This window comes from Sorex araneus, chromosome 6 (genome assembly GCF_027595985.1).
Source record: "Sorex araneus isolate mSorAra2 chromosome 6, mSorAra2.pri, whole genome shotgun sequence".
NCBI lineage: Eukaryota > Metazoa > Chordata > Mammalia > Eulipotyphla > Soricidae > Sorex > Sorex araneus.
This window is the reverse complement of record NC_073307.1, coordinates 154311475-154380394: the sequence shown is the minus strand read 5'-3', so window position 1 is coordinate 154380394 and position 68920 is coordinate 154311475. Positions and strand designations below refer to the sequence as shown.

Genomic DNA, 68920 nt, shown 5'->3' with positions numbered 1-68920 from the left:
AGGAATTACTTGGCTTTAGAGTGTTATCGTGCAAGATTGAGAATCTTGGTTGAGAAGCAAGAGAAAAGTATTTTACACATCAAGATGAGTATAAGAGAGAAAGAGGGAGGGAGATAAAGGGGATACAGTTGGGGAGAGAGGGATGAGGGAAGAGAGAAGGTCAAAGAGAGGCTTTGCAGCTGAAAAGAAATTTAGTTCCCTGATCTTTCAGATCACACCTTGCAATGCACAGGGGTTACTCCTAATTTGGCACTTAGGAATTACTCCTGGAGGTGCTCGGGGGACCATTTGGGATGCTGGGAATCAAACCCGGGTCGATCCTGTACAAGGCAAACACCCTACCTACTCTACTATTGCTCCAGAGCCCTTCCTGTGCAATATTGGCTGGTCACTGTCCCTCTGGATTCACACGGTCCCATCTGTGAGAGCTGATGATGGTGTGAGCTTCCAGGGATGTGGTGGGCTGAGTGCATAGGAAGTAACTGGTCTACAGAGGACATTAGGAGGCCTGAGGTTCCCTTTGCCCGCCCTCCCCCCCTTTCCTCCATCATTCTGCTCTCTGCTGAGACATCAGCCAGAATCACTCCTGAGGTGAATGGAAATTATTCAAATGGGACACCTCAGGTGCAAGACACCCACAAATGGCAGTAGGTTCTGGGAAGTAGGTTTCTCTAGGTACCTCCTGATATCAGAGTATGACAATTAAGCAAATTTCTTTTTAAAAAAATATTTTATTGAATCACATAGATAGAGTCTTACAAAGATGTTCATGATAATCATTTCAGTCAAACAGTATTTCTTTTTTAAAAATCTATTGATTCACCGTGAGATATAGTTACAAGCTTTCTCATCTGAGTTACAATCACACAATGATCAAACACCCATCCCTCCACCAGTGCACATTACCCACCACCAATATCCCCAGTATACCCCCACCTTCCCACCCTCCCACTGCCTCCACGGCAGACAATATTCCCCACACTCTCTATCTCTCTACTTTTGGGCATTATAGCTTGCAATGAAGATACTGATAGGTTGTCATGTTTGGTACTTTATCTAGTTTTAGCACACATCTCCCATCCCGACTTTTTTCTCCAACCATCAGTTTTTTAGTGATCCCTTCTCTATTCCAGCTCTCCTCTCCCTGCCTGCTTGTTACGGAGGCTTCCAACTATGGAACAATCTTCCTGAGACTTCTGTCTACTATCCTTGGGTGTCGGTCTTGTTTTATGTTATTTTATATTCCACAAATGAGTGCTTCTATATCGGTCCGTCTCTTTCTGACTCATTTCACATAATATGATGCTCTCCATGTCTATCCACTTATAAGCAAATTTCATGACTTCATCTCTCCTAAAAGCTGCATAGTATTCCATCATGTAGATGTACCAAAATTTCTTTAACCAGACATCTGTTCTCAGGCACTTGGGTTGTATCCAGATTTTGGCTATTGTGAGCAGTGCTGCAATGAACATATAGCACAGATGTCGTTTCTACTGTGCTTTATTGCAGCCTCAGGATATATTCACAGAAGTGGTATTGCACTTGGAATACTCAATTTCTAGTTTTTGAAGGACTGCACATATTGTTTTCCAAAAAGGCTGAACTAGTCGGCATTCCCACCAAAGGGAGAGTGTCCCTTAGATTTCAGTCAAACAGTATTTTAATGCCCATCCCACTACCAGTGTACATTTCCCAGCACCAGAGTCCCCAGTTTGCTTCCCATCACCCCCCCACCCCTCAATTAAGCAAATTTCTTATCAGTAACTCTCTCCCACAGCCCCCCAGCCTGGAGCAATCATAACAGCTTCTTCCCACTTCCCTAAAAGCACAATATAAGGGTCTCCCCCAGGGGCTCAGCAGCCAGGCGTGCTGAGAGTGGACGCCTTGGATCATTGGGTGAGTCCCCCTATCCCTTGTTGCCTAGGGTGGAGAATCCAGAACTAGGAGGAAGCAGGAGCCCATGCGGTCAATTGCTTGGAGGCTTGTTTTCAGCACTGGTGAGGCTCCTTCTCCCTCTGTCCTGGAGCCAGAGGATGCTCATGTTATAGAGCCAGAATCTAGCCAGGAGCAGGGGAATAAATGTTGTTCCAGGAGCCCTGTGGGTGCTCTCAGGAGAAAAGGACTTATGTCTTAGTGCTGACATTTCTGCGACCTGCCCCAGGTGCTACAGCTCAAGTGTGTCTTTAGGAAGGCAGTGACACTCTTTAGCTTTGCCTTTAACCAGCCAGCTCAGACACCGCATCTGTGCTCCGTGCCAAGGGACTGTGCAGAAGCACTCGACACCCGCAAAGGAGGAAGGTGCTGTGATCCCGTCCCCAATTGGAGTGATGAAGCTGCCCCTGCTGCTGCCCCTCCTGCTGGGAGCTGTCTCTGCCCGCCACCTGGGTGAGTCCTGCCCGGCCTTCCCAGCCATTGCTCTCTCCCATGTTCCTGTTCTCCTGGGCCAGGGCTGCAGCTTTATCTTCTTTGGTGCCCTCACCTAGTGCTTCTTGCACTAGGTTTCCGCGAGACTCAGAGCTGTGACCAATATCTCTCTAGCAGCCTTCACAGGGAAAAAAACAGGCACCTGGTGAGACAAAGGCCTTCTCATAGTTGCTTCTCAACCACCCCGCCCCCCACCAAATAATGGCCAGTGGGATGAAGCTCTTACCCATCTGGACAACTTGGGCCAAGAGATCTGACTTTGCCCAAACTAGTTAGGCACTCTTAGTCTTGCCTCCACGTGGAGACCCTAGGAAGGTTTGTGTTTGTGAGTATGTCTCTGTGTGTATCTCTGTGTGTCTGTCTTTCTGTATATGTCTGTGTGTGTCTGTGTGTATATCTCTGTGTCTGTCTGTCTCTGTCTCTGTGTCTGTCTGTGTGAGTGTTTGTTTGTGGTTGTGTGTGTCTGTGTGTGTCGATCCTGTCCATGGTCCTAGAAGGAGACTCCACCTTGATGACAGATTTTATTGCCATCTTGCCTCTTCTTCAGGGGATAATGTTTCCCCTCTAGAGCATCTGGACACCCAAGTCGACATCAGCCAGAACTTGGACTGCTCCGGGGAGCAGAAGGGACAGCTGGCACTGCATGGGGAGGAAATTTCATCAGGGGAAGAGGAGGCCGAAGCTTCTGACTGTCAAGAGACTTTCGAGGATGAGAACGACCTAGATTCAGACCCTGCGGCCTCAGGGGACTTTGAGGACCCCAAGGAAGAGGACACAGTTCAATTGCAGGGCACTCGTGGGTACAAGAGCTTTCACCCTGTGTTGGTGAAGACTCCCGAGACATTTGCTAATGCTAGGGTAAGTGGCAGGAAAACTTCTGGGAAGTTCCAAGGAAGGTTTTGTGTGTGTGTGTGTGTGTGTGTGTGTGTGTGTGTGTGTGTGTTAGAGTAGGAGTGAAGAGAGAGAAGATTCAAGCATCTGTTTTTTTCTCCATCCAGACTAGTAGTTCTTCATATCAAGCGTGAGTGATTTCATGAGGTTTTAGCAAAACACAGATCTCTGGCTTAACAACCAGGAGTTTGCATTTATAACACATTTCTGGGTGACGATAATGTTGGTGCTGTGCAAAGTGCACATGGAGACCCAAGAATCAGACAAAAGGAGTCACTCTGGGTCAGATGTCACTGTGTGATGCACTGGCTTGGTCTTTCCTGGACAGTGTCCTTGCAGGAAACTAACATTGTGTCTGCATTTGTAAAGAGAGGAGAGGCAGTACCAGCTGTAACCAGCATGAAGGAATATGGCCGCAAGTTGCTAGACTGAAATAAGGATAAACTGAAACCTGGAAAGTATCAGGAACAGTCCCTGGGCCTTGGCAAAGCTCTGCACACATGATGACTGTAATTATTCTGGCCATGAATATTACTCCCTGCACGATGCTCCTGAAGACATGGGCTGGAGGTAGTACAATGGGTAGGGCACTTGCCTGATTGTGGTTGAATTTCTGGCGCCATATATTAGCCTGATATGTGTGATCATGAAGTGTAAAGTCAGGAAGAAGCTTGAGCATAGCTGGCAGTGGCCACTAGACAGAACAGGAAAAGATGTTCCAGAAGACAGACAAAGGAGCAAGAAATCTGAGCTGGAGTAATAATATAGTGAAGTGTGCTCTTGCGTTACATGCAGCTGACCTGTGTTCCATGGGCAACATCGCGAGCACCACCAGGGGCAAGTCCTGAGTTCACCAATAGAAGAAAGCTCTGAGCGCAGGTGGGCACGGCACAAACTCCAAAAATAAATATAGGAGCAAGAAATGGGACTGAAGGAAAACAAGGAGGTCCCTGGCTTCTGACAGCAGAACTGTGGAACTTTTCCTAGAGAACCAGGAAACCTGGGGGAACCCAGGGTGAACTCCCCAACCCCTGTCCTCTTCTCTCTGCAGGAAACATGCAGGAAGTGGTACAAGGGCAACCTTGTTTCCATCCACAATCACAATACCAATTACTACCTCAGGAGTTTGTCCAGTGGGGTAAACCAAGACAAGGTCTGGATAGGAGGGTCAATGACTCAGTCGGTAAGTGAGCACCCACCTCTCAGGGACAGGAAGTTCTTTCTGACAGCCCACAGGGTGCCCCGTTACACCCTGGCAACTGAGATGATGAGAACAGCAGGGAGGGTCGTTCTGGCTCAGGAGTACCCCACTCTGGGCAACCCTCTCTTCCCAAAGCCCCATCAAGTGACTTCATGATCGTCACTAGAAATCTTCCAAGGCCTGGCACAATAGGCAGATGATGGTTGCGGTCCAGCTTCTCTTCCCTTGGCCTTCTCACTTGGCCCACACAGCTGGTGGCTACACATTTATGCATGCACCATGGATTGACAAACTTCCTGGGAGCTTCTGTTTCCCTCAGGGTCCTTCTCTCCGAGTTTGTGATGGCAGATGAGTAAGAGCCCAGATGTTTGCTACTCAATGTGCTCATGGATCAGCAGTACCAACGTGCCCCGGTGGCTGGTTAGGAATGTCCAACACTGGCAGAACCCTGCTCCCAAACTTCCTAGACAGAGCTTGTATTTTAATAAGACCCTGGGAAAATCGGTGTGTAGTGAGTCCTGCAAAAGCTGTGTGGTCCCCTGGCATTAGTCACACAGCCTTGGGGCTGATGGGTCTTCTGGTAGATGACCCAGGTCAAATGAGTCCTAATATGAGCTTATTCATAGACTGATGGTCCATAAGGGACACTGAACTCTGACCAAAAATCCTATGGGACCATGAGAGGTCCTTGGATTGGTTTGTCCTCTGACCCAGAGTACTTTTTCTTTAGTACCAGTGGATACAATTTACATGGACAGATGGGACCCCTTGGAATTATTCATATTGGGCCCCAGGAGAGCCAGCGAGTGGAGCAGGATACTGTGTGGCCCTGCACACTCAAGGTAGGGGATGGATGCCAAGTGAGAGTGTCATGGTGGGAGGATGACTCTGACCCATTGTCCCTCTGAGCTGCCTGGTCACACGCCCTAACCCAGGTCCAGCCCACATTGAAGACCCAGCAGATGGCTGTGAGGGCTGACTCTGGGCTTCCCGTGGCAGACAGCCAAGCAGCTTGAGGGGCAGGGGGCAGACGCCGAGTGGCCTTCTCCCTTCCCCAAGCAGAGCTCAACCCTGGGCCAGGGGAGTGGGATGGGTCCTCTCTTTCCTCTGAGCCAAGGGGACAAGAGTGAAGGAATGATGTAACAGGCAGAGCAGCTGACAGAAATACAGGTGTGGGTCAGGGTTGAAGGCAAGAGGTGGGGACAGGGCCTGGCTGGCAGGTTTCTGGCCATTGTGGAGAGGTGTGGACGCCAGAAATGAGGAGCTTCAATAGTAGCTGAGTCCATATGGGTGGAGTACCTCTTGCAGAGCTGAGGTACAGTCAAGTGCTTACCCCATCCTGTCTCAGTGTCCCTGTGGGTGCAATGGGAAGATAGTGCCAAGTCTGGGGTCATCGTCAGGATGAAATTCTGTGTCTGCAGATAGACCTCCTCCCAGGAAGAGCTCCATGATCAGCTGCATTAGCTGGGAGGTTGAGGAGTGAAGGTGGGAAGTCTGCTAAAGAGGCTGTGAGCCAGCTGATGTCTCTGTGTGCTCTGTTGCCAGGGGGACTTTGGTCGCGAGTTGGTTGCTCAACATTGCTGCCCTTCATCTGCTCTGCATAAGCCAGAGGTTCCGGTTCCGGTTCCAGCAGTTCCAGTTCCAGCAGTTCCAGTACCGCTGCCACCTCCCTACTCTGGAGCTTCCTCCCTTTCTCTGTCCTGGGGCACTTGGCTCAATCCCTCAGCATCTCCGTCAATCTAATAAAGGCTCTCCAGCAGTTCCTGACTTGTTTGTTCAATTGTTCATTTTGAAACTCCATTCGCTGGAAAACGCTAGATGCACTTGCTTCCACCATGTGACGGAGGCTGGGGAGGGTGTCCGAGGCATTTAGCTCTAGCGCCATCAGCATGCAGGACATGACCAAAGGGACCGTTTTGGTCTCCCCAAAGGGAGCTTCAAAGATTGCACACTCAGGGGAGAGGAAACGGCCCTTCTACTTTGTTTGCATTCAGAGTTATGTATGCATGGTGGGGAGTGATTTTTCATGCTTGTATGTGGCAGGTGGGGGGACGAATCAAGAATTCTACTGACGAAGCCAGGAAAATACTACAGCAGGTAAGTGCTTGCCCAGTACAGGGCCATCATTTACACCATGTCGCCCCAAGTCCTACCAGGAATGATCCCTGAGTGCAGAGCCTGAAATATACTTTGGACACTGCTAAAGGTGTCTCTTAAGTCCCCCAAAAGAATTCTGTGGGGGGAACTGGACAGCCAGCAGGGATGCCAAGCTACTTCAATTCTCAGAGCTGCATATGGTCCCCAGGCGAAGTCTGCAGTGACCTTGGGTATAGTCACGAGTAAACCCTAAGCACTGTCAGCTGTGACACAGCTCCACCCCACGACATCATAAGTAATAGTTAAAAATAACTGTGATGTCGGAACTAAGCAATCTAGTAAAAACAGAGATCAACAAATGGGACTACATTAAACTAAAAAGCTTCTGCACCGCAAGAGATACAGTGACCAGAATCCAAAGACTATCCACAGAATGGGAAAGGATATTTACACAATACCCATCAGATAAGGGGTTGATATCAATGGTATATAAAGCACTGGTTGAACTCTACAAGAAGAAAACATCCAACCCCATCAAAAAATGGGGCGAAGAAATGAACAGAAACTTTACCAAGGAAGAAATACGAATGGCCAAAAGGCACATGAAAAAGTGTTCTGCATCACTAATCATCAGAGAGATGCAGATCAAAACAACTTTGAGATACCACCTCACACCACAGAGACTAGCACACATCCAAAAGAACAAAAGCAACCGCTGTTGGAGAGGATGTGGGGAGAAAGGGACCCTTCTTCACTGCTGGTGGGAATGCGGACTGGTTCAGCCCTTCTGGAAAACAATTTGGACGACTCTCAAAAAATTAGATATTGAATTCCCATTTGACCCAGCAATACCACTGCTGGGAATATATCCCAGAGAGGCAAAAAAGTACAATCGAAACAACATCTGCACATGTATGTTCATCGCAGCACTGTTTACAATAGCCAGAATCTGGAAAAAAACCCGAATGCCCCAGAACGGATGACTGGTTGAGGAAATTTTGGTACATCTATACAATGGAATACTATGCAGCTGTTAGAAAAAAGGAGGTCAAGAATTTTGTAGTCAAGTGGATGGGCATGAAAAGTTTCATGCTGAGTGAAATGAGTCAGAAAGAGAGAGACAGACATAGAAAGATTGCACTCATCTATGGTATATAGAATAACAGAGTGGGAGACTAACACCCAAGAACTGTAGAAATAAGTACCAGGAGGTTGACTCCATGGCTTCGAGGCCGGCCTCACGTTCCGGGGAAAGGGCAACTCAGAGAAGCGATCACCAACTACATTGTAGTTGAAGGCCATGTGGGGGAAGGGAGTTGCGGGCTGAATGAGGGCTAGAGACTGAGCACAGCGGCCACTCAACACCTTTATTGCAAACCACAACAGCTAATTAGAGAGAGAGAACAGAAGGGAATGCCCTGCCACAGTGGCAGGGTGGGGTGGGGGGGAGATGGGAGTGGGGAGGGTGGGAGGGACGCCGGGTTTACGGGTGGTGGAGAATGGGCACTGGTGAAGGGATGGGTTCCCGAACTTTGTATGAGGGAAGTATAAGCACAAAAGTGTATAAATCTGTAAAAAAAAAAAACAAAAAAAACTGTGATGGGCCATGAGAGCCTTCTTGGTCAACCACATGGAAGGAGGAAGGTGTCCCGTGTCTGAGTTCAATGGCCACCACTTCTAAGATGTGTTCCCCAAACCATTCCCAGGAGAAGGACCATTTCTCCTGACCCTCCCATCCCTCTGCTCCACACCAGCCCTCGCTCTCAAGAGAGTGGTGGTACTTGGGGGCCATCCCTGAATCAGTGCTCAGGAATGACTCTGGATGTCACTCATATGTAGTTCTGGGGATTCAAATCAGAGTCGAGGCAAAGGGAACCTAATACCAAGCAAGTGCCTGCCCTCCTGCACTATCATCCTGGATTCTTTTCACCATATTTTCTTGGGCCTCCACTTCAACTATTATATATTTACTCATCTGGCTCTCTTGGACGTTTTAGTCTTAACTACCCCTCGATTCCAAGGCAAAAATTCACAGTAGCAGTCTCTGGGAGTCTGATTGGTGAATTATTGAAGAATAGATCTGTGAGTAGAAAGGGAGGAATATTTGTAACAGTGGGTGTGGGGGAGTGTAAGGGCTGGGGATGGTGTTGGAGGGAAACCATAAGAAGGAGATAAAGAAATAGAGACTGCATTTCCTCCTCCCCAGGAGAACAGTATTTCCCAGGATCCCTGCCGGCAGCTGACCCTGAGCCATGCTGGCTGTGAGTGCAGAGACCCCTGGCAGATCTGGCCTCCAAGTAGGTTTTGTCACACCCATGATATCAGTGAACAAAGGCACGACCAGAGGGATCAGGGGTGTTAAATCTGGAGGTTTTAATTTACTTGTTACTGTAACCAATACTGGTGTAGCCTGCTGCATATACAAAATAAGGTGCTTGCACATGCTACGATTTTACTAAATGCAGCTCAGGAAACAAGAGCCCAGATTCAGAAATCAGAAAACTCTGGATTCAAGTCCCAGACTTGCCCTTCCTATACTTTCCTACTTTTGAATAACACTGTGGAGGGCTGGAGTGATAGCACAGTGGGTAAAGTGTTTGCCTTGCACTCAGCCAACCCCGTTTGATTCCCAGCATCCCACATGGTCCCCTGAGCATTGCCAGAAATAATTCCTAAGTGCCTTTCCGGCCCCGCGCGAGATCGACCCCGGAGGGAACTGAACCACTTTGGACACGAGCGGCGCCCCAAAAATGCCTCCAAAGTGTGTGCTCGGAGCTTCTGGCCCAGACGTTGCCAGCGGGGTATGGTCTTTTCTCTCTCAACTCTTTCTTTTGGAACGCAGCGAGGCAATAGCCGGCTTTTAGACTATGCAGGAAGCCCGGGAAAGCCGGTGGGGCGGGACTTCCGGATCCACCTTGTGCCGGCCGACATTTCAGCACAGAGCCATGTGGGGACACTCCTTTCCGGCCCCGCGCGAGATCGACCCCGGAGGCAACTGAACCACTTTGGACACGAGCGGCGCCCCCAAAATGCCTCCAAACTCTGTGCTCGGAGCTTCTGGCCCAGGCGCTGCCAGCGAGTGATGCAATTACCAAAAGAATTTTCCCTGGACTTCATATAGAAATCCAAAACCTAATATCTCTTGATTGTCAGCAACGTGTAAATGTTCCTTTTTGCCAGGGCTTACCGTGGGGGGAAACTCCAAACAATAGTACTGAGTTTTTTTTTGAAGGGTAAAAGATTGTAGCGATAGAATTTTAGGCAGAATTTTCCCTGGACTTTATATAGAAACCCAAAACTGCGCGGCCGCGGCAGCCTAATGTCATCTAATCATCAGCAATATGAAATGGTTCCGTTGTAATCGGTTGGACTTTGGGGGGACCATAATAGGGTTAAAGTTTGTAGCGACATGTAATTTCTGGCTGTATTTTCCCTGGACTTTATACAGAAATTCAAAGCCACGAGGCCGCTGCCATGGCCGCGCAACCTATTGTCATTTAATCATCACCAATATGAAATGGTTCCTTTTTAACGGGTCGGACTTTGGTGGGAAATCCTAACAAGAATAGTAAGTCTTTTGCTGAAATATTGAAGGCTACCAAGGTAGTAGCCATCTCTATAGACTGAACTAAGCCATATCCCCACGCCGGCTGAGAAGAAATATCCTTCTTTCTCGGGAAGAAACTCGGCGTGGCGTTAACCATAGTATGATGTCCATTAAGCTGACACGGACCTGGTGGCATGGGAATGGGATACAAGGTAATAAATTATTATGTACTTGGAACAGCGGGGTGCTGGTGGAATCTCGAGCCGGGGCCGATACCAGCGTATTACTTTTGGTTCCAGAAACTGCTTGCAGACATTCTACCAGACTATCAACTAAGCCAGAGCCCCACGCCGGCTGATGACGGGAAATAACCATATTTTTTGGTTTGTTTTCCCTTTGTCAGGCAGCGTGGTGATTACTAAACAGGCGTGATCTCTGTGGCGCGGGACGAGGGGGGAAAAAATAGAAAAGTTATGTAACAAACAGCGGTACTTAATATCTCTGCATTCTCAGCAATGGAGAGCCATCAAATGCTTCCTTGACAGTGGGACTGTCTTTTCTTTTTTGGGGGGAAACCCTAGCAACAATAGTGAGTTATGTGTTGAAACATGGAATGTAACCAAGATAAAGCGTAAACGAAGTGAAACTTATCACTTACAAGGGCGGGGACTGGGGGGGCGGGATGGGGCGGGAGGTATAATGGGGTGGTTGGTGATGGAATATGGGCACGGGTGAAGGGAAGGGTGTTTGAGTATTGTATAACTGACATAATCCTGAGAACTATGTAACCCTCCACATGGTGATTCAATAAAATTTAAATTAAAAAAAAAGGTGCAGCACAAAAAAAATAAATAAATAAAAATAAAAAAAAATTCCTAAGTGCAATGCCGGTGCGACTAAAAAAAGGGAATAAAAAGAAAAGAAAAAGAAAAACACTGTGGTTTACCAAGTTGTTTGTGATGACTTATTAAAGGCCTTCAATATTCCGACCCCAATCCCACCACTACTGTCACTATCCCTCCACCGTTGTCTGTTCTCACAACCGCCCTTAAAGCCTGCCCCACAGCTGGCCCTAACAAATTTATTTTATATTGTTAGGTTCCACTTAATGGCTAAGTGAATGATCAAAATGTACTTCAGTAAAATAAAATTTGTGAAAATCGTTGTATCTCATCATGGAAACATTAATTAAACATTAAATATTAAACCCTTGTCTGAGGGTTTTCTAAGCAGTAGAAGCTAGTTAAGCTTTCTGTGTCGAAGTTTTTATTAATCAAGCTTGGCTTTCTTAGGCCAGAGAAGGGACCTGTTGTTTTTCACCCTTACTGATTTTTGACTAGATGAGTAGTCTAAAGAAGGCAACGTGTAATTTTCAGAAAGATCTAGTAAGTAGTAGGATGTGGATGTAAAAGTGTAATGAAGCACTTGGGTTTGGTTCCCCGGCAGAGCTTCAAACCTGTGATTTGCAGTTTCAAATTAGACAGGCATCCCTGTGGTCATGGAGGAATTCTTTGAAGTTTGAGCAATATGTTTGCCCAGGGTTTGAATGCAAAGAGAACAGGGCCCCCACAACGGAGAGGAGCTGCCTGTAGGCAAAGGAGGTCGGGGAGAGAGGAGCAGTGCGAGACCTGGGAAGCCCTGTCCAGACTCGCTGGCTAAAGTCCTCTGACATGCTCTTTTCTTCTCTGTCGAACAGGGATGCTCAAATTGAACAAGGCTCCTAAGGGATCAATCATCCTGGGGCTGCTCCGGAGGGTCTCTGTGATGGGTCATCCCCACCCCTGGGTGTGACTGGCCTGATGGCCCCAGGATGATGGCAATATGAGGAGGGTCTAGCTCTCCACCCCCTCCTCTACTCTGCAGGACTCAAGCTTGAACCGAGGGCATTTGGTGGCCCTGACACTGGCCCATTACAACCCTAATCAGGTAGATATACAGATCGACAGTTGGGCTTGATGGAGATAACACTCAGTCTGTTGCTCTATCAGCCCACAAGCTTAGGCACTTCTTCATTTGTGGGTGCCCGGGAGGGCAGAGGAAGTGGGGTGGAGTTCAGGTCTTCCCAGACTCCTCTTTACCTGTCCCTGCTGTCCGGAGCGCTGGAATCAGAGGAGCCAAAACCCTTGGTCCAGCAAGGATGCCTCCAGTTCTCCTTCGGGCAGAACCCACTGGCCCTGGGATAAGGCATCTAAGTCAGGGCTCGCCTCTATGAAGGTCATTGACTGTGGCTGTTACTTGGTGGATCAAGACTTGATGCTTTTGTTGTTGGGGAACCACATCCAGCAATGTTCAGACTTTACCCCTGGCTCTGCACTTAGAAATTACTCTTGGTGATGCCCAGGATGACCATATTGGATGCCGGGGATTGAACCTGGGTCCAGCACGGCACATACAAAGCACAGCATTTGCAAAGTAGGGCATGCAAAACGTGCCCTACTCGCTATAGTATCTCAGCAGTACCATGGAATCAAGTTTTGATATTTTTGAATCTTTTTATTATTATTTTTGATGGTTGGGGGAAAAGAACCCAGGGCCTCACACAGGCAATGAGAATATTCTATTGCAGAGCACAAGCTCCACCCCACCTCCTTTGTGGGGGATGCACTGAATTCTTACTCCTTTAACTCTGCCCTCAAGGGCAAAATGAGCGCCTCACTACTGTTCTTCTTAGTCCTAGTTTTGGGAGAGATGGAGACAGAAATGGGGTGAGGAGAGCACCCCCTAGAGTGTCTGAATGCTTCTCCAGGATGTTGTCCATTCCAACTGTCACCACATGACCAGAAGGTGGGCTGTAGGTTGACTCTAGATAAAAAATAGGCAACTGGTCCAGTTCTGCTCCTGAGACATGTCTAGACATTTTTCCCCCCACCTGTCTAGACATTTTTGATCAACATGACTGAAGGAGGACCCATTGAGAACTAAAGCAGGGAGAGACCAAGGGTTCTACTAAACTCTGTACCATGCTCCGTATGCCAGGAATTACTTGGCTTTAGAGTGTTATCGTGCAAGATTGAGAATCTTGGTTGAGAAGCAAGAGAAAAGTATTTTACACATCAAGATGAGTATAAGAGAGAAAGAGGGAGGGAGATAAAGGGGATACAGTTGGGGAGAGAGGGATGAGGGAAGAGAGAAGGTCAAAGAGAGGCTTTGCAGCTGAAAAGAAATTTAGTTCCCTGATCTTTCAGATCACACCTTGCAATGCACAGGGGTTACTCCTAATTTGGCACTTAGGAATTACTCCTGGAGGTGCTCGGGGGACCATTTGGGATGCTGGGAATCAAACCCGGGTCGATCCTGTACAAGGCAAACACCCTACCTACTCTACTATTGCTCCAGAGCCCTTCCTGTGCAATATTGGCTGGTCACTGTCCCTCTGGATTCACACGGTCCCATCTGTGAGAGCTGATGATGGTGTGAGCTTCCAGGGATGTGGTGGGCTGAGTGCATAGGAAGTAACTGGTCTACAGAGGACATTAGGAGGCCTGAGGTTCCCTTTGCCCGCCCTCCCCCCTTTCCTCCATCATTCTGCTCTCTGCTGAGACATCAGCCAGAATCACTCCTGAGGTGAATGGAAATTATTCAAATGGGACACCTCAGGTGCAAGACACCCACAAATGGCAGTAGGTTCTGGGAAGTAGGTTTCTCTAGGTACCTCCTGATATCAGAGTATGACAATTAAGCAAATTTCTTTTTAAAAAAATATTTTATTGAATCACATAGATAGAGTCTTACAAAGATGTTCATGATAATCATTTCAGTCAAACAGTATTTCTTTTTTAAAAATCTATTGATTCACCGTGAGATATAGTTACAAGCTTTCTCATCTGAGTTACAATCACACAATGATCAAACACCCATCCCTCCACCAGTGCACATTACCCACCACCAATATCCCCAGTATACCCCCACCTTCCCACCCTCCCACTGCCTCCACGGCAGACAATATTCCCCATACTCTCTATCTCTCTACTTTTGGGCATTATAGCTTGCAATGAAGATACTGATAGGTTGTCATGTTTGGTACTTTATCTAGTTTTAGCACACATCTCCCATCCCGACTTTTTTCTCCAACCATCAGTTTTTTAGTGATCCCTTCTCTATTCCAGCTCTCCTCTCCCTGCCTGCTTGTTACGAAGGCTTCCAACTATGGAACAATCTTCCTGAGACTTCTGTCTACTATCCTTGGGTGTCGGTCTTGTTTTATGTTATTTTATATTCCACAAATGAGTGCTTCTATATCGGTCCGTCTCTTTCTGACTCATTTCACATAATATGATGCTCTCCATGTCTATCCACTTATAAGCAAATTTCATGACTTCATCTCTCCTAAAAGCTGCATAGTATTCCATCATGTAGATGTACCAAAATTTCTTTAACCAGACATCTGTTCTCAGGCACTTGGGTTGTATCCAGATTTTGGCTATTGTGAGCAGTGCTGCAATGAACATATAGCACAGATGTCGTTTCTACTGTGCTTTATTGCAGCCTCAGGATATATTCACAGAAGTGGTATTGCACTTGGAATACTCAATTTCTAGTTTTTGAAGGACTGCACATATTGTTTTCCAAAAAGGCTGAACTAGTCGGCATTCCCACCAAAGGGAGAGTGTCCCTTAGATTTCAGTCAAACAGTATTTTAATGCCCATCCCACTACCAGTGTACATTTCCCAGCACCAGAGTCCCCAGTTTGCTTCCCATCACCCCCCCCACCCCTCAATTAAGCAAATTTCTTATCAGTAACTCTCTCCCACAGCCCCCCAGCCTGGAGCAATCATAACAGCTTCTTCCCACTTCCCTAAAAGCACAATATAAGGGTCTCCCCCAGGGGCTCAGCAGCCAGGCGTGCTGAGAGTGGACGCCTTGGATCATTGGGTGAGTCCCCCTATCCCTTGTTGCCTAGGGTGGAGAATCCAGAACTAGGAGGAAGCAGGAACCCATGCGGTCAATTGCTTGGAGGCTTGTTTTCAGCACTGGTGAGGCTCCTTCTCCCTCTGTCCTGGAGCCAGAGGATGCCCATGTTATGGAGCCAGAATCTAGCCAGGAGCGGGGGAATAAATGTTGTTCCAGGAGCACTGTGGGTGCTCGCAGGAGAAAAGGACTTATGTCTTAGTGCTGACATTTCTGCGACCTGCCCCAGGTGCTACAGCTCAAGTGTGTCTTTAGGAAGGCAGTGACACTCTTTAGCTTTGCCTTTAACCAGCCAACTCAGACACCGCATCTGTGCTCCGTGCCAAGGGACTGTGCAGAAGCACTCGACACCCGCAAAGGAGGAAGGTGTTGTGATCCCGTCCCCAATTGGAGAGATGAAGCTGCCCCTGCTGCTGCCCCTCCTGCTGGGAGCTGTCTCTGCCCGCCACCTGGGTGAGTCCTGCCCGGCCTTCCCAGCCATTGCTCTCTCCCCTGTTCTTGTTCTCCTGGGCCAGGGCCGCAGCTTTATCTTCTTTGGTGCCCTCAGCTAGTGCTTCTTGCACTAGGTTTCCGCGAGACTCAGAGCTGTGACCAATATCTCTCTAGCAGCCTTCACAGGGAAAAAAACAGGCACCTGGTGAGACAAAGGCCTTCTCATAGTTGCTTCTCAACCACCCCGCCCCCCCACCAAATAATGGCCAGTGGGATGAAGCTCTTACCCATCTGGACAACTTGGGCCAAGAGATCTGACTTTGCCCAAACTAGTTAGGCACTCTTAGTCTTGCCTCCACGTGGAGACCTTAGGAAGGTGTGTGTTTGTGAGTATGTCTCTGTGTGTATCTCTGTGTGTCTGTCTTTCTGTATATGTCTGTGTGTGTCTGTGTGTATATCTCTGTGTCTGTCTGTCTCTGTGTCTGTCTGTGTGAGTGTTTGTTTGTGGTTGTGTGTGTCTGTGTGTGTCGATCCTGTCCATGGTCCTAGAAGGAGACTCCACCTTGATGACAGATTTTATTGCCATCTTGCCTCTTCTTCAGGGGATAATGTTTCCCCTCTAGAGCATCTGGACACCCAAGTCGACATCAGCCAGAACTTGGACTGCTCCGGGGAGCAGAAGGGACAGCTGGCACTGCATGGAGAGGAAATTTCATCAGGGGAAGAGGAGGCCGAAGCTTCTGACTGTCAAGAGACTTTCGAGGATGAGAACGACCTAGATTCAGACCCTGCGGCCTCAGGGGACTTTGAGGGCCCCAAGGAAGAGGACACAGTTCAATTGCAGGGCACTCGTGGGTACAAGAGCTTTCACCCTGTGTTGGTGAAGACTCCCGAGGCATTTGCTAATGCTAGGGTAAGTGGCAGGAAAACTTCTGGGAAGTTCCAAGGAAGGTTGTGTGTGTGTGTGTGTGTGTGTGTGTGTGTGTGTGTGTTAGAGTAGGAGTGAAGAGAGAGAAGATTCAAGCATCTGTTTTTTTCTCCATCCAGACTAGTAGTTCTTCATATCAAGCGTTGAGTGATTTCATGAGGTTTTAGCAAAACACAGATCTCTGGCTTAACAACCAGGAGTTTGCATTTATAACACATTTCTGGGTGACAATGATGTTGGTGCTGTGCAAAGTGCACATGGAGACCCAAGAATCAGACAAAAGGAGTCACTCTGGGTCAGATGTCACTGTGTGAAGCACTGGCTTGGTCTTTCCTGGACAGTGTCCTTGCAGGAAACTAACATTGTGTCTGCATTTGTAAAGAGAGGAGAGGCAGTACCAGCTGTAACCAGCATGAAGGAATATGGCCGCAAGTTGCTAGACTGGGGATAAGGATAAACTGAAACCTGGAAAGTATCAGGAACAATCCCTGGGCCTTGGCAAAGCTCTGCACACATGATGACTGTAATTATTCTGGCCATGAATATTACTCCCTGCACGATGCTCCTGATGACATGGGCTGGAGGTAGTACAATGGGTAGGGCACTTGCCTGATTGTGGTTGAATTTCTGGCGCCCTATATGAGCCTGATATGTGTGATCATGAAGTGCAAAGCCAGGAAGAAACTTGAGCATAGCTGGCAGTGGCCACTAGACAGAACAGGAAAAGATGTTCCAGAAGACAGACAAAGGAGCAAGAAATCTGAGCTGGAGTAATAATATAGTGAGGTGTGCTCTTGCGTTACATGCAGCTGACCTGTGTTCCATGGGCAACATCGCGAGCACCACCAGGGGCAAGTCCTGAGTTCACCAATAGAAGAAAGCTCTGAGCGCAGGTGGGCACGGCACAAACTCCAAAAATAAATATAGGAGCAAGAAATGGGACTGAAGGAAAACAAGGAGGTCCCTGGATTCTGACAGCAGAACTGTGGAACTTTTCCTAGAGAACCAGGAAACCTGGGGGAACCCAGGGTGAACTCCCCAACCCCTGTCCTCTTCTCTCTGCAGGAAACATGCAGGAAGTGGTACAAGGGCAACCTTGTTTCCATCCACAATCACAATACCAATTACTACCTCAGGAGTTTGTCCAGTGGGGTAAACCAAGACAAGGTCTGGATAGGAGGGTCAATGACTCAGTCGGTAAGTGAGCACCCACCTCTCAGGGACAGGAAGTTCTTTCTGACAGCCCACAAGGTGCCCCGTTGCACCTTGGCAACTGAGTTGATGAGAACAGCAGGGAGGGGCATTCTGGCTCAGGAGTACCCCACTCTGGACACCCCTTTCTTCCCAAAGCCCCATCAAGTGACTTCATGATCGTCACTAGAAATCTTCCAAGGACTGGCACAATAGGCAGAAGATGGTGGCGGTCCAGCTTCTCTTCCCTTGGCCTTCTCACTTGGCCCACACAGCTGGTGGCTACACATTCATGCATGCACCATGGATTGACCAACTTCCTGGGAGCTTCTGTTTCCCTCAGGGTCCTTCTCTCCGAGTTTGTGATGGCAGATGAGTAAGAGCCCAGATGTTTGCTACTCAATGTGCTCATGGATCAGCAGTACCAACGTGCCCCAGTGGCTGGTTAGGAATGCACAACCCTGGCAGAACCCTGCTCCCAAACTTCCTAGACAGAGCTTGTATTTTAATAAGACCCTGGGAAAATCGGTGTGTAGTGAGCCCTGCAAAAGCTGTGTGGTCCCCTGGCATTAGTCACACAGCCTTGGGGCTGATGGGTCTTCTGGTAGATGACCCAGGTCAAATGAGTCCTCAAATGAGCTTATTCATAGACTGATGGTCCATAAGGGACACCGAACTCTGACCAAAAATCCTATGGGACCATGAGAGGTTGTTACCTTGGATTGGTTTGTCCTCTGACCCAGAGTACTTTTTCTTTAGTACCAGTGGATACAATTTACATGGACAGATGGGACCCCTTGGAATTATTCATATTGGGCCCCAGGAGAGCCAGCGAGTGGAACAGGATACTGTGTGGCCCTGCACACTAAAGGTAGGGGATGGATGCCAAGTGAGAGTGTCGTGGTGGGAGGATGACTCTGACCCATTGTCCCTCTGAGCTGCCTGGTCACACGCCCTAACCCAGGTCCTGCCCGCATTGGAGACCCAGCAGATGGCAGTGAGGGCTGACGCTGGGCTTCCCGTGGCAGACAGCCAAGAACCTTGAGGGGCAGGGGACAGACGCCGAGTGGCCTTCTCCCTTCTCCCAGCAGAGCTCAGCCCTGGGCCTGGGGAGTGGGATGGGTCCTCTCTTTCCTCTGAGCCAAGGGACAAGAGTGAAGGAATGATGTGACAGGCAGAGCATCTGAGGGAAATGCAGGTGTGGGTCAGGGTTGAAGGCAAGAGGTGGGGACAGGGCCTGGCTGGCAGGTTTATGGCCATTGTGGAGAGGTGTGGACGCCAGAAATGAGGAGCTTCAATAGTAGCTGAGTCCATATGGGTGGAGTATGGGTGGAGTACCTCTTGCAGAGCTGAGGTACAGTCAAGTGCTTACCCTATCCTGTCTCAGTGTCCCTGTGGGTGCAATGGGAAGATAGTGCCAAGTCTGGGGTCATCGTGAGGATGAAATTTTGTGTCTGCAGATAGACCTCCTCCCAGGAAGAGCTCCGTGATCAGCTGCATTAGCTGGGAGGTTGAGGAGTGAAGGTGGGAAGTCTGCTAAAGAGGCTGTGAGCCAGCTGATGTCTCTGTGTGCTCTGTTGCCAGGGGGACTTTGGTCTCGAGTTGGTTGCTCAACATTGTTGCCCTTCATCTGCTCTGCATAAGCCAGAGGTTCCGGTTCCTGTTACAGCAGTTCCAGTTCCAGCAGTTCCGGTTCCGCTGCCACCTCCCTACTCAGGAGCTTCCTCCCTTTCTCTGTCCTGGGGCACTTGGCTCCATCCCTCAGCTTCTCTGTCAATCTAATAAAGGCTCTCTCAGTAGTTCCTGACTTGTTTGTTCAATTGCTCATTTTGAAACTCCATTTGCTGGAAAACGCTAGATGCACTTGCTTCCACCATGTGACGGAGTCTGGGGAGGGTGTCCAAGGCATTTAGCTTTAGCGCCATCAGCATGCAGGACATGACCAAAGGGACCGTTTTGGTCTCCCCAAAGGGAGTTTCAAAGATTGCACACTCAGGGGAGAGGAAACGGCCCTTCTACTTTGTTTGCATTCAGAGTTATGTATGCATGGTGGGGAGTGATTTTTCATGCTTGTATGTGGCAGGTGGGGGGACGAATCAAAAATTCTTCTGACAAAGCTAGGAAAATACTACAGCAGGTAAGTGCTTGCCCAGTACAGGGCCATCATTTACACCATGTCGCCCCAAGTCCTACCAGGAATGATCCCTGAGTGCAGAGCCTGAAATATACTTTGGACACTGCTAAAGGTGTCTCTTAAGTCCCCCAAAAGAATTCTGTGGGGGGAACTGGACAGCCAGCAGGGATGCCAAGCTACTTCAATCCTCGGAACTGCATATGGTCCCCATGCGAAGCCTGCAGTGACCTTGAGTATAGAGTCATGAGTAAACCTAAGCACTGTCAGCTGTGACATAGCTCCACCCCCACGACATCATAAGTAATAGTTAAAAATAACTGTGATGGGCCATGAGAGCCTGTGTGGACAGACACGTGGAAGGAGGAGGGTGTCTCGTGTCTGAGTTCAATGGACACCACTTCTAAGATGTGTTCCCCAAACCATTCCCAGGAGAAGGACCATTTCTCCTGACCCTCCCATCCCTCTGCTCCACACCCACCCTCGCTCTCAAGAGACTGGTGGTACTTGGGGGCCATCTCTGGATCAGTGCTTAGGAATGACCCTGAATGTCATTCATGTGTAGTTCTGGGGATTCAAATCAGAGTCGAGGCAAAGGGAACCGAATGCCAGGCAAGTGCCTGCCCTCCTGCACTATCATCCTGGTTTATTTTCACCATTGTTTCTTGGGCCTCCACTTCAACTATTATATATTTACTCATCTGGCTCTCTTGGACGTTTTTGTCTTAACTAGCCCTCGATTCCAAGGCAAAAATTCACAGGAGCAGTCTCTGGGAGTCTGATTGGTGAATTATTGAAGAATAGACCTGTGAGTAGAAAGGGAAGAATATTTGTAACAGTGGGTGTGGGGGAGTGTAAGGGCTGGGGATGGTGGTGGAAGGAAACCATAAGAAGGATATAAAGAGGGGCTGGAGCGGTAGCACAGTGGGTAGGGCATTTGCCTTGCAAGCAGCCGACCCGGGTTCGATTCCCAGCATCCCATATGGTCCCCTGAGCACCGCCAGGGGTGATTCCTGAGTGCAGAGCCAGGAGTAACCCCTGCGTATTGCCAGGTGTGACCCAAAAGGAAAAAAAAAGAAGGATATAAAGAAATAGAGAACGCATTTCCTCCTCTCCAAGAGAACAGTATTTCCCAGGATCCCTGCTGGTAGCTGACCCTGAGCCATGCTGGCTGTGAGTGCAGAGACCCCTGGCAACTCTGGCCTCCAAGTGGGTCTTGTCACACCCAAGAAATCAGTGACCAAAGGCACGGCCAGAGGGATCGGAGGGTTAAATCTGGAGGTTTTAATTTACTTGTTACTGTAACCGATACTGGTGTAGCCTGATGCATATACGAAATAAGGTGCTTGCACATGCTACGATTTTACTAAATGCAGCTCAGGAAACAAGAGCCCAGATTCAGAAATCAGAAAACTCTGGATTCAAGTCCCAGACTTGCCCTTCCTATACTTTCCTACTTTTGAATTACACTGTGGAGGGCTGGAGTGATAGCACAGTGGGTAGAGTGTTTGCCTTGCACGCAACCAACCCGGGTTTGATTCCCAGCATCCCACATGGTCCCCCGAGCATTGCCAGAAATAATTCCTGAGTGCAATGCTGGTGCGACTAAAAAAAGGAAAAAAAACAAAAGAAAAAGAAAAACACAGTGGTTTACCAAGTTGTTTGTGATGACTTATTAAAGGCCTTCAATATTCCGACCCCATTCCCACCACTACTGTCACTATCCCTCCACCGTTGTCTGTTCTTCCAACCACCCTTCAAGCCTGCCCCACAGCTGGCCCTAACCAATTTACTTTATATTGTTAGGTTCCACTTAATGGCTAAGTGAATGATCAAAATGTACTTCAGTAAAATAAAATTTGTGAAAATCGTTGTATCTCATCATGGAAACATTAAGTCCTTGTCTGAGGGTTTTCTAAGCAGTAGAAGCTAGTTAAGCTTTCTGTGTCGAAGTTTTTGTTAATCAAGCTTGGCTTTCTTAGGGCAGAGAAGGGACCTGTTGTTTTTGACCCTTACTGATTTTTGACTAGATGAGTAGTCTAAAGAAGGCAACGTGTAATTTTCAGAAAGATCTAGTAAGTAGTAGGATGTGGATGTAAAAGTCTAATGAAGCACTTGGGTTTGGTTCCCTGGCGGAGATTCAAAAGTGTGATTTGCAGTTTCAAATTAGACAGGCATCCCTGTGGTCATGGAGGAATTCTTTGAAGTTTGAGCAATATGTTTGCCCAGGGTTTGAATGCAAAGAGAACAGGGCCCCCACAACGGAGAGGAGCTGCCTGTAGGCAAAGGAGGTCGGGGAGAGAGGAGCAGCGCGAGACCTGGGGAGCCCTGTCCAGACTCGCTGGCTAAAGTCCTCTGACATGCTCTTTTCTTCTCTGTCGAACAGGGATGCTCAAATTGAACAAGGCTCCTAAGGGATCAATCATCCTGGGGCTGCTCCGGAAGGTCTGTCTGATGGATCATTCCCACCCCTGGATGTGACTGGCCTGATGGTCCCCAGGATAGTGGCAATAATGAGGAGGGTCTAGCCTTCCACCCCCTCCTCTACTCTGCAGGACTCGAGCTTGAACTGAGGGCATTTGGGGGCACTGACACTTGCCCGTTACACCCCTAATCAGGTAGATAAATCGACAGTTGGGCTTGATGAAGATAACAGTCTGTTGCTCTATCAGCCCACAAGCGACTTCTTAGGCACTTCTTCATTTGAGTGTACCCTGGGAGGGCAGAGGAGGGGGCGTGGAGTTCAGGTCTTTCCAGACTCTTCTTAACCTGTCCCTGCTGCCCCGAGAGCTGGAATCAGAGGAGCCAATTCCCATGGCCCAGCAAGGATGCCTCCGAGCTTTCCTTCGGGATGAACCCACTGGCTCTGGGAATGACATCTAAGTCAGGGCTCGCCTCTCTTTGAAGTTCCGTGACTACGGCTGCAACCTGGTGGATTCAAGATTTGATGCTTTTGTTTCTGTTTGGGGGGACCCACCTACAATTCTCAAAGGTTACTTCTGGCTCTGCACTTAGGAATATTCCTGGTGGTGCCAGGGGGACCATATAGAATGTCGGGGATTGAACCTGGTCCAGCACTGCAAAGCAAATGTCATACTCACTGTACTATGGAATCAAGTTTTGATATTTTGTTCAACATCGGTTTATAGCTTTTGCTTTTATTTTAAAGAAAGGTTGCATTAAAAATGGATTATCTGTATTAATGAATTTCTTTGTTATTTTTTTATGGTGCTGGGGATTGAATCCAGGACCTCATATACACAATGGGAGTATTCTATTGCAGAGCTCACGATCCACCCCACCTCCTTGGTGGGGGATGTACTGAATTCTTACCCCTTCAACTTTGCCCTTGAGGGCACCTCACTCCTCTTCCTCTTAGTCCTATACTTGGGAGAGATGGAGATAGAAGTGGGGTGAGGAGAACATCCCCTAGAGTGTCTGAATGCTTCTCTAGGATGCTGTCCGTTACAACTGTCGCCACATGACCAGAAGGTGCACTGGTGGCTGGATCTAGATCAAAAATCTGGGTCAGTTCTGCTTCTGATACTTGTCGAGACATATTTGATCATCATGACGAAGGGAGGAGCGATTGACAGCAAAATCAGGGAGAGACCAAGGGTTCTACTAAACTTTGCACCAAGCTCCATATGCCAGAAATTACTTGGCTTTAGAGTGTAATGGTGCAAGGTTGAGAACCTTGGTTGAAAAGGAAGAACAAAGGATTTTACAAACCAAGATGAGTATAAGAGGGCGAGGGACGACGCCATCTTGCCACAATCAACAGAGAAGCAGCAGGCATTCTCGTGAGCAATGCGGCCTGGAAAATGCTCCAGACCCGAATGGGGCCAGCAACATCGGGGAGCCGGACGGAGGAGGTGCAGCCTGCACACCTTCTCCAGATGGAGCCCTGGCGACACTGATCAGCAACTAACACTGCTCTGGGATTCGGGACTGGGACACATCCGAGCCGCGCGGCCGCCCGACCTTTTCTAAAACCTGAAAACATACAATTTTTTAATGGAAAACTAATTATCAAATGCTTCCTTAGTAGGGCTATCTCATTTGGGGGTATAACTCCCACAACAATAGTTAGTTTTGTGTTGAAATATGGAACGTAATCAAGGTAAAGAGAAAAAAAATAAAATAAAATAGGGACGTTCATCCCCCTCAAAAAAAAAAGAGGGCGAGGGAGGGAGATAAAGGGGATACAGTTGCAGAGAGAAGGTCGAGGGAATAGAGGAGGTCAAAGAGAGGCTTAGTAGCTGAGAAGCTTTGGAAATTTAGCTCCCTGTTTCTGTTATCTATCTATCTATCTATCTATCTATCTATCTATCTATCTATCTATCTACTCTTTTGGGTCACATCCAGCGATGCACAGGGGTTACTACTGGTTCTGCACTCAGTAATTACTCCTGGTGGTCTGGTGGTACTCGGGGGACCATTGGCATGCTGGGAATTGAACCCGGATTGGCCGCGTGCAAGGCAAACACCCGACCCTCTGTGCTATTGCTTCAACCCCCTTCCTGTGCAATATTGGCTGGTCACTGTCCCTCTCTATTCTCACAGTCCCATCTGTGAGGGCCAATGATGGTGTGAGCCTCCAGGGATGTGGTGGGCTGAGTGCATAGGAAGTAACTGGCCTACAGAGGATGTCAGGAGACCCTGAGGTTCCCTTTACCCGCCCTCCCATGTTTCCTCCATTATCCTGCTCTCTGCTGAGACATCAGCCAGAGTCACTCCTGGGGTGAATGGAAATTGTTGAATTGGACACCTCAGGTGCAAGACTCCCACAAGTGGCAGTAGGTCCCAGGAGGCAGGTTCCTGTAGGCATCCCCTGATATCAAAGCAGAAGTATGACAATTAAGCAAATCTCTTTAAGAAATTTTTTTCTATTCCACAGATGAGTGCAATCTTTCTATGTCTGTCTCTCTCTTTCTGACTCATTTCATTTAGCATGATACTTTCCATGTTGACCCACTTATATGCAAAGTTCATCACTTCATTTTTTCTAACAGCTGCATAGTATTCCATTGTATACATGTACCAAAATGTATACATTTCTTTAACCAGCCATCTGTTCTTGGGCACTCGGGTTTTTTCCAGATTCTGGCTATTGTAAGCAGTGCTGCAATGAACAAATACGTGCAGATGTCATTTCAACTATACTTTTTTGCTTCTCTGGGATATATTCCCAGAAGTGGTATTGCTGGATCAAATTGAAGCTCAATTTTTAATTTTTTCAGAAGCGTCCATATGCTTTTCCAAAGTGGCTGAACCAGTCAGCATTCCCACCAACTGTGTAGAAGTGTCCCTTTCTCCCCACATCCTCTCCAACAGCGGTTGCTTTGAAAGATTGGACTCATATGTGGAATATAAAATAACAGAGTAGGAGACTAACACCCAAGAATAGTAGTATATAATACCAGGGGGTTGGCTCCATGGCTGGAAGCTGTCCTCACATGCTGGGCAAAAGGCAACCCAGATAGAGAAGGGAACACCAAGTGAAATGTGATTGGAGATCTCGCGCAGGAAGGGAGATGCGTGCTGAAAGTAGAGTAGAGACTGAACATGATGGCATCTCAACATCCCTATCGCAAACCACAACACCCAAGGGAGAGAGAGAACAAAATGGAATACCCTGCCACAAAGGCAGGGTGGGGGGTGGTGGGAATGGGGTTGGAGGGACACTGGGTTCATTGGTGGTGGAGAATGGACACTGGTGGAGTTATGGCTTCTCGAACATTTTATGAGGGAAACACAAACATGAAAATGTGTAAATCTGTAACTCTACCCTCATGGTGACTCATTAATTTAAAAAATTAATTAAATTTTAAAAATCACGATCACAAATCACAAAATCCCGTTAATCATCAATTTCTAGAGCGGGCTTGGTAACCTCTCCATTCGTCCTTTCCCTGAGATCTTAGAAGTCTCTCTCGACTCCGCCCTCCCAATGATGTCACACTGGAGGCTCTTTCAGGGTCAGGGGAATGAGATCCAGCTTGTTACTGGATTTAGCATATGAATACACCATGGGAAGCTTGCAAGGCTGTTCCATGTGGGCAGGAAACTCTCAGAAGCTTGCCAGTTTCTCCCAGAGGGAGAAGTAGGCTACAAGATATCGCATGGCTGCTTTGCGGCCTCGTGCTTCTGGGAGCTCGCTTTTAAGTCTCTGGATGTTGGCCGTTGATGGGATTACACACACCTGGGTTCCTCTACCTTCTTGCATGAGGCCTGTCCGAACGTGTGGAGAGAGGCCTCGAGCATGGCTGTAGATAGGTTCCGGTGGTCTTCGGCCGCCGGGAGCTCTGCTCCGGGTGGGGAGGGAAGCTGGAGCCCATCCCCTCTGAGGGGCCCTGGGGAAGACAGCCAGGCATGCGGGCAAAAAAATTTTTTAAATATATTTTTTTAATTGAATCACTGGCAGATAGACCCTAACAAAGCTGTTCATAGTTAGATTTCAGCCGAACAGTATTTCAATACTATCCACCACCAGTGTACGTTTACAACCACCAGAGGCCCCAGTTTGCTTTCCATCACCTCCCAACCCCCAATGAAGAAAATTTCTTATCAGTAACTCTGCCCTCCTGCCCCCCACCTGGAGCAATCATAACAGCCTCTTCCCACTTCCCTAAAAGCACAATATAAGAGTCTCCCCCGGGGGCTCAGCAGCCAGCCATGCTGAGAGTGGACCTCTCACATCCTTAGGTGAGTAACCCCATCCCTGATGCCCAGGGTGGAGCATCCAAGGCTGGGAGGAAGCAGAATCCCATGCGGCCATCACCTTGGAGGCTTGTTCTCAGCACTGGTGCATCTCCTCCTTCTGTCTTGAAGGGAGCCAGGTGCGAATGCTATGGAGCCTGAATCTAGGGCCGGCTTGGGGGGGGGGGCGCAATTGCTGTCCCAGGAGAATTGTGGGTGCTTCCAGGAGAAAGGGACTTAGATCCTGGCACTGACATCTCTGGGACCTGTCCCAGGTGCTACAGCTCAAGTGTGTCTTTAGGAAGCCAGTGACACTCTTTAGCTTTGCCTTTAACCAGCCAGCTCAGACACCGCATCTGTGCTCCGTGCCAAGGGACTGTGCAGAGGCACTCGACACCCGCAAGGTGTGTGACACTGTCCCCGACTGGAGAGATGAAGCTGCTCCTGCTACTGCTCCTCCTGCTGGGAGCTGTCTCTGCCCGCCACCTGGGTGAGTCCTGCCCGGCCTTCCCAGCCATTGCTCTCTCCCCTGTTCCTGTTCTCCTGGGCCAGGGCCATAGCTTTACCTTCTTGGGTGCCCTCAGCTAGTGCTTCTTGCACTAAGTTTTCACAAGACTCAGAGCTGTGACCAATATCTCTCTAGGAGCCTTCACAGGGGAAAAAAACAGCCACCTGTGAGGAAGAGGCCTTCTCACAGGGGCTTCTCACACCCCTAAAATACTCACCTACGGGGTGAGGCACTCACACGTCTGGACGCGTGGTCCAAGAGATTTGACTTTGCCCAAACTGAGTTAGACCCTCCTACTCTAGCCCCCACGTGGAGCCGCTTGGAATACATGTGTTTGTGTGTGTTTGTGTGTCTGCCTCTGTGTGTCTCTGTGTGTGTCTATCTCTGTGTGTATGTCTGTGTGTCTGTCTCTGTGTATGTCTGTGTGTGTATGTCTGTCTGTGTGTCTGAGTATATATCTGTGTGTGTCTATGTGTGTTTTAAATCTGCGTGAGTGTTTGTGTGGCTCTGTGTGTGAACTGTCCATGGTCCTAGATGGAGACTCCAACCTGATGGCAGGTTACCTCTTCTTCAGCGGACAATGCCCCCCCTCCAGAGAGTCTGGACACCCAGGCCGACCTAAGCCAAGACCGGGACTGCTCCGGGGAGCAGAAGGGAGAGCTGGCACTGCATAGGGAGGAGATTCCACCAAGGGAAGAGGAGGCCGAAGCTTCTGACTGTCAAGAGACTTTTGAGGATGAGGATGACCTGGATTCAGACCCTGCTGCCTCAGGGGACTTTGAGGGCCCCAAGGAAGAGGACACAGTTCAATTGCAGGGCACTCCTAGGCGCTATGTGTTTGTGAGGACGCCCCAGACATTCTCCAGAGCTCAGGTAAGTGGCAGGGAAACTTCTGGGACGTTTCAGGGTAGTGTGTGTGTATGTGTGTGTGTGTGTGTGTGTGTGTGTGTGCGCGCGCGCGCGCGCGCGCGCGCGCACTCCCTACGGTAGGAAAAAAGATTCAAGCATCTGTTTTCCCTTTCCAGACTAGTAGTTCTTCAAATCTAGCATGAGCAACTCTGTGTCCACATGAGGTCCTGGTAAAACACAGATATCTGACTTAACAGCCTGGAGTTTGCACTCAGCACGTGTTCCTAGGTGATGATGATGTTGGTGCTGTGCAAAGTGCACATGGAGACCCAGAGATTCAGACAAAAGGAGCCACTCTGGGTCAGATGTCCCAGTGTGAAGTGCAGGCTTAGTCTTTCCTGGACAGTGTCCTTGCAGGCGACTTCACATTGTGTCTGCATTTATAAAGAGAGGAGAGGTAGTGCCAGATATAACCAGCATGAAGAAATATGGCAACAAATTTCTAGACTCAGGATGAGGATGAACTGAGACCTGGAAAGTATCAGGAACAGTCCCTAGGCCATAGCAAAACTCTCCATAAATGGTGACTGTAAATATTCTGGCCATTAATAATACTCCCTGCAAGATGTTCCCGATGGCCTGGAGGTAGTATGATGAGTTGGATGCTTGCTTTGCCCACAGCTCATCTAAGTCAATCTCCAGCATCCCATAGGGCCCCCCAAGTCCTGCCAGGAGTCATCCCTGAGCATAGAGTAGGAGCACAGATGATTGTGCCCCAACACAAGACAAAAAGATGTTTTTGAAGACAAGAGCTTGGAGTAGGATTGAGGGGAAAGACGTGGTCCCTGGCTACTGACAGGCAGCAGGACCATGTGCGACTCTTTCCTAGATGGAATTCAGGGTGAACTCCCCACCCCCTGTCCTCTTCTCTTTGCAGAAAACGTGCAGGAAGAGGTACCGGGGCCACCTCGTTTCCATCCACAACTTAAGAACCAATAATGAACTCAGCTGTTTGGCCAATTGGGTTAACCAAAGCCAGGTCTGGATAGGAGCGATTCGAAGGCACTGGGTAAGTGAGCACCCACCTCCCAGGAACAGGAAGTTCTTCCTGACAGCCTCCAGGGTGCCCCTCTGAACCCTAGCAGCTGAGATGATGACAGTAGCAGGCAGGGGTGTTCTGGCTCAGGAGAACCCCACTCTGGGCACCCCTCTCTTCCCAACCCTCCGTTGAGTGACTTCATGCTCGTCACTTGAAATCTGCCAAGGACTGGCACAATAGGTGGGCAATGGCTCCAGGTCCAGCTTCCCTTCCCTCCGCCTTCTCACTTGGCCCACACAGCTGGTAGCTAAACATTCATGCATGCATCATGGACTGACCAGCTTCCTGGGAGCTTCTGTTTCCCTCAGGATTCTTCTCTCCGAGTTTGTGATGGCAGATGAGTAAGAGCCCAGATGTTTGCTACTCAATGTGCTTATGGGCCAGCAGCACCAGCATGCCCAGGGGGCTGGTTAGGAATGCACAACCCGGGCAGGGTCCTACTCCCAAACTTCCTAAACAAAGCCTCTATTTTCATAAGGCCCCCGGGAAACGTGGGTGTGTAGTGAACCCCGTGAAGGCTGCGTGGTCCCCTGGTATTGGTCACACACCCTGGGGCTGATGGGTCTCCAAGTAGGTGGTCGAGTGAGTCTTAAGATGAGCTCATTCGTAGACTGGGTGTACATAAGGGAGACAGTGCTCTGGCCAGGGCATTCTCTGCAGCCACCAGAGACTGTTTCCTTGGATTGGTTTGTCCTCTGACCCAAACTATTTTTTCCTTTAGATCCTGGGCAGAAAATTTAAGTGGACAGATAGGAGCAATTGGAATTTTGCACGCTGGGCCCCAGGACAGCCACGGAGAGGAAAAGGACGTTGTGTTGCCCTGAGCACCCAAGGTGAGGGGATGGATGCCAGGGTGAGGGTGTGATGTAGTGGGAAGATGACTCTGAACCATTGTCCCTCTGAGCTGCCTGGTCACACTCCTGAACCCAGGTCCAGCCCACATTGAAGACCCAGCAGATGGCAGTGAGGGCTGACGCTGGCTTCCCGTGGCAGACAGCCAAGCAGCTTGAGGGGCAGGGGGCAGACGCCAAGTGGCCTTCTCCCTTCTCCCAGCAGAGCTCAGCCCTGGGTCTGGGGAATGGGATGAGTCCTCTCTTTCCTCTGAGCCAAGGGGACAAGAGTGAAGGAATGATGTGACAGGCAGAGCAGCTGACGGAAATGCAGCTGTGGGTCAGGGTTGAAGGCAAGAGGGCCTGGATGAAGGTTGTTGGCCATTGTGGAGAGGTGTGGACGCCAGAGATGAGGACCTTTGATAGTGGCTGAATCCATATGGGTGGAGTCAGGTTTCCACATCCTGCCTCTTGCTAAGCTGAGATACAGTCAAGTGCTTACCCCACCCTGTCTCAGTGTCCCTATGGGTGCAATGGGATGATAGTGCCAAGTCTGGGGTCACCGTGGAATGAAAGGTTATGTCTGCAGATAGACCTTCTCCCAGGAAGAGCTCCGTGATCTGCTGCATTAGCTGAGGGGTGAGGCGTGAAGGTGGGAAATCTTCAGAGGAGGCTGTGAGCCAGCTGATGTCTCTGTGTGCTCTGTTGCCAGGGGGCCTTTGGAGGCGAGCTCCTTGCAAAATTAAGCTGCCTTTCATCTGCGCTGCATAAGCCAGAGGTTCTGGTTCCAGTTCCAGCAGTTCCGGTTCCGGTCCCACCTCCCTGCCCTGGGGCTTCCTCCCTCTCTCTGTTCTGGGGCAGTTGGCTCCATCGCTCAGCTTCTCCATCAACCTAATAAAGACTCTCTTAGCAGTTCCTGACTCGTTTGTTCAGTTGCTCATTTTGAAACTCCATTCGCTGGAAAACGCTAGATGCACTTGCTTCCACCATGTGACGGAGGCTGGGGAGGGTGTCCGAGGCATTTAGCTTTAGCGCCTTCAGCGTGCACACATGACCAAAGAGACCGTCTTGGTCTCCCAAAGGGAGTTTCAAGAATTGCACATTCAGGGGAGAGAAACTGGCCCTTCTGCGTTGTTTGTATTCAGAGTGTTATATGCATGGTAGGGAGTGATTTTCCGTGTGTGTATGTGGGGATTAAGGGCAGATAATGGTGCTGAAGCAAGTATTTTTGTGGAGGGGTCCCAGATACATTACAGGAGGTAGGGTGCCTGCCTTATACATGGCCAACCTGGGCTTGATCCCCACCACCCCTGGTTCCCCGAGTTCTGCTAGGAATCATCCATGAGTGTAAAGCCAGAAGTAAGCTTTGAGCACAGCCAAGTGTGGCCCTTCACCTCAGGAAAAGGAATTCTGGTGGAGGGACTGGAGAGACTGGACAGCAGGTTAGGTTACCAACCTGGTTCAATCCCTGGCACTGCCTATGGTCTCCTAGCATAGCCAGCTGTGACCTTGAGTACAGAGCCACGAGTAAGCCCTGAGCACTGCCAGGTGTGACCCGACAGCCCTTCTGCCACACACACACACACACACACACACACACACACACACACACACAAGTATTAAAAAGAACTGTGATGGAGCCATGAGGGCCTGTGTGGACAGATATGGAGAGGGAGGAAGGTGTCTAATGACAGAGTTCAATGGCCCCTTCTTCTCAGATGTATTCCTCCAAACCATTCCCAGGGGAATGACTATTTCTTTTGACCCATTCCTCTCCTTCATACCCACCCCCACTCTCAAGGGGGAGCTACTCCCCAGGTAACAGAGGGACCCCATTCTGCATCTACAGTTCTAGGTTCCAGCGTCCCCTGCTGCCCTGGTGCTGTTTCCTGGAGAGGGGATACGGAGAGAGAACCTGTAAAGTGTTTTTGGCTCCAAGAAGAGGTGGAGATGGATGTCTCCAGAGGTCAAAGAGCTCTGGGTGGCAGGAGGCTTTTGATCTCTACATGGTGGTCTCCCAAGGGCAAAGAAGGAACGTTGCTCTGGTATGAGCCTCCCCTATGCAGGTCCCGGGGTTTTGGACCACATCTGGTGGCACTCTGGTGCGATTCCTGGCTCTGTGCTTAGGAATCACCTGCATAGCAACTGACGGTGGTGGAGATTGGGGAGGGGGGGCGAGGGGCAGCCATAGTCAAGGCAAAGGGAGCTGCATGTGAGGCATGTGCCTGCCCTCCTGCCCTATCGCTCTGGCTCCTTTTCACCACCTTTTCTTGGGTTTCCACTTCACCCGCTATATATTCACTCATTCGGGCCTTCTAGACTCAGGGTAAACTCTAAATTCAAAAGCGACACTCCCAGGAGCAGAATACCTCAGGGAGACTGATTGGTGACTTGTTGAAGAATAGGTTTTGTGAGTAGAAGGGGAGGGATATTCATAACAGTGGGTGTGGGGGGAGTGGAACGGAGGGGATGGTTGTGGAGGGAAACCACAGAAAGGCGACAATGAAGGAGAGACGCATTTCCTCCTCCCCAGGAGAAGAGTATGTCCCAGGATCCCTGGCAGCAGCTGAGCCTGACCCATGCTGGCAGCGGTGCTGGGACCCCTGGCAGGTCTGGCCTCTGAGTGAGGCCTGGCATTCCCCCGATATCGGTAACTTGGGAGTCTGGTGGCTGTAAAGGCACAGCCACAAGAAGCGGGTGTGTTAAACCTGGAGGTTTTAGTTTACTTGTTACTGCAGACAATTCTGGTGTAGCCTGATGCATACAGAAAATAAGGTGTTTGCACATGCTCCAAAATTTCCAAACAAAGCAGAGAAGGCGAGAGCCCAGACCTGGAAATCCTAAAGCTCTGGCTTGGAGTCCCAGCCCTTCCCTTCCCATTCCTGAGCCTTGACTGGGCTCCGCGCGGTGCTGAAAGACGGCGACGATGACGAGGCTGAGTTTGATGGACCCGCGGGGCGCTTAGCCCCTGCTCTCCGAGTGTCAGTGCTCTCTCGTGTGCAGGGCCAGAGCAGCCACGGGTGGGAGGCACGAGTCGGGTTCCAGCTGAGTCTCCGTGTATTAGAGATTTCTTTTTAACCCTCTGGCATTCCAAAGAGCCCAGAGGTGCTTTGCCTGGGTTTGCCCCTATGCTGAGACGTGATTTGCCCCCTGCTTTCTGTGGATCAGCACCCGCCGCCCGGGAGATGAGCGAGCTGCTGGGAGGGTGTGAGGCCGAGAGGCTCCAATCTACATGTCTGCAGTTTCAGGAAGGACAGAGGCCAAACGTGCAGGTCTGGAGAGGAGGAAGGGCTGGGGAGAGGGTCCTTTGGGGCACAGCCGCCCTCCTTGGAAAGCACCCAGCGTCTGGCCTCAGCCCTGCCTCCTAAAGGTGGAGTCAGAGTTGCCGATGGACACGGAGCCGGGCAGAGCTGGGCACGCTGCCTCTGGGTATGGGTTACCCCACCATGCTGGGACTGAAGGGCCTGAAAGCCGAGTGGGGTTAGTGATGGGCCCGTGCAAGAAGGGGAGAATCTTCCTCCTCTCCTGGGCATGGGGGACCATCAGGGTGGGACCTTTACAAATGTCCTGGCTTGACCCCCCCCCTCACTTCTAGGGCTCTGTCCTGCTCCCCCACCTGCACCTTCCGTGGAGGGGCCGGCCCTCCTCCCGGGTGCTTCGTGGGCAGCCCAGACCTCAGGGCTGTGCCACTCTCCAGCTCCCCAGATGGACTGACCGTGAAGCTGGCAAGGCTGACACTGCAGGGCTGACCCCCAGCGCCTCTGGCACCAACTCTTGCCTGGTTGGGAAAGAGACACCCCGAACCTGCTTCACAAAACTGCATCAGCACGTGCCACGTCCTGCCCAGGGCCATTTCTGGATCCCGTCCCCACTTTAAGGGAGCCCAGAAAGGGGGTTGGGGACATCTGTGCAACTGGACTGGGAGGCATCTAGGCAATTGCCCCTGCATAGTTTCTTGTCCTTGCCCCTCCCTGAGCATCAGGACATTCCTGAACTCTCTCTCTGGCCATGGTGGTGCCCTGGGCAAATCACATTCCCTCCGGGGTCCCAGCTGGCATCTCTGGAAGCAGGAGACTGGGACGAGCTGGTTCTGAAGGCGCTTTAGTTGCTAACAAGAGGGGACGGATGGCCTGACCATGACGCCGTAGGATCAGGTCTGCTCAGCACTGCTCAAAGGGTCTCCCTGGAGCCTTTTTTGGGTGTTTTTTGGCAATGCACAGGGGTTACTCCTGGCTCTGCACTCAGGAATTACTCCTGGCGGTGCTCAGGGGACCATATAGGATGCTGGGGATCGAACCCGGGTCAGCTGCATGCAAGGCAAACGCCCTACCCGCTGTGCTATCACTCCAGCTCCCTCCCTGGAGCCTTTTGTCGACATCGGTTTGAGTTGGAGATTTGGGCCATTTCCAAGCTGGCATGCTTGGGGGGCTAGCACTCCTGGTTGTATTCAGGAGTAGGGGCCAAGGACAGACAGGCTGTGGACCTCTAGCAGGCAAAGCACATGCTCCGTTGAGCTATTTCCGTGCCCCACTGTCGATGACTCCAGAGGACTGGGCAGAGCAGGAGCCCCAGCGGGGATGCCTGGCCTTGCCGAGGGGCTGACGCACCAGCAGGGTGGGGCCCTGGCAGAGCACGGCAGAACGGTGGGGCGAGGCACGCCTTCTCCTCCTGCACCGGGGTGAGAGCCGCTAAGGACTCTTGGCTCCCTGGGCTTGCCAGGGCTTCTGGGGTGAGCCCGGGGTTCTCCCCCATCGGAGCTGAGCAGACCGGGACCGAGCTGGGCGAGGCTGAAGCAGCAGCCAGATCTTTGATGTCTTAAGGGTGAGGGGGTGTGGGCTGGGCCCCGGCTCTCTCTCTCTCTCTCTCTCTCTTCCTGCTGGATGGGCCTTGGGGTGCCTCAACACAAGGAAACTAGAGTCTACGCGCTAGGACTACGCTAAGTTCCGGGATAACTGTGAAGGCTGCTCTGAGCCTTGGGACTCATCATTCCTATGATTATCTATTTTGGGGGGCAGGAGGGATTTTGGGAGCAGTGCCCCGGGGTCTTGGGGAGCAGGCAGGACTGAGATAAGGGGTGGGTGAGGGTGGGACTGGTCTTAGCAGGGGGGGGTCTTTGGGGGATGCCGGGAAGCTCAGATATTGGGGGTCCTGACAGAAGCGCCCTTGCAGGCGACACAGAATGGGAGGGTCCCTCCCCCATTTCATTCCCCCTCCCCTAGGGGAGGCCTGGAGCCCCAAGGCCAGCACGGGGACCCCAGGAAGAGGCTCTAGTGGCCAATGGAGTAGGCCCCCGAATCCGTGGACTGCTTCTCCTCGGTGGCCTGGTCGCTGGGGTACACGGGGTTGGCCGAGGCGGCCACCTTGAGGGTGGTGTCGTTGACCTGTAGGCAGGATGGCTGGCTCGCGGCGGCCCGGCTGTGTGCCCGGCTCCTCGGGGCACCTCCCCCCAGCCCCCAGTGTAGGGGATCCCGCTGGGACATGTCTACAGGACCCCCACCTCCTCTGGGACACCCAGCAGGCATACCCCACACCCAGGGAACTCCCAGAAAGGTGAAGCTTGGGGTAGTCGGGCCCCGGACCCCCCCCCCCCCAAGGCCCCCTCACCTCCTCAAACTTCTTGGCTTTGTACTGGTCGGCGCCCTTGAGGAAGTTGAGCAGAATGATGTCACACAGTACAGTGCCCTGGGGAGAAGGTGGTGGGGGGGCTCAGGGGACTGGCAGGAGGGTGGGCAACTGGGGACGGACGCTCGGGGGAGTGGGGGAGGGGCACCGCCTAACACAGAGCAGCTGCGTGTGCCGGGGTGTCATCCAGGATGGCCGTTTCCTCTGAGATCCAGGGGCTTCATGCACTGACCCCAGGCGGCCCCGCCGCCCAGGCATCCAGGGGGGCACCATAGAGCGGGGACTTGGTGGGGGACAGAGGGATAAGGAGTCCCTGGAAGCTGTGCTCTGTTCCTGGCGTCCGGACTCCCTCCCCCAGCTGCCCCCACCACCCAGGCGAGCAGAGGGAACTCGGGAGCGGCGGCGACACCTCCAGCAGAAGAGGGAGGTGTGGAGGCTGAGGCCGCGCCGAGCAGGACCGAGTGTGCTTGTGGAGGGGGAGACGGTAGAGGTGGCCGCCGAGCCAGCAGCATGGTCACCCCGGGACCCCACCGGCCGGCCAGCCGGCCTCCACTCACCACTCCCACGGAGGTGAAGGCTGCCACGGAGCTGATGATGGTGGGGATGATGTTGAACTTGCCGGCCTGGATGCACAAAGACCGAGGCCGGTGAGGAGAGGCGGAGGCCGCCCGGCCCACCGGAGAGGGTCTGCAGCAGGAGGTTCCCCGAGGCTGGTGGGTGCCCCCGCACCCACCCAGGAGAGCTGAGCGGCTGGGGCTGCTGTGACCAGCTGAGGGTCTCGGTCCTGGACAGCGGCAGAACCAGCCCCCCTCCCCCGCCAACACACACACACACACACACACACACACACACACACACACACACACACACACACACACACACACACTGAGGAGCCTCTGCCCCCTAGGGTGAGTCTGTGGTTCCTCCCGCCCAGCCCAGCAGCCGGGGACTCACGTTCCCGTAGACCAGCACGTCGAAGCGGATGCCGAAGGCCTTGAGGAGGGTGCGGTACTCACTGCCGTTCTCCATCTTGTAGTACTTGGCAAACCTGGAGGCCAGACGGAAAAGGCGGAGGGGGGGCACTGTGGCTGCCTGCTCGAGCCTTCAGGGTCCTAGAATCTCCGCACCTCACGCACTCAGGAGCCCTGGACTCCAGCCTGGCTCAGTGGTCGGCGGGAGGTAGTGGTGTGCCTTCTGCCTTTCCTTCACCCTCCTGATGTCTTCCTCAGTATGAACCGTTTGGGCCTGGCTCGCTGCCCAATACCTACCCCTGCCTGCCAGAGTCCTCCACGCCTGCAGGGTAGAGGGGTGAGTGTGTGTGTGTGTGTGTGTGTAATGATTGTTCAAAGCTTGGCTCTGCCGCGTGCCTACTCTACTTACCCTCTCTGAGACACTGTCACCGTGAGTGAGCAGAATCCAAAATACACTGTGGCTTCAGAGGGTGGCCCCCAACACTGAACAGAGCCAAGGGTGTGGCCAAGGTTCCAGCTGGGCCCAGGACACAGCCAGGCCAGACAGGGCATGCTGCTGCTGGGCTAGTCCTGATTACAGAGCCCTGGACAAGCTTCTTTTTTTTTTTCTTTTTGGTCACATCCGGCTATGCTCAGGGGTTACTCCTGGCTCAGCAGGACCAGCCCCCCTAGCGGTGCTTGGGGGACCATATGGGATGCTGGGATTCAAACCCATGTCGGCTGCGTGCAAGGCAAATGCCCTACCCACTGTGCTATTGCTCCAGCCCCCACAAGCTCCTTTTGTTCCGCCCTCGATGCAAACTTGGCAACGGGATGTGACTACGCTATTAATTTCTTGGTGCAGAGATGGTCGGGTCACACCTGGGAGTGCTCACGGGATACTCTACTCCAAGCTTGGTGCTCGGGGGATCATTAAGTGATGGGGATTACACGTGGCCTCTTTCATGCAAAGCAGCTGCTCCAGCCCTTCAAGCCTTCTCCCTAGCCCTTGATCGCTCTGATTTTCAAACAAGGCTCTGAGGAAGCTTCCAGGGTTAACTAACCCTCTGACACTCAGTGCGAGTTTCGCCCAAGATCAGGACTGTCCGCAAGACCCTTCTCTGCCTTGACTGTGGGGGCCCTGTGGGTGTACCAGGGTTCCTGTGAACAACTGCCCGGAAATTTCCCCAGGCACAGCGAGGTGGGTGTTGGACCCCCGCCTGACGCTGCCTGGGGTGGTGACGGGACTTGCCTGCTGTCTCTTGGTGAGCAAGCCTCAGACTGCACCGGGCAGGAGGCTTCTACAGGCGGAGCATTTCTGGGTGTGTCTGGCCTGGGCAAAGTGCTCCTCCGTGCAAAGGGCCACGCTCTGGTTTCCTACCAGAGCTATGAAGTGGGCAAGTGCCTGGGGCAAGCATCCCAGGAGTAAGGTGAGGTATGAGGGCGCCCAAAGGAGGAAAGGGCCCACAGTGCTCGTGGCTTACAGGGGCTGAGCACATCCTTTGCCTGCAAGAGCCCCAAGTTCAAATTCCCAGCATTGCACGATCCCTGCAAACTCTGTCAGGAGTAGCCTCAGAGCACTGATCCAGGAGTAGCCCCTGAGCATTATTGAGTGTGGCCCCCAAATAAAAAGGAAGCAAATATCTGGAGGCCAGGAATGATGGATGGGGTGACAGACCTTTAAATATATGGTAAGGGTGGGTTCGAAGCAGTAGTACAGCAGGTTGAGGGCTTCCTTTGCATTTGGCTGACCCAAGTTTGATCCCTGGCATCCCGTATAATTCCCGCTGGAAGAAGTGATTTCTGAGCACAGCCGGGTATGTGGCTCAAAAACAAAAACCAAAATCAAGCCAAGAAAAACCAAAAAAAAAAAAAAAAAAGCCCACAAAAACACAAAGAAACAGTGCACAGCTCCCAGCAGAAGCATCTCAGTGCAACCCCATGGATATAGCCCCCACGGGGCCATTTTACAGGTGGGAAGACTGACTCTGGAATAGAAAAATCTCTGGAATGGAAATTCTGAGCCACACTCGCCCAAGCCCAGGCCCTTGACCCAGAGCCATGGATGCCACGTGGCCCCCAGAGGCCACGCAGCTGCCCAGGGCAGGGGCAGCGCTTGCACATGCTCTCATCACATTGAAGCGTGGGCAAAGGCCAAGGGCTGCTCGCAGAGGGGCCAGGCCCCGCATCCGTGCTCCCAGCCCAGGGCTCCGCCACCGACTCCGAGAACAGCGAGTCGACATCCTGGGCCGCCGTTCAGCGAGAGGGCTGGCTAAATTTATCTGCAGAAGGAATGTGCAGGGAACAGGGAGGAAAACCAAAGCGCTTTTGGTTAGGCTCCAGGGCCTGCCTTCCAAGAGGCAACAAGCATGATAAGATCATTATCTCACCAGCCACCCACCCTCGGGAGAGGCTTGGCAGGGACTGGTGCTCCTCTCTGGGCGGCAGGGAGGAGGGGGAGTGCCCAGGAGACTGAGGCTTAGGGAACACTGACCAGACCAAAACACACACACACACACACACACACACACACACACACACACACACACACGAAGACTCAAAACTGGAGGAGTCACTCATCAACATCTGAGCCAGAGGCTGCAGAGTTGGCAGGGAGCTTGCCTTGCATGTGATCTACCCAGGTTTGATCCCAGCACCAGACGGTAGGGTTGGGGGTGGGGAGCCCGGGCCGCACCAGGAGTGATTTCTAAGCACAGAGCTGGGGAATGATCATTGCTGGGTGTGGTCCCCGAAAAACAAACTCAAAATCAAATGAGAGCCGGCCAAGTTCAATGCTGCTTGAACACGCCCTCTAAGAATGGACGTGCAGATCTGAGTGTGGTACTACAGCTTTTTTTTTGCTTTTTTTTTTTTTTTGCAGGGGGAGGGGTACATCCATTAGTGTTCAGGGCTTACTCCTGGCTCTGAGCGTGGGGGTCACTCCTGCTGGGGCTCAGGGCACCATATTTGGGTCCAGGTGGTTAAGCCCTGTGATATCTCTCTGGCCCCTCTACAGCTTTCGGAGCCAGGGCAGGTCACATTATCTCTCTGAGCTTTTGCCTCAACTAAAACCTGAGTGTGGAAAGGGCGTTGGGGAGGAGCAAGGGGTCTAGAGGAAGGAGTGCTGACAGTTTGTCCCTTTTCTTGGCTAATCCTAGGATCGGGATGCAGTGACACGGTGGTGTCTCCCTGCACCCCGACCATGACATCCTGCCCCTCGAAGACAACCTGAGCAGTAAGAACCATCACCCGGGGCCGGAGCAATAGTACAGCGAGGAGGGCGTTTGCCTTGCATGCGGCTCACCCAGGTTTGATTCCCCAGCATCCCCTATGGTCCCCTGAGCACCACCAGAAATAATTCCTGAGTGCAGAGCCAGAAATAATCCCTGAGCATTGCTGGGTGTGATCCAAAAAGAAAGGAAAAAAAAAAGAACAGTCACCCTTTGATCAGGGCAGAAGAGAGAGAAAAGAGTTGATCTCATCCCTGATCAGGGAAATTCAAATCAAAATGAGGGGCTGGAGCAATAACATAGTGGGTAGGGTGTTTGCCTTGCACGCGGCCGACCTTGGTTCGATTCCCAGCATCCCATGTGGTCCCCTGAGCACTGCCAGGGGTGACTCCTGAGTTCAGAGCCAGGAGTAACCCTGTGCATCGCTGGGTGTGACCCAAAAAGCAAAAAACAAACAACAAACAAACCAAAAACAAATAAAAATGATACTGAAGCACCATCTCACAACAGTGAGAATGATACTGTTGAAGAACACCGAAAATGTGGCGTCGGAGGAAGCACCTTCCACAAGTAAGGTGCTTGCACGCGGCCGACCTGGGTACAATCTCTGGCACCCCATATGGTCCCCTGATCCTGACCAGGAGTGATCCCCACGCACAGAGCCAGGAATAAGCCCTGAACATCACAAGGTATGACCTCCCCCGCCAAAAGGCTAGAAACAATCAGGGTTGATGGGTTGTGATGGTGAAGGACCCCTGCCTCACGGCTGGCAGCAATGTCTGGTCCAGTGTCTGCGGAAAACAGCGTGGAAGGCTCCCAGCAATTCCACTGCTTAGTATTCCCCAAACACAAACACTCATTCACAAAGATACAATGCAGGCTTCTGTTCAAAACCGTGCTGAGGGGCCGGAGCGATAGCACAGCAGGTAGGGCATTTGCCTTGCACACGGCCGACCCGGGTTTGATCCCCGGCATCCCATATGGTCCCCCAAGCACCGCCAGGAGTAATTCCTGAGTGCAAAGCCAGGAGTAACCCCTGAGCATCGCTGGGTGTGACCCAAAAAGAAAAAAAAAAACCCGTGCTGAGACTACAGCCAGGCTACGGAAACAACCCAAGTGTCCACGGACAAAGGAGCGGTCCAAGAAGTTGTGGCGTGGGTACACAAATGAAATATGATGTGGCCCCAAGGAAGGGTGAAATCATGCACTTCATTGCTACTTGGATGGGACGGGACTTCCATTAAGTAGAGGAAGTCAGAAAAAAAAAAAAAGGACAAAGACCGGATATTCTCTCTCATCTGTGGTATGCAGAGTAGCAAGACAAGGGAATGGGTGGGATCAACATGGGCAACCCTGTGGCCCTGGATTACAAAATGAGAGTGTGTGGGAGGGGAGGAGATGGGCGGGGGGGTGGGGGGGAACACAGGGGCGGTGGTAGGGGCCTGAACACTTGGGTGGTGTAGAGGGGAAGCAAATGTGCATCAACAGCCTCAGAGCCAACACTGTTATAAACATGTGTCCCCACTATAAGAATTACAATTAAAGGGGCTTTAGTCGTCAGTGGATAGGATGCTGGCCTTGCAGGCAGCCAACTCTGGTTCCATCCCCAGCATGCCATATGGTCCCCCGACCCGTGCCAGGAGTGATGCCTGAGCAAAAGCCAGGAGTAAGCCCTGAGCCCCACTGGGTGTGACTCAACGCCCCTACCACCCCCACCCCACCCAAGAATTAAATTTTAAGAAGGAGTTTGTTAAGGAGTTCGGGGTTGGGAGTGGGTGGGAGGGAATCTAGGGTCAGTGGCGGAGGGATGCTGACACTAGGTGGGGAGGGGGGTTGGAGTTGAAATGTTGACTGAAGTCACTATTAAGAGCACTCTATAATCACAGTATGGGCTGGAGCGATAGCACAGCCGTTGGGCTTTCGCCTTTCACACGGCCGACCCGTGTTTGATTCCTCCGCCCCTCTCGGAGAGCCCGGCAAGCTACCGAGAGTATCGAGCCCGCACGGCAGAGCCTGGCAAGCTACCCGTGTGTATTGGATATGCCAAAAACAGTAACAATAAGTCTCTCAATGAGAGACGTTACTGGTGCCCGCTCGAACAAATCGATGAGCAATGGGATGATGACAGTGATATAATCACAGTGCCTTAATAAAAATAATGAAAAAATGAAAATAAAAGAGTGTCCCCTGTTGATCCAGTGCAGTAAGTGGCCCCATGCTGTGCTCGAGGCTGAAGAATCCTTGTGGTGCTGACAAGCCCATAAAAATTCAGAATGGTTGCTGCTCCCATTGGATGAATGAAGCATCTTCAGGGAGGTTAAGTTCTTTGGTCCGAGGTCCCCAAACCAGGGGCTGGGAGACGTGACCAGGCAGTAGAGCAACAGGCCCAGCCTGTGGCAGGACTGGGAAGGAGCCTCAATGTGCAAAAACAAATAAAATGATCACCCCAAACTGCTTCAAGTTCACATAACCAAACTTGGTGAGGGAAACTGGGATTCCAAGCAAGGACTTCTAGAGTGCCGGTGCGTAGTCAGCATTCCAGAATGTTCTATTCTGTGGCCTGCTCCCTGCTGGGTCCTGGCTAATTTTTACTATTCTCCCGCTGGGAAGGAGGGGAGGCACTGATATTTTCAGGGTGGGTCCCCATAACCATACACCGGGCCTCCTCATCTCAAGAAGAAAAGCTGAGTGCACCCCCATGCCCCATTTTATCCCCCAATCTCCTCTGGTTCCTGACACATCCCTGCCCAGGGCTGGGTTTCCTGACTTGGAGATGGGGAGTGTGGAGAAGGGTACTGCCACTCAACACCTGGGCCTGGAGTCGGGGTCTGCTCCCAGTGTGGCCCAGCCCACTGAGCCAGGCAGGCAGCGAAGGGCCCCCCAGTGGTAAATGAGTTCTTGGGAAGTAATAAAACCCACTAGCCCCAAGGACCCACCTTGCGGACACAGGAACTAAGGCCTGATAAGACCTTTACCAGACGCTAGCACGGACCCAGAGAAGGCTGGGCCCCCCACCAACCCCCCGCCCTCTGAGAGAGGCTCCAGCAGGAATAAAGGCCAGGGAAGGAATGTCAAAGAAGACCACGGACTGCTTTCAACTCTACCCCTTAGCAACCACCCTAGCAACAGACTCTTACCTAGCTAGAAAGCCCCACCTGGGGGCAGTTTGAACAAAGGAAGCACCCACTTATGCTGTCCGAGCCCAAGTGCTGCCTGTGTCATGGTTGCTGTCAAGGCCATGTGGCACCTGAGCACATGTGTCACCCGCATCTCCCGTTTTGAGATGTGGACTTTCTTACTTTTATAGCTAACACTGGGATGTGTGCTGGGGCTCCATCTCCGTGCTGGGGAAGTCCATCCATGTTCTCTCTCTCTCTCTCTCTCTCTCTCTCTCTCTCTCTCTTTCTCTCTCCTCTCTCCTCTCTCTGTCTCTCTCACTCTCCCTCCTCTCTCTTCTCTCTCCTCTCTCGCTCTCTCCTCTCTCTGTCTCTCTCACTCTCCTATCTCTCTTCTCTCTCTCTTCTCTCGCTCTCTCTGTCTCTCTCACTCTATCTCTCCTCTCTCCTCTCTCTCTCCTCTCTTGCTCTCTCCTCTCTCTGTCTCTCTCACTCTCTCTTCTCTCTCTGTCTCTCTCTCTTATCCCCCATCCCACCCCCTTCCTCAGAACTTCCAAATATAACCCATTTTTACTTCACTGCTCATCTGCTCCTGAAATTCTTTTTTCTGTCGCAAAGGCGACAGACCCGAAAGCCCTGGGTCAGCTCTAGGACCGGCCCACAGTGGACCCTTATCTATCCTAGATTGCCCCTGCTGTGCGGCAGAGGTGGAGCGAGAGAAACAGCCGAGTCCCTTCTCAAGGCTGCCGCCTCTCTTCCCCCTACTTCACATAAGTCACCCAGAGACCCCGCCAGCATCACTGCCTCCCCAGGGAGTGATACAGAACCCCTCAAAGTGATGCCCCCCTGGCATATTTTCTGGCACCACTTCACAGCCATAGACCTCTGTCGCTCTACTCCAGCCCCCTTTACCAACTCCTACTCCTCCCTAAACGTCAGCTCGGCGACCTCTCACTCACTCTCATCCCTCCATCCCTCCCCCAAGATCCTGAGCACACTCTTCCCCTGCACCAGGCACTGCTACAGGCCAGACAAGCCCCACTCTCGCGAGAGGATGCCAGTTTGGCTCCTCACCCGAGGAGGTAAAGTCAGATCTTAGGGCTGTGAGGCAGAGGGGTGGCACCAGCTTGAGAAGATCTGGGCCTAGGCCGGCAGAACCAGGAAGGCTTCATGTGAAAGGTGCGTGGAGGGTGGAGAATTTAAAGGCTGGAAGGTCAGAGGCTGGGGTAGGGCCCCTGACTGAGGGCAGGGCCGGTCCTCTGCTGGGAAAGGACATGGAGATTCTGAAGGTGCTGAAAGAGTTTACTAGCTACAGGACAGAGATGAATGGAAGCAGCGTGGCTGGTGGGGCCCATCTCTTTCCAGCCCCACGCTCAAGGATGTGTCCTTTATAGCTGAAAAATGTCCAAGATTGGGGGCCAGAGAGACAGCGCAGGCTTTGTACCTAGCCGACATGGGTTCAGTCAATACCGTCTCTCCCGATACGACTCTACATGTGGACCCTTGAGCCCTTTAGGAGTGATCCCTGAGTACAGCACCAGGAGGAAGTCCTGAGCACTGCCAGCTGTGGCCCCCAAAACAAAACAAACAAAACAGCAAACCCCCTCCCCCCAAAAAAGGAAATACATCATCCAGAGTGGCGTGTTAATACTGGAGAAATGAGCAAGGGCTACCAGTTAGGGGTGCGCTTTCTTTTCCTCCAGAGCACAGTGGAAGGAGATGCCTGGGTCTACTCCCCTCTCTCTGCTGGGACCCGCGCCTCTGTCTGCCGCTTCAGCCCCTCCGAGCACGGGTGGTATTTGAACTGCTAAGTCTCTCAATGAGAGACGTTACTGGTGCCCGCTCGAACAAATCGATGAGCAACGGGATGACAGTGACAGTGACAGTCTAGGAAGATGCTGCATCTCCTGAGTCTCTCTTTGCCAGAGGGCCGGGTAAGGAAGTGCTCCATGGCGGGGTAGGGGTGGGAGGGGGGATAACAATAAGTTTCCCAGATTCCTGACAGCTCACGGGTGGGGGTCTGGGATGTGGAGACCTCCAGCTTTCCTCGGGCTGACTACTGTGTTTCTCTCGAGTGTCCCCGCTTCAGGGGGAAGTTGTTGAAGGGGGTAACTCCATACTCTTTCTCTCCCAAGAGGCAGCTGAGCACTGCCAGGTGTGGCCCCCAAACAAAAGAAACAAAACAACAACCAACCTTCCCCCCAAAGACACATAATACCCAGAGTGGGGATGATTGGTGGAGTCCCACCCCTGCGGACGGGAAGAGGGGAGAAGGGTGGAGAGTGACGTACGTGGCTCAGTAGCTCTGCTAGGGACCTGCAGGGGGCCCCTGCACCCCTCCGCACCCCTCTAGTGGGGCACTGCACCAGCAGCTTAGTGGGGAAGCTGGTGGTGCTACGGTGAACCGGGATGCTTTTTTTTTTTTTTTTTCTCTTTGGGTCACACCCGGCAATGCACAGGGGTTACTCCTGGCTCTGCACTCAGGAATTGCTCCTGGCGGTGCTCTGGGGACCCTATGGGATGCTGGGGATCGAACCCGGGTCGGCCGCGTGCAAGGCAAACGCCCTACCCACTGTGCTATGGCTCCAGCCCCAAACCGGGATGCTTTCAAGGCTGGCGTGGCCACTTGAATTGTTTGACACAACCTAGGGCACATTTCCTGTGACACTTGGTCTCAGTTTCCCCAAAGCGTGACACGGAGATGCAGGTTTCCTCCCCGCTATCCAAAGCGGCGTGTTGCCATGAGAGCTTGTGTAAGCTGAAATGGCCTTGAAACGGGGACGGAAATACCATTCCTTTATATGGAACGTTTCTCGAGCCTTCCCAGACCCCCCAAAATAACCTACCAAGTCACACAGAATCACACCTAAAACCTAAAACAACCCTAAGGGAGCGCACAAGCGGGAACGAGATGACACAAACACAGCTGGGAGAGAGAGTTCCCGGTCAGAGGGGCTGCGGAGTGGGGGGGAGGCACTTGTGGCTTCTGTTGGAGAAACACAAGCTGAACTTTTCACTCTTTGCCTTAAAAATGGGAATCGTGAGGCTGGAGCAATAGCACAGTGGGTAGGGCATTTACCTTGCACGGAGCCGACCCAGGTTCGATCCCCGGCATCCTATAAGGTCTCCCGAGCACTGTCAGGAGTGATTCCTGAGTGCAGAGCCAGGAGTAATCCCTGAGCATTACTGGTGTGACCCAAAAAGCCCAAAAGAAAAAAAAAACAGAAAAGGAGCCTGTCAAGGTGGCAGACTGGGGGTTAGAGGGGTGGGGGAGGGACCCTGGGGACACTGGTGGGAGGCAGGGGGTGACACTGGCGGTGGGATTAGTGCTAGAACATTTATGCCTAAAGCTCAACTATGAATAACTGTAAATCAAAATATTTAACAAAATTTTTTAAATAATTTAATTTTAAAATAAAAATTTAATTAAAAAAAGAAAATTCTGGGGCCAGAAAAATAGCGTAGTGGGGGTAAGGCACTTGCCTTGCACACAGATGACCTCAGTTCGATCCCTGACACTCCAGGTGGTCCCCTGAGCCCTGTCAAGAATGATCCCCTGAATGCAGAAACAGGAGTAAGCCCTGAGCCCCACCAGGTGTGGCCCCCAAACTAAAATAACAATTGCCGGGAGCCAAAATGTCAGTATAGCCTGATCTGCAATTAAGGACCCAACGCTTTTTTGGAAAAATGTCCTCATATTAAGAAATTAACCTCTTCTCGGGAAAATGGTACAACACATCGTGTAAAGTTTCTGAGCAACGCCCGAGATAATTGTCATGCGCCCCCTGTTAGGGCTTGCACCCTGTGTCACTGAAAATGTGCAGGTATTGTTACTCCCCCATTTTGCCTGCTTCCACATGTAATCAATTATAAAAAAAACTAGCTTGAGAGAAATAAAGAGCTTTTGCTTTTGCCTGCTTGAGAAAAGCCTTGTCTTGCTTCTCGCTCTCTTTTACTACTCGCATACCCTCTCCCCGTTACCCACGTTGACTAGTCCTGCAGGACGGGACAAACAATAATAATGATGATGATGATGATGATGATGATGATGACGATGAAAAAAGATGATGAAAAATTTATGGAAACGAAAAAACGGAAATCCTGGGCCAGAGATAGCACAGGTATTAACACTTGTCTTGCATGTGGCTGACCTGGGTTCAACACCTGGCACCCCAGATGGTTCCCCCAAAGCCCACCAGGAGTGACCTCTGAGAACCACTGGGTATGGCCCCCACCCACCCAATGCAAAACAACGACAGGCATGTTGGAAATCCTCTTCAGATTTCTCTCACTTATTGATAGCACAGCGGGTAGGCCGTTTGCCTTGCACGCGGCCCACCCGGGTTCGATTCCTCCGTCCCCCTCAGAGAGCCCGGCAAGCTACCGATAGTATCCCGCCCACACGGTAGAGCCTGGCAAGCTCCCCGTGGCATATCCGATATGCCAGAAACAGTAACAACAAGTCTCACAATGAGACGTTACTGGTGCCCGCTCAAGCAAATCGATGAACAACGGAACGACAGCGCTATTAAACACAGGTATCAAGGTGGGCCTGTCATCATTGTGGCCTCAAGCCGTGAAAGCCAGGTGGGGAGTTTTCTCAGAGTGGGGGTAGCAGTCGAGGAGCCTGGGGGCCGCTGGCTGCCCACAGTCCCTGGCACAGACTTGGAAAGGAGAGACCAGCTACTGACCGCAGTACCTAGTTCCTCCTGCCGCAGGCCTGCCGGCCACAGCAGCAGCAGCTGCACTCACGACCTGCAAGAACCCAAGGTCCGTGTCCCCCGCCCCGCGCGCGCGCGCACACACACACACACACACACACACACACACACACACACACACACACAGGCTCAGTGCTGCCTTGGGGGGAGGCCGCTGGGTGTCTGTGGAAACACCTCCATGGTGGAGGAGGGCGAGGCGGGGTTGAGCTGCAAAGACTCTGCCCCCCCCCATCAGAGCACAGCACCCCCACATGTGCCCGTGAAGGGGACAAAAGCCCAGACTGGGGCAGGACTGGTGCTGGCGTCTCCCCCCGGAACACGCAGGGAGCTTGTGTGCGGGTGTGCTGTCTGACTGTGTTTCGGGGTCCTGGGGGCCCCACAGGTTGGCCTCCTTGGCTATGCTTCCGTCCCTCTGCTTTCTCTGGGGAATAGGGGGTGGGGGGGCAGATGGTGGAATGAAGAAATGGGTAATTTTCCACCACTGCTTCTGCCTGTGGCTGCTGTGACCCAGAGCTCAGACCAGCTCCCCTTCCTCCTCTTCTCAGCTCTCTGCACGCGCGGGGGACTTGGCGCCCTTCTACAAACCCTAGCTGAGAACGCCTTCCTCGCGGGACCTCCTTGACGCACTATTCCCTGATCAGACAGCTCCCCCACCCCGATTCAAGACCGAATTGTTGGGGCTGGAGCGATAGTACAGCGGGTGGGGCGTTTGCCTTGCACGCAGCCGACCTAGGTTCAATGCCCGGCATCCCATAGGGTCCCCCGAGCACCGCCAGGAGTGATTCCTGAGTGCAGAGACAGGAGTAACCCCTGAGTATTGCTGGGTTTGACTCAAAAAGCCAAAAAACAAACAAAAAAAAGACTGAATTATTTTTCCCTCTGGGGGCCATACTCAGCCAGGCCCGGGGCAACTATTGGCTTTGTTCTCAAGAGCCAATAGTGCTCATAGGACTAGAAGCGGTGCTGGGGATTCCAACCGGGGTCTGCAGGATGCAAGGCAAAGGCCTTTGCCCCTGGACTATATGCCTGGCCTCCACAGGACTAAACAATTCTGAGGCCTGCAGAGATGAGACTCTCTGGGGTGTGTGCATGAGCGCATGCACACACACACACACACACACACACACACACACACACACACACACATCTCCCTCACGCACGGGCAGCGATAAAGAATGAGTAAGTACAAACGTCAATTACCATAATAAATCATTTGTCAGATGTGCTTGTGTGGGGCAGGGTTGATGCTCGGCTCTGAAGTGAGAGGTCTATAAATAATAGTGCAGGCTTCAGCAGCTAAGCTTCCCGGAGCCCTTCCCCACACACCCACGTGCATTATTCAGACTTGGGAGCTAGAAGGGGCCCTGGTGCGTCTCTCTGCCAAGGAACCCATCTGATAGAGGGGGAAACCGAGGCTCACAGAGGGACTGTGAAGGGCCCAGCCTGCACAGCTCCTGAAGCCCAGGAGTCCAGGCCTCTGGGTCTCACCCTGAGGAATCTGGGTCTGTACTTGGCCTGCCCAGTGCTATCATATTCTGGTTGTTTGTTTTTTGTTTTGTTTTTTTTTTTGCTTTTTGGGTCACACCCAGCGATGCTCAGGGGTTACTCCTGGCTTTGCACTCAGGAATTGCTCCTGGCAGTGCTTGGGGGACCATATGGGATGCCGGGGATCGAACCCGGGTCGGCCGCGTGCAAGGCAAACGCCCTACCCGCTGTGCTATCGCTCCGGCCCCCCTGGTTGTTTTTTTTTGGGGGGGGTTGTTTGTTTGGGTCACATCCGGCGATACGCAGGGTTTACTCCTGACTCTGCACTCAGGAATCACTCTTGGTGGTACTTGGGGCACCCTATGGGATGCCGGGGATCGAACCCGGGTCGGCCACTTGTAAGGCAAATGCCCTCCCTGCTGTACTAGTGCTCTGGCCCGGGTCATATTCTGTTTGCGTAAACGTTTTTCACGACTAGGCTCAGGTTTGTCACCTCCACTCTAGGGAAAGTCTCTGGATTCCAGGGCTTGGTCCCGTTCTTCTCTGCCACCATCCAGCGCTGGGACAAGAATGTCACAACCATCATCAGGGTGGCCTGAAGAGGCTGCCCTGTCTCAGCTCCTCCTGCTGGTGGCGATGGACTTCGGAGCACACATGAGCTGACAGAGACACCGACTGTCCAAGGACACGAGACGGCTTTCCGTTCCCCACCCCCCCCAGTGCAAATCCCTCGGAAGCACTTGGATATCTGTTTCCACACGACTCGTATTCCCCGAGAGGGGTGGAATCCCTCCCTGCGGCAGGGACACGGACGCCCCGTCTTCCTCGAGAGGGGCGGGAATCCTTCCTGCAGCAGGCCTGGATGCGTTCCAGCAGCCAGGAAAATAGCAGCCGTCAACCTGCGGGATCCGGCTTGGACTCGCGAGGGAAAACTCGGGCCCGGAATTTGGGTTTCCAAGCGTGGGGCGGTGGTGTCGGCAACGCTCTCGCCTGGTGGGAAGTGACTTCTGCCAGCTGAGATACACGTTTCCAGTTGATTTTACACGACGGGGAAAGAGCTCCTGGCAGGCTCGTGGTGGGGTGGCACGCTGCCGGCAGGCTGGGGCGCCTCCCATTCTAGGAACGCGATCACGTTCGAGCTTCGAAGGCACTTGTCAATTTCCTCGGGGTGGGATGGGGTGTGGGGGGTGGGCGTCCCAAGAGGAACCCCAGGGACCACTTCTGGAGAGAGTGATGCCACTGGGCCAGATGGTTCAGTGAGAGGAGCCTAGAAATCAGGGGCTTTGGGGCTGGAGTGATAGCACAGCGGGGAGGGCGTTTGCCTTGCATGCGGCTGACCCGAGTTCGATTCCCAGCATCCCATAGGGTCCCCTGAGCAAAGTAATTCCTGAGTGCGTGAGCCAGGAGGAACCCCTGGGCATTGCCAAGTATGGCCAAAAAAGAAGAAAAAAAAAAGAAAAAAAGAGGTGCTGTTTGGGGGGCTGCAGTGTTCGGGGCCCACCAACAACAGCTGCCGGTGCTAGGTGGGTGTGAGGACTCGAACTTGGGGGACCTTGCACGTGCCAGGCACGCATCCTTGACTCCTGCGCTTGCTCCCTCTTCCTTCACCTTTTAACGGGTTGACACCGGTGGGGAGCAGAGCAGCGACTCACACTTGGTGACGGTTTAACCAACACCAATGATGGTGCCGGCACCAACGTGTGAATCAGGCAGGGAAAACTGAGTGGACACAGAGTGAGTGGACACAGAGCCGAGAGCCAGGTTACCAAACTTCTGCTCTCAGGGACTCAGTTTGGCCTTAGTTTTTTCATCTGTGAAATGGGAGTCACAGACGCTGGACCGAGGCTGTGGGGGGTGGCCTCAGGAAGTAACAGAAAAGCCTTGATCTCCAGCTCCAACATCTCTGCCCATCTGGTACCAGGACAGAAGCAGGGACTCATGCATGCAAGGCGTGTGCTTGACCTCTAATCCACGTCCCCCCCACCAAAAGTCCCTTCTCAGAGTGCACCAGATGATCCACAAAAATCTGTTGCTCAGTCTGGACTCACCAATAAGTGCTCAGTCTGGACTCACTGATAAGTGCTTAGTCCAGACTCACTAGTAAGTGCTCAGTCCGGACTCGCTGGTAAGTGCGCAAGGAGGGCCAACCCTCGAAGCTCTCCCAGTCATGAGGGCTTCTAGGAGAGCCGTGATGGAAGGAAGGGGGTGTGGGTTCAAGCCCGCTGAACCCCCGCCACTTCACCTCGGGGAGTGACGAGGGAGGGATGGAGGACAACTCGAGCCCATGAGCCTGCCCCAGGGAGGAGGCCTTCCGGGGCCTGTAGAGAGACAGCGCACAGGCTCCTGGAAGGGGAAAGGCGCAGACCGGGGAGACGAGCATCCGCACCAGGGGTGCACTCGGCCTCCGTCTCCCGCCAAACCCGGCCTGAGATGGTGCCGAAGGCGCACGCACGCAGCAGCCTGGAAGTGAAGCGGGGCGGGCGCCAAGTGTCGGAGCTGGGAGGAAGCGACTCTGGGGACGTTTCCAACGCCAACCATCACTAGAAACACCTACAGCACCAGGAACATCGAGCAGCTGAACAAGTGTTTTTTGTTCCAGACACCACGGAGAGGAAATCCAAGACTGTGTTGCCTTTTAGTAGCAAAACCGTCTTAGGCGCACTCGGGGGAGAAGGCAGCCCAGCCCGCTGCCCTTGCCCCTTCCGCCTGCTCCCCCACCCCACCCCCCTCTTCCTATTTTCACAAACAACGTGCCAGAGAAAGATGCACCTGGCAACGCGGTGGGTCTCTGCGTCTGGGCACGGAATGGGGCGGATTTCAATCAAGCTGTGTGATTTGGGGTTTGTTGTTGTTGTTGTTGTTGCATAATTCTACATCTCTCTTCTGGACAGGGAGCACTGCCCAGGGGGTCAGGGGCCACTCCTGGAGATCCTCAGTTGTTCAGGCCTTGCGGTGTTAGTGATGCCTGGGGGTCATGGGGTGCTGGGGATTGAACGGGGTGGGGAGGCCGCGGCAGTGGGGGGGGGGGCGTTGGCTGAAGGCTACGCCAGTGCCTTACACCCTGGACTATCTCACTGCCCCCACATCATAGCCGTGTCCTTCTGGGCCTCACTGGGATGGGGAATGGGACGTGATCTGGGAATCCTGTCAGATCCAGGCATGAAAGGGCTGGGCCAAACTTCTGGCTGTCGGGACTCTGTCTCTGAGACCGGGCTAAGTGCTTCTAATGACCTCGCCGGGTGTTCTGGAGCGGCACACCCCGTGGAGAGCAAAGCAGTGCCGAGAGAAAAGGCCGGAAGTGAATACACCAACACACACCCGGCCCCGCCTCCGACTGTCTGGGGTGCAACTTCCTGTGAGGGAAGTAGGACTAGATGAGAGGGAAGGGGGTGCCCCCTTGTGATTCCTGCCCACGCTGCTCTTGAGTGGGTTCACGACCCTGGGGTGGGGAGTGTCTATGCCTGTTCCTTGGGTCTTAGGAAAGCAGAGAAGTGGCCCCGCAGCCACTCCTGGCCAGGATGATTCTCAGATGATAGTCCATGGTGTCATCGGGAATAACAAGCAAGGAGAGCGCTGTGGAAAGGGGGCCAGGGCTGCAGTCTCCCCAGTGGGGTTGGCCAGTCCCTGTCCCTGCATGTCCTGGGCTACTTCCTGGCTGCCCCCTCTCGGCCTCATGTCGCCACTCTAGTCACATCAGAATGCCGGCTCCTCTGTCCTCCACGTCCAGTCCCCCACACGGTGTCTCTGTCTCCCGGGGCTGCGGGACTGCCCGCGTCCCTTGGAAACTGCCCTTTCATCCGGGTGTCTCCAAGATGCACCTGAATGGCGTGTGCCACCTGCTTCCGGCAGGGGCCTGCCGGGGACTGTGTTTCTCATTGATCCCTGTGGCTCCCTCTGCCTGTGAAGGGTCTCAGGCCCGGGGCCCGACCGGATTCCCTGCTCACCCGCACGCACGGGGACATGTGGGAGCTCACGATTACCACACACCACCGTTCCTGTGCACTCACAGCCCGTCCTCACTCCTCTGCGCTCTGGCTAAGGACCTGCTCCTGGGAACGGGGAGATCGGGTGGCAGGGGGTGGGGGGAGGGAACCGCTGAGGGGTGTCTTATCACCTCTGTACCCTTGAAATGACTCTGAGAAATGCCACACCGCGTGTGGGAATAAGCCCCCCAGCCACCTGATCTCAAGGAGCTTGGGGACAGCCGCAAACCACACCAGGGGCTGGCAAGGGGGACCCGGGAGCAAGGCCTGTAACATAAGCGCATCGTGAGCCCCCCCCCCGGCCCCCACGATGCCAAGCCTGAGCACTGAGTGGGTGCCCTGAGTGGCCAAATATCCCTGGAATGCGCCCCCTGACGCTTCTTCACACCCCGCCTCCCCGATATGACAGAAACAGACCCACTGGGCGAAAATGCCATGATCGAGCCTAAAATGCCAGCTTAGCCACACAGACTGAGAACAGAGACGAAATAAAAGCTGCCGGAGGATTGGTCAATGGTTGGAACTAACCACAAGTGTGGGGCGGGGTGGGGGGGGGCTGAGGGTAGGGAAGATAGAGAAGGGACCAGTGTGACAAAAATAGCTGGGAATGATCCCTCTGGACAAGATCTAAGGGTTAAAAGTAGGTAAAGGGGGTGTTCTTGATAAGCTTTCAGTATCAATACTGCAAAGCACAATGCCCAAAAGGAGGGAGGGAGGGAGGGAGGGAGGGAGGGAGAAAGAGAGAGAGAGAGAGAGAGAGGAGAGAACACCTGCCACAGAGGCAGGCTTGGGGGTGGGGGGTGATGGGAGGGAACCTGGGGACACCAGTGCTGGGAAATGTCCACTGGTGGAGGGATGGGTGTTGGAACACTGTATGGCTGAAACCTAACCGTGAACAGCTTTGTACGGGTGTATTTCAGTGATTCAATAAAAATGTTTTTTAAAAACACCCACCAAAGTGCCAATGGGGGGGTTGCAGAGCAAAAGTCAGGGGACAGCGCACGAACAAAGAACCATGTCTGGACCAGAGAGACAGTGCAAGGGCAGGGCAGGGCACTTGTCTGGCAGGTGGCAGACCCTGTCCGACTTCCAGCACCACTGATGGCGCCCAGGACACCACCAGGAGTAGCCCCGGAGGACCCCTGGGTGTGGTTGACCCCCTGCAAGAATAATTTTGATGGTGGCACCAGGACCATCCGTTCCCCCCCGCCCCCGCAGCCCTGCTCTATGACATCATCAGTCTCGGGCCGAGGCAGGCCAGCTTGTCGACAGCTGTCGACCGCAGGGACCAGCCCGGGTGGACAGGTCCCGGGGTCAAGCTGCCCCTGGCCTCTGAGATGGGATGCAGCAGTTGGGAGGCGGTGACCTCTAAGTTGCACGCGTGACCTTGGGCAAGTCTCTTCCCAGAATGGGGGCTCCACTTCCATACCCACCCAGACTCCCGGGGGAGGGGGGGGGGCGCTTCACCAGCTAAACCTTCTGGAAAGCTCTGACTCGGCAGGGAAGACCACGACAGGTGGGGCTCGGGTGGCGCTTGGAAAGGAGCCGCAGAAGCAATTAGTGAGGGAATGTGGCACTCCCTCCCTCCCTCCCTCCCTCCCGCGTGGGCGCTGCCTCTGGATGGCCTCGTGTGGACTGGAACTTGGCTGCACCGGGCTCCATCCCCTCCGCAGCCAACGCAGCAGACTCCAGAGAGAAGCGGGCCTCTGCCGGGGCTGGGAGGCAAAGCATTTGTTGGGGAGACAGGAAGTGAGTGAGCACTGAGCCCGGAGCAGCTGGGAGGCGCTCTGCCTCGGGGTCTTTAAGCAGCGAGGCCTGGGTCAGCCACAGTGGCCTGTCTTCCTGGGGGTCTGCAGGGCCAAAGGCCTTGGTCTCTCTGCTTGGGGGGGGGAGAAGGGGGAAAGTGGCCGAGTAAACATGTCCTTGCCCAGGCTCCCTGGCTCTAGGGCCCCGGGGAAACGCACGGAAGCCTGTGAGGGTCTGGGCCTCCCGGCCTGGGAGAGGGAGGAAGGCAGCTCCTGAGCCCCGCACGGAAAACTCGAGAACTTGGCCTTACTTCCTGCAGCTTAGAAGCCTCTCGGGCTTCCCACAGTGACTGGCCTTTCCCCTCCTTGCTGAGGATTCTGCACGGCAGCGGTAGGGGGGCGGGGGGGCGCAGCCTTGGGCGTTAGATTAGTTTGGGAGTCTGGTGATGCCAGCGTGCCAACAGTCTGAAGGCAGTGGGGGGTTAGGGGGAGGTGGGGGGTGTGGTGGATGGGCACACCCCACCCCGAGGGGTTTGGGAGGAGCAGTGCCCTCTGCTGGTCGTGAGAGTCAGAGAGCCCCAGCCTGGAAAGTTCTAGAGCCGAAAGGGTGGAACTGGGCCAACGTCCCATGTGCACTCCTGCCCCTTATCTCCCCGTCTCTCGGACAGTTACAAGCACGGGGCCTCAAAGCTCCCAGCCTGCCTCCCTGCACGGAACCCGCGCGCCGGGCCCACACCGCAGCTCCTGGACCCGGTGAAGCAGGGGGTAGGGGTGAGGGGCTAGTTTCAGAAGTCGGAGACAAAGACCAGTGACGCTCTGGGACGGTTGGACACCGGGGCCAGGGGCTGCCTCCTCTGGCCCATCCTTCCTAAGCTTTCCCGCCAGATACGGCTTTGGGGGAGACAGCGGGTCCCCACTGGCCAGAGGGAAGTTCTGAAGATGAAAACCCGCATTTCAGAGCTAGAGAATTTTATTAATGTGTTGCTATTTTAAGGCCCCATACAAATATCCTTTGTATTGATTTCAGTGTGATGTACCAACTGGAGAAATATGCCAATTTCTGCCAGTGAGCCAAACAGTATTTTTAACCTACTTTAAAATATGTGTTGTTTCCTATGATTTTTTAAAGTTTAGAGTCGATTATGAAAGCACTTTCAATTTTAAAAAATTCTTCTTTCCCGAGGATATACATATATATGTATATGTGTGTATATATATATATTGAAAATATTCAATATCAAGCTGAATGGGGGCAGATAATACCTTTTACAATTGCAGTTTCTTTGTGTGTTGGGAGGGAGGGATTGGAGATTGTTATTTGCGCCTCCACCCAAGAAGTGCTCAGCGGGGCTGGGGGCCACTCCCAATGACATTTGGTCAACCATGACCGATGGTTTCAATGCTAGGAGCCCGCAATGCTGGGGGCCATCGCTGCGATACTCAACGGTGCCAGGGGGATGTGGTGTGATGCCAGGGATCGAACTCAGGAGGCTGCACGTAAAGCACAAGCTCCGGCCCTCTGAGCTCTCCGCTGGCCCCTTTGATTGTTCCCTCTTGTGCTGAGGCCTGCCATCAAACTAGAAGCTCCCTCCACAGCGAAGGACATCTGAGCACAGAACGCACCAGAATCTGACGCGGCCACCTTACTCCTGACCGCTGTGTTTCAGGGCCATTGAGCTTGTCTGGTGTGCCACACTGTGAACCCCATCAGAACCCTCCAGAAGCGCAGCATCTTCTCAAACCAAGGGAGGAGACCCACATCCCCTCAGCTCAGAACGCTTTCTTGCACATAGACGATAACGAACGTTTTGCCAAGACGATAACGACGACAACAACGACAACTACGGTACTGGCACCTCATTGAGGGAAGTGGGGACGGGACAAGGTCAGGAGCCGACAGCCACTTCTAGACAGTTCACCCTGGGTTCTGTCCATTCCCTCGATTCACACTGCGGGGGTTGGGGTTGGGGGAGAGGGGAGGAGGGGGGTTGGGGCCGGGGGAGGGGAGAGGAGGGGGGTCTTACATCTCAGGCCACCGGGCACGGGAATCAGAGACGCAGAGACAGGTTCGAGCTCTGGACTGGAAAGACGCCGAAGGAGCAGCAACCCGGGCGGAGTGGGGGGGGGATGTGTGACTCCCGAGACAAACGCCCGCTTCCCACCCTGTCCGGTGAGTACCCGACTCTGGGGGCCGAGGAGCCCTGGGGAGTTGGGGCGCCGCAGGGGGCTTACCTGAAGTTGTAGCCGGGGGACACGCTGCTCTTCTCGGACACGCCGTCCAGCCGCGTGAAGGAGTACCTGGGGATGCACTGCTCCCAGGCCTTGTCCAGGTCGCACACCCAGCCGATCTTGATGCCCAGGACGCCACCCTGGAGAGAGGGCCCAGCTGGACGCGTGCCTGTGCCCGCCAACCCCCCCACCCCCATCTTGCTAGAATGGGGCTTGGGGGAGGACAAATGGACAAGTTGAGCCTCTAAACCTCACTTTGGGTGTCATTTGCGGGTGGGGGGTTAGCGGGTTGCGCCACAGCCAGCAAGACTTAGGGGTTACTCTTTGTTTTGGTTTTGGGCCACACCGTGAGTGCTCAGGGCTTACTCCTGGCTCCGCATGCAAGGATCACTCCTGGCATGCTCAGGGGACCACATGGCGTGCCCGGGATCGAACCCGGGTCAGACACATGCAAGGCAAAGGTCCCACCCACCATACTGTTGCTCTGACCCTTCGGGGGTTACTCTTGGTTCTGTGCTCAGGGATCACGCCTGGCGGGATCAGGGGACCATACGGGGGTGCCGGGCACCCAACCCAGGAAGGCCACCTACAGGGCAAGCACCGTCCCAGCTGTTCGACGGACTTCTGGTATCTTTAATCCCTGAGCTACCGTCCAGGAGAGGGGAAGTGAGCAGGGAAGAGTGAAAGATCCCCTTCCCTGTTGCTCTCCTGAAACCTAAGACCTCTGGCCGCACGCGACTGGGGATGGGATTGGGAGATGATGGGGACGCGGGGGAGGTGAGACCCCTGCAGGGCAGAGGCAGGTACTACAAGCACAAAACCCGAGGCAGGAGCAGAACGCGTCCACCAGATGGCGCTGCTGCAGTCTCTTCGGGGGTCCCAGCCACCTTCTCCAGGCGCACCACCCCCCCCGCCCCCCACCCCCAACTCCCCAGGGCCCAGAGAAGGGCTGGGCTCCTGGGTTCCGTCCCCGGAAGGCGCGGAGGTCCTCACCGTGCTGGCCAGCTTGGCGAAATCCTGCCCTGCAAACTTGACCACGTCGCCCACCCGCAGGATGGGGCAGAAGGGGGCCTTTTCCGGGTGGAAGCGACACTTCTTCATGTCCTCCGCTGTCAGGTTGGGAAGGAGGTTGCCCCTGGGGAAGAGGGGAGGGGAGGAGAGAAGAGAGGAGGAAAGGGAGGAGGAGGGAAGGGGAAGGAAGGGAAGGGAGGGGTGGGTCAAGGCCAGGTGTAATACAGATGATCAGCTCCCAGCAGGGCAGGACCCCCTGTGGCAGAGACCCCCATCAGCAGCCATGGGGGGTGGGGGATGTAGGGAGGGGGCTCCCACCTCTGTCAGGGCCCCTTCCCTCCCCTGGACTTCTGTCACCCTCTCACCACGATATATATATATATAAGCACACAAGACTCAACCTTTAACAACATGTTAGTGATCCCTTCTAGAAGGGCTTAATGACCCCTGTTGAAATAGAGCAATCTTCACACTCTTTCCTCTAAGGATACTTTCTGGTAGCATGTTCAGCGGTTTTTCATAACCAACAATACAGAAATATGTTATTTCGGTTCTGCTTTGGGGCAGGGATTGGGGCTCGGGATGGAAACATCCGAAATATGGTGGTGGGAAGGGGTCATGGTGGTGGGATTGGTGTTTGAGTATTAAATGTAATCAAATATTGTGAACTACCTTATAAAATAAAAAATTTTTTTTAAAAAGCTGGTGGGGTTCACAGTTACCAGCCCCCCCCCCCAGTTCAGGGCCCAGGGCGCCTGTGGCAGGAGCCAGGCCTGGTGACTGCTAGAGTCCTGGCACCACATCAGCCAATGCCATTCCCACCCCAAGACCAGGAGAAGGGAGAGGTCGGGAAGAGGGGGGCACATGGTGGGGGGGGGTCATCCAAGGGCCTGGGGTCTGGGGGCAGGTGGGAGAGCGAAGCCCGGAAGTGACGCAGGCTTCATGGGCAGGACTCTGTTCCAGCCCTGCCCAGCCCTGCCCCGCACTATGGGGTGTGACCCAGAGAATAACACCCCAAACTTTCCAAAAGGGCCAGCCCTCCGCCACCCTCTCCGGGCCCAACCCAAACACCCACGAGGCAGTCTCTGAGCCCAGACTGTCTGGCTCCCGGGGTGGGGGGGGCGGAGGGCAGGGTGGGGGGTCTCACTTCTCGAAGTTGAAGAGGGGGAAGCGGATGCTGTTCTTGATGAAGATGGTGAAGTTCTCGGCTTCCATCATGACCGGCCTGGAACGGAGCCGGAGCTGCCGGGGGAGGAGGGACACGAGCGGACGCCCCCCCCACGTCCTCACCCCTCCCAGCGATGACTTCCCGAGGGGTTTGAGCAGGGCTGGAGGGCACCGAGGGGGAGGCGAGTGGGCACTGGGGGGGTGGCGGGGGTTGCGTGCCAGGCCCTGGGGCAGCGGTAGGGAGACTCCGGGACTCGGAGCTGCGGGGACGCAGAGTCAGGCACCCATATGGGGGGTGGCCGGGCAGGGGGCCTCACATGTGTACTGTGTCCACCTCGGTGGGGCACCAGCCCTGGACCTCACATGTCTGCAGCCCAGAGCTGTAGTTCACGCAGTGGCCCGTCAAGATCCCTGCAGGGGGAGTCACACAGCTGTGGGTGCCTGCCCCCTCCCCCCAGGGGCACCCCCAGCCCCACTCTGTCACAGACCTGGGCAAGTCCAGGCCCACCCTCGGCCCTCAGCCCGCCCACCCGCCTGCCCCTCCCTCCCTCCCTCCCTCCCTCCCTCCCTCCCTCCCTCCCTTCCTTCCTTCCTTCCTTCCTTCCTTCCTTCCTTCCTTCCTTCCTTCCTTCCCTCCCTCCCTCCTCCTTCCTTCCTTCCTTCCTTCCTTCCTTCCTTCCTTCCTTCCTTCCTTCCTTCCTTCCTTCCTTCCTTCCTTCCTTCCATCTTTCCTTCTCCCTTCCTTCCATCTTCCTTCCTCCCTCCCTTCCTTCCTCCTTCCATCTTTCCTTCCTTCCTTCCTCCCTTCCTTCATCTTCTCCCTCCCTCCCTCCCTCCCTCCCTCCCTCCCTCCCTTCCTTCCTTCCTTCCATCTTTCCTTCCTCCATCTTCCTTCCTTCCATCTTCCTTCCTTCCTTCCTTCCTTCCTTCCTTCCTTCCTTCCTTCCTTCCTTCCTCCCTTCCTCCCTCCCCTCCCTCCTCCATCCTTCCTTCCTTCCTTCCTTCCTTCCTTCCTTCCTTCCTTCCTTCCTTCCTTCCTCCCTCCCTCCCTCCTCCTTCCTTCCTTCCTTCCTTCCTTCCTTCCTTCCTTCCTTCCTTCCTTCCTTCCTTCTCCTTTCCTTCCTTCCTTCCTTCCCTCCTTCCTTCCTTCCTTCCTTCCATCTTTCCTTCCTCCCTTCCTTCCATCTTTCCTTCCTCCCTCCCTTCCTTTCTTCCTTCCTCCCTTCCATCCTTCCTTCCTTCCTTCCTTCCTTCCTTCCTCTCCTTCCCTCCCTCCCTCCTTCCTTCCTTCCTTCCTTCCTTCCTTCCTTCCTTCCTCCTTTCCTTCCTTCCTTCCTTCCTCCTTCCTTCCTTCCTTCCTTCCATCTTTCCTTCCTCCCTTCCTTCCATCTTTCCTTCCTCCCTCCCTTCCTTCCTTCCTCCCTTCCATCTTTCCTTCCTTCCTTCCTTCCTTCCTTCCTTCCTTCCTTCCTTCCTTCCTTCCTTCCTTCCTTCCTTCCTTCCTTCCTTCCTTCCTCCCTTCCATCTTTCCTTCCTTCCTTCCTTCCTTCCTTCCTTCCTTCCTTCCTTCCTTCCTTCCTTCCTTCCTTCCTTCCTTCCTTCCTTCCTTCCTTCCTTTTCTCCTTGCCCAGCCAGAGCTGCCTTCCATCCCCCTTCCTCCCCCAAGTCAGGGACCAAGCCAAAGGGAGGTCACAGTCCCTGTCCCAGATACCCCAGGACCCCTTTCGTTCCAAAGCCCCCACAGTACAGCACACTCTTCTCTAACTCTAAGCTTCGGGAGTCCTCTATGTCCAGCCTTTAGGTCCATCTCCAATATCACCACCTCCAGGAAGCCCTCTGGGATGACTCAGCTGGACTCCATCTCTCTCCCTGGGCTCCCATGGAACAGAACCGGCTATCTCAGGGCACCCCTGTCTGTCTGTCACCCTCACTTCCACACCCTCTGGGAGCAGGGGTCATGCCTGCCAGCTCACAGCCCCCCTGGTGGCCTTGGATGTTGGTCCAGGCTGGAGAATCCCACTCCCCTGGGGATCTGCTACCACCCTTAGTGAGGGGTGTGTGTGTGAAGGTTGGGGGGGGGGTCCTGCACTCACCGCTGCCCGCGACTCTCTGGGGCGTGCAGTTGCTGTCAGAGTCACAGCGGAACTTGTCCTCGCTCTGTGGGGAGGCAGGCGGGTGAGCAGTCTGGGACCCTCAGCTCCACCTCACCACGGGGGCTTCTGGTGGGAGGAGCCAGGACCCCGGTTTCCGCCAACACCCTCTCCTCTCTGCCCCTGCCCACCCCCTCCCCCTCCCTCCCCCATTTTCTGCCCCTATCTGCTTCATCCGGCCTCTTCCTGCCCTACCTCGGGGCAGACGCCTTGCATCTGGTTTTCTGTGACGATCATCTTGGTGATGATGACGAAGACAGAGGTGCCCTGGGGAGGAGAATGGGGGCAGGGGGTGCACGAGAAGAAAAGGCAGTGGGGTCCGCCTGTGAGGTGGGGAAACTGAAGCTCGGGTTGAGCCAAGGTCACAGCAAGGTCACAGGGCTGCTCAGACAGGAGGGGTCTGAACCTGGCCTCCTCCCACTGCCCTCCCGGCCCGGCCAGCACCCCGTGTGCTGTCTAGAGAAGGACCCCCCAGTGCAGGGCTCTCCCAGCTCCCCCCACCTCTTGCAGCTGGCAGATGGGGGCCTGGTTCGGGGAGCTCGTCAGCTCTCGGCCATCCCCTGCGCTTGCCTGCTGCCTGCGCCTGGCCTCTCTTGAGGACACACTTCGATTGCCCTGGGGCAGGGGTGGGGCACGGTACCTGGGGTGGGGTGACGTAATCGGACACGTCCATGACTCTGTTGGCATAGCGCCCAAAGCCCTTCACCTTGGTCACCACCGAGGACTCGATGGCTGTGTCCCGCACCTGGTATGCCTTCTCGTGCAGGAAAACCCACCTGGGCAGGAAGGCAGAGCCGGAGAGCAGGGAAAGGGCCGTCAGGGCAGATGGGATGGGATGGGATGGCATGGGATGGGGGGGGCTCCCTCCTGCTCACATCAGGATGACACGGTGTGTGGGAGGGGTGGGGCTGTACTGCGTGCGGGTGGGACCCTGGGTCACCCTGCATTGGCTTGGTTCTCCCCACCCCTCCGACACCCCACCCCTTTTGCCCCCCTAGTGGTGTCTATGGAGTTTGGATACTGTAGATGTTTGCCTGTGTCTAACTGAGCTTTACATGTAAAAGGAGTAAGTTTTGGGGGCTGGAGCCATAGTAGAGCAGGTAGGGCGAGTAACTCCTGAGTGCAGAGCCAGGAGTAAACCCCTGAGCATCGCTGGTGTGACCCAAAAAGATGGGGGCAGGCAGGGGGGGAAGAGTAAGCTTTTTTTTTAAAAAAAAAAAAACCTCTTGGGGCTGGAGCAATCAATAGCACAGCGGGTAGGGCATTTGCCTTGCACGCGGCCAACCCGGGTTCGATTCCCAGCATCCCATATGGTCCCCTGAGCACGGCCAGGAGTAATTCCTGAGTGTAGAGCCAGGAGTAACCCCTTTGCATTGCCAGGTGTGACCCAAAAAGCAAAAAAAAAAAAAAAAAAAAAAAACCAACCTCTTAAGAATCAGTGTCGGGGCCGGAGCGATAGCACAGCGGAGAGGGCGTTTGCCTTGCACTCGGCCGACCTGGGTTTGATCCCCGGCATCCCATATGGTCCCCCAAGCACCGCCAGGAGTAATTCCTGAGTGCAAAGCCAGGAGTAACCCCTGAGCATCGCTGGGTGTGACCCAAAAAGCAAAAAAAAAAAAAAAGAATCAGTGTCACCCCTCTGGAAGCAATGTTGTCTATTGGGAAGTCAAGTGCACTCAGAAAAAAGGCTCCCAGGCTTACATCCTGGGCACTGCAGCGGCTCTATCCTAAGTGCCCCGCGCACACATAGTTCAGCAGGCAAATAACTAAGGGAAACGCCACCAGGAGCCTGTGCCTGCTGCTGGAGGTCTGCACCCGAGGCTGCAGGCGCAGGGGACAGGCGGGAGGGGCAGGGGTGGTGGGGGAGGGGCCGTTAAGCTTATTTCTTAGGTGGTGCTGCCCCCCAGTGGACAATTACCTGTACTGCTTTCTCATGGTTGCAGTTGTGTATGCCTGCGGGTGTGTGCATGTGTGTCTGCCTGGGTGGGTTGGCCAGTGTGTGCATCTGTGCGTGTTGGCGTCTGCACGTGTGTGGCATCTGCAAATCTTTATAGGACCAGGTCGGTTTTGCCTTCTATTCTCTGCCCCGATACCCCCAACACACACACACACAAACACACATACACGGTTGGTCTAACCTACCCTAAGGGACCCGTGGCTCCTTCCTGTGCATTTTCTTTGCTGCTCCATTTGAAAGCACACAGCGCTGCCCTCCAGCCCAAACCACTCTGCCCCTGCAAGGCCCACCCACCCACCCAGCTCTGGGCTCAGGCCGCAGCCCTGCAGGCTGGAGCCTCGGGTCCGAGCCCCGGTACTGCCGGAGTCTCATGAGCATCACCACTGGCAGCCATCCGTGGGCACAAAGCCAAGAGTAGCCCCTGAACACCACCAGGGGTGGCCCCCCAAACCAAACCAAGCTCCCGCTGTCCATTTCTCCTTTTGGTCCTCCTCTCCCTCTGGAGACCATCATAGTTTTCATGAGTCTAGGAGCTAGTTTGGTGGTGGTGGTGGTGGTTTTGGGGGAGAGGGGTCATACCCGGTGGAAGTTGGGGTTGCTCCTAGCAGTGTTGGGGGACTGCGTGGTGCCTGGAAATTGAACCCTGAGGGCCAAAGATGCTGTGTGACAAAGGCCCCTTGAAAAGGCTCAAGGAGACACATTCCTGGGCGACCAGTGGCAGCCTGGGGTCTCCAGAGGGTGGAAGGCCAGAGGGGAGCTCTGGGGAGCACAGGGATCTCAGTCACTTGGGGGAGAGCCTTGCTTCAAGTTAATGGGAACACAAAACAGTGGATGTCATGTCCAGAGAGAGAGAGATCAGTGTGCTACTTGGTGGAGTGGGCTGGGGCTGGCCTTCTGGAAGATTCTGGATGCTTCTACATGGGAGGGAGAAGGGGGAGATTTGGGGGGCTCTGATTAGCCACCTCTTTAAGGGCCTCACTAATTTACACTTTTGGGGCCCAGCAGTGCTCAGGGCTTACTCCTGGCTCTGTGTTCAGGAATCACTCCTGGTGGGCTCAAGAGATCCCATGCAGTGCCTGGGATCGAACTGGGGTCAGCACATGCAAGGCAAGTGCCTAATGCCATCCTATCTCTCCCATATCTGCCTCCTTTCTTTGGAAGAGAGGAGCCTCACCAGCCTCTACGGGACTCACACACACCCGGTGTCACCCCACAGAGGAGCAGGGAGTAGAGCAGGGTGTGGTGTGTCCCCCTAAGCTCTGTTGGCTCAGTGCCGAGGGCATGTGTGTGTGTATGCGTGTTTGTGTGTGTGTGTGTGTGTGTGTGTGTGTGTATCTTAGGAAGCTGTCCCAGGGCTTCAGGATGCCACCCACACCCATGGGTCTGAGTGCTGATGGGACGCATGGCTTCCTGACCCTGAGGGCGTGGGAATGAGTGACAAGGCAGCCCAAGGGTCAGGACACTTGGGGGAAAATGAATCCATCTTTTTCCTCCTCCCCATGCCCCGTGGGGTGGAGAAGCCGCAGGGGTGTGTGCGTGCCCCCTTCCCCCAGTTAATTAACAAGTGGAAGAATCTCAGCATTTCAGTGGCCCGAGGTGCTGTGGACAGATGTCACCAGGGTGGCTGGAAGGAGGGACGCTGCACTTCCAGAAAGGAAGGGCGCCCCAGGGTCCCGGGAGGCCGGGCTGAGGCCGGGGCAGGAGCGAGGCGCACTTCTTGGCATTGTCTCTGCTCCTCTGACTTATTTTTTTTCCCTCAAGTTCCTGGTTTATTATTTATAGAGCGGAAGGCGCGTGGCAGCTCCTTGGCAGTGGGAAGACCAGAGCATCCTATGTTCCCCAGGAGACCAGGGAGTGGGACTTGTGTGTGCCAGGAGGATGGAGGGAAAGGGGGAGCAGAGGGATGGGGAGTCTGGGGAATAAGAGTCGCCAACTGTTACTGAGTCCCTCACTTCTGACTCTGGGGCGGGACTGAGGTCAGAGTCCCGTACACAGGCCACCCCTGATGGTCTCAGCTGCTACCCAGGGTGCACCCCCCCCCCGCCCCATTCCAGTTCGATTCGGTGAGGGCAGAGGAGCCCCAAATGACAGTCAGTCCTTTCTCTGCACCTGAAACCTGGGGGGTTTCCCTACCGTATCTGTCACCTCCGACATGAACAAGGGGCCTTTATAAGGGGTGCCATCCTGGACTGAGAGAACGAAGAGGGCTTAAGAAGGGAATTCATGGGGCTGGAGCGATCGCACAGCGGGTAGGACGTTTGCCTTGCATGCGGCTGACCCGGGTTCGATTCCCAGCATCCCATATGGTCCCCCAAGCACCGCCAGGAGTAATTCCTGAGTGCAGAGCCAGGAGTGACCCCTCTGCATCACTGGGTGTGACCCAAACCCCCTCCCCCGAAAAAAAAAGGGAATTCATGGGGTCAGAGAGAACAGTGAGAAGGGCACTTGCCTGGCATGCAGCCGGCTCGAGTTCTCTCCCTAGCACTGCATAGGGTCCTCTGGGCCCCACTGGGAATGATCCTTGAGCACGAAGCCAGGAATAAGCCCCGAGCACCACCGGGTATGGTCTCAACATAAAAAATTAGAGAAATAAATAAGATACATCTCTGGCGGGGGCCTCGGAGTGGCTCCGTGGCAAAAACATCACCTGCCTGGCAAGTGTGAGGCGTGTGAGTTTGACTCCTGGTGCTGCCCACATGCACAAGCATATGCGGTCTGCACCCCCCAGTGTCACATCAGGATGTGGGATCTCCAGATCCCTGTGTGCGCATCTCAAATGCACAGCACCCCCTCCCCGCCACCATCTCCACAAAAAAAGGCAAAGCCACGGGTGCAGACCAACAGGCTGCACTCGGGGGCCGCTGAGAGAGTAGAGCGGAGAAGGTGCTTGCCTGGCACGCGGTCAACTAGGGTTCGATCCCCGGAATCCCATATGGTCCCCCGAGCCTGCCAGGAGTGATCCCTGAATGCAGAATCAGGAGTATGCCCTGAGCATCCCTGAGTGTGACCCCCAAACAAAAGTAAAACCAAAAAAAAACCAACCAAATGCTGCACCCACTTCCCAGCCACTACTTTTCTCTGAAAACAAAAGATCTGGGGCTCCCCCTATGTCCCCGGGGGGCCCTCACCCTTGCTCCCTTTACTTCAGCAGGCCCGTCCCTGCTGGTGGCCACGCTCGGACAACTCCACCTCCAACCATTTTCTTCCTTTCCCAAGTGGCACCCGTCCCTCCGTCCGTCTTTCCGTCCAACCTGCAGGGACTGGCTCCAAGGGCCCCGTGGTTCTCGGAAACTGAGTTTCCTGACCAAGTGGGTGGAAACCTCAGGCCAGCGACTCCTCTGCTGTGCTCCCATGAGACTGTGTGCTTGTTATCGGATGCAGCGGGACTCCAGGTGTGCCTGCCTTTGCCCACCATCCCAGCCTGGTGCCCGATGCCAGTGCGTGAGTTCTGTGCTACATCCACGACAGGGGCTCATGTGTGCAGGGGGGGCGGGGTGTTGGAGCGGGAGCGCGCTGATGGAACTGCAAGGAGCTGGCCCGCGGGGAGCTGTCAGCGGGAGATGGATGGGCCGGAGAGCTGGAGGCAGAGAGCATCTCCGGATGTGCCAGCCCTGAGGACCCGAGGGGCGCTTCCAGGGATGGCAGGAGAGACAGGCGGGGAGGGGGGATGGTGTTGGGCAGGGGAGGGCGGGGCCCCCCTCCGTCCATCTGCCAGCTGGACCTGGCCCGCCTGGCGGGGTGCTGAAGCAGCGTCTGCGCTTACCTGGACAGACATGCCTCTGGCGATGCCGAATGGGGCGGGCGCCAGCATGGAGCCTGGACCTGTCCAGCACAAAGGCCACTGGCAAGCACCCCACCGCCCCAACCTCAAAGCGGGGAGGGAACTCCAGGCTATTTGATCTCATACGCCCCCATCCCCCTGAGCTTGAATCCCTGCCCCGCTGCTGGGCAACTTCGGCTGCAGCTTGCACAAAGCCCAGGTCCTCGCCAGCACAGAACAAAAGGGGCCTCGCCCCACGCCTCCTCAGCCTTGCCGTCCCTCACACTCTCCCAGCCCCAGGGTCCGACAGGCTGCGCACCCCTGTGCCCCAAAACAGCGATCAGGGACTCATTGGCTATCACATGAGGACCCCCCACAATTGCCTCTGGGAATCACATGGGTCAAGAAACATCAGGAACAAAACCTTTGATATATATATATATATATATATATATATATATATATATATATATATATATATATATATATTGCTTTTTGGGTCACACCCAGCGATGCTCAGGGGTTACTCCTGGCTCTGCACTCAGGATTACCCCTGGTGGTGCTAAAGGGACCACATGGGATGCTGGGAGTTGAACCTGGGTCGACTGCATGCAAGGCAAATGCCCTATCCGCTGTGTTATCGCTCCAGCCCCCCTTTGAGGTATCTTTTCCCCTTATCTGGGGTGTTCCCATGGGGATGAGGATGGGACCACCAGGAGATCAGGATCTGGGACCTGCCCTGGCCATTGTTCCTGGCTCCAGAACCCCGAGTGTGTGTGTGTGTGTGTGTGTGTGTGTGTGAAGGTGGTGGTGAGGGGGGTGCAGCGGGGGCTTCCAGAGGTAGAGATTCTGGGGGTTGTCTGGCTGGACCTTACTGGTTCTTCAGCAGCTCCTGAGCTGAGCTCTGATGCTCAGAGTTAGCAAGAAGTCGCGCGTCCCCCACCCCGCACCGCGGTCCCTGCACTGTCTGTCTAAGGGCTCGTGTCTCTGGACTCTCCAGGAGGGCTTGGCGGGCCCCGCTCAGGAGAGGAGAGGCGAGGCGCTTCTCCCCTCTGGTGTGGTTTCCGCTGCTCTCTGCACCCCGTGCAGTCCTCCAAGGGGACAAAGCCCTGCTGCTGGCGCCTCCCCCCCTCCCGCACAGCTCCCAAGCCTCTGCCCAGGCCAGGCCAGCATGATTCCGACTTGGACTGTGTCTGTCTCCGTTCCCAGTGGGCCCGAGTCCTTTTCCCTCCCCGATGCCAACCGAGTCACTGTGTCCCGGTTCTGCGTCTTCTCTTCCCCTTTCCTAGGTTCCCTACTTTGAACCCCCCCAAGAGTAGTGGGGTACGGTAAAACGTGTGTGCGTCTGGGGGTGGTCTCTGCTCTCTGGAGGAGAAGATGGGCACTGGGTGTGGGGGTTGTTTCTGGTACATGACTCTTTGAGCACCTGGCTAGAACCCACACGCAAGTGCTCCAAGGGGGCAAATGAATTCATCTGGGAGTCAGACCCTTGCTGGGGGGACCCCCGCCCACCTCCCCTACACAGGCTGGGGGTGCGGGGTCTGACTCCATAGAGGCGGCTGTGACCCCTCTACAAATCCAGTTCAGGGGGGCCGGAGAACAACACTGAAGAGGCCCCTACCCTCCTGGGACCCACCAGCCCCGAGACTCACCCCACAAAGTAGGAGATGATGAGCAGCTGCACGGCCCGGTTGATGATGCCAATGGTCCAGCTCTTCACCACCACGGACTTGGTGGTCTCATAGGTGAAGAAATCGGACACGCAATTCATGTTGCGAGGGCAAGCTCAGGGGTCCCTCTGTGGGACCCCCCTGGCAGCCTTTGGGAGACAGTGGTGCTCTGGGAAGAGCAGTCTGGAAGGGGCAGCTAGGGAGAGACCCCCCCTTCCCCGGACCGGGGAAGCCTGTTCCTTTAAGCCAGGCCACCCAGCCCAAGGGCCCAGGCGGGCTGCTCAGCGCTTGACACTCGGGGGCCGCTAAGAGTCCAAGACCAGGGCGGAGGGCGGGGGACCCCCGTTTTGTTCGTCTCCACCCCACTCCCCTGTGATGTCAC

At 53.7% G+C, this 68920-nt stretch overlaps 4 protein-coding genes across 4 annotated transcripts; 3 read left to right on the top strand and 1 right to left on the bottom strand.

Annotated features, from left to right (window-relative positions):
• Positions 1–2330: 2330 nt before the first annotated feature.
• Positions 2331–6220, top strand: LOC129405499 (proteoglycan 3-like). Its single transcript, XM_055141001.1, has 5 exons — positions 2331–2388; positions 2975–3285; positions 4370–4501; positions 5250–5361; positions 6065–6220. Exons 1-5 carry the CDS (start codon positions 2331–2333, stop codon positions 6121–6123), a joined length of 672 nt encoding a protein of 223 aa, XP_054996976.1. The 3' UTR covers positions 6124–6220.
• Positions 6221–15018: 8798 nt separating this feature from the next.
• LOC129406101 (proteoglycan 3-like) lies at positions 15019–19374 on the top strand. Its single transcript, XM_055143994.1, has 6 exons — positions 15019–15036; positions 15365–15525; positions 16128–16417; positions 17498–17629; positions 18383–18494; positions 19208–19374. The coding sequence occupies exons 2-6, from the start codon at positions 15468–15470 to the stop codon at positions 19264–19266; spliced, it is 651 nt and encodes a 216-aa protein (XP_054999969.1). The 5' UTR covers positions 15019–15036; positions 15365–15467; the 3' UTR covers positions 19267–19374.
• A 7424-nt stretch (positions 19375–26798) lies between these two features.
• Positions 26799–30636, top strand: LOC129405821 (proteoglycan 3-like). The gene is made up of 5 exons (XM_055143398.1): positions 26799–26946; positions 27539–27837; positions 28751–28882; positions 29634–29745; positions 30455–30636. Exons 1-5 carry the CDS (start codon positions 26889–26891, stop codon positions 30511–30513), a joined length of 660 nt encoding a protein of 219 aa, XP_054999373.1. The 5' UTR covers positions 26799–26888; the 3' UTR covers positions 30514–30636.
• A 4335-nt stretch (positions 30637–34971) lies between these two features.
• Positions 34972–68639, bottom strand: P2RX3 (purinergic receptor P2X 3). Its single transcript, XM_055143144.1, has 12 exons — positions 68521–68639; positions 61792–61927; positions 61347–61418; positions 61095–61158; positions 59319–59412; positions 58982–59059; positions 57817–57958; positions 56827–56963; positions 36319–36412; positions 35922–35987; positions 35347–35424; positions 34972–35123 (listed from the first exon to the last, which is right to left on the bottom strand). Exons 1-12 carry the CDS (start codon positions 68637–68639, stop codon positions 35010–35012), a joined length of 1194 nt encoding a protein of 397 aa, XP_054999119.1. The 3' UTR covers positions 34972–35009.
• Positions 68640–68920: the final 281 nt, after the last annotated feature.

Coding starts and splice junctions, on each gene's coding strand:
- LOC129405499 (XM_055141001.1), top strand. CDS start 2,331: ATGAAGCTGCCCCTGCTGCTGCCCCTCCTGCTGGGAGCTGTCTCTGCC. Junction 2,389..2,974: donor TGTCTCTGCCCGCCACCTGG/GTGAGTCCTGCC, acceptor CCTCTTCTTCAG/GGGATAATGTTTCCCCTCTA. Junction 3,286..4,369: donor AGACATTTGCTAATGCTAGG/GTAAGTGGCAGG, acceptor TTCTCTCTGCAG/GAAACATGCAGGAAGTGGTA.
- LOC129406101 (XM_055143994.1), top strand. CDS start 15,468: ATGAAGCTGCCCCTGCTGCTGCCCCTCCTGCTGGGAGCTGTCTCTGCC. Junction 15,526..16,127: donor TGTCTCTGCCCGCCACCTGG/GTGAGTCCTGCC, acceptor TTTCCCCTCTAG/AGCATCTGGACACCCAAGTC. Junction 16,418..17,497: donor AGGCATTTGCTAATGCTAGG/GTAAGTGGCAGG, acceptor TTCTCTCTGCAG/GAAACATGCAGGAAGTGGTA.
- LOC129405821 (XM_055143398.1), top strand. CDS start 26,889: ATGAAGCTGCTCCTGCTACTGCTCCTCCTGCTGGGAGCTGTCTCTGCC. Junction 27,838..28,750: donor AGACATTCTCCAGAGCTCAG/GTAAGTGGCAGG, acceptor TTCTCTTTGCAG/AAAACGTGCAGGAAGAGGTA. Junction 29,746..30,454: donor TGTTGCCCTGAGCACCCAAG/GTGAGGGGATGG, acceptor CTCTGTTGCCAG/GGGGCCTTTGGAGGCGAGCT.
- P2RX3 (XM_055143144.1), bottom strand. CDS start 68,639: ATGAATTGCGTGTCCGATTTCTTCACCTATGAGACCACCAAGTCCGTG. Junction 61,928..68,520: donor ATCATCTCCTACTTTGTGGG/GTGAGTCTCGGG, acceptor CTTCCTGCCCAG/GTGGGTTTTCCTGCACGAGA. Junction 59,060..59,318: donor GAGGTGGACACAGTACACAT/GTGAGGCCCCCT, acceptor GCTCCGTTCCAG/GCCGGTCATGATGGAAGCCG.